Source organism: Cloeon dipterum, chromosome X (genome assembly GCF_949628265.1).
Source record: "Cloeon dipterum chromosome X, ieCloDipt1.1, whole genome shotgun sequence".
Classification (NCBI taxonomy): domain Eukaryota; kingdom Metazoa; phylum Arthropoda; class Insecta; order Ephemeroptera; family Baetidae; genus Cloeon; species Cloeon dipterum.
The window spans coordinates 29652426-29724514 of NC_088790.1; the positions used below are offsets into that span (position 1 = coordinate 29652426).

At 38.6% G+C, this 72089-nt stretch overlaps 2 protein-coding genes and 3 long non-coding RNA genes across 5 annotated transcripts; 4 read left to right on the forward strand and 1 right to left on the reverse strand.

Annotated features, from left to right (window-relative positions):
• The first annotated feature begins 13081 nt into the window (after positions 1 to 13081).
• LOC135945802 (uncharacterized) lies at positions 13082 to 16047 on the forward strand. The gene is made up of 2 exons (XR_010575466.1): positions 13082 to 13199; positions 13268 to 16047. It is a non-coding gene; the product is annotated as an uncharacterized LOC135945802 (long non-coding RNA).
• Positions 16048 to 16763: 716 nt separating this feature from the next.
• On the forward strand, positions 16764 to 24181 carry LOC135946390 (uncharacterized). The gene is given in 9 exon segments (XM_065494599.1): positions 16764 to 17013; positions 17069 to 17293; positions 17348 to 17422; positions 17663 to 17723; positions 18805 to 18968; positions 21670 to 21742; positions 21779 to 21895; positions 21950 to 22048; positions 23893 to 24181. Coding segments are annotated over 9 exon segments (1155 nt in total). The 5' UTR covers positions 16764 to 16855; the 3' UTR covers positions 24076 to 24181.
• Positions 24182 to 36160: 11979 nt separating this feature from the next.
• On the forward strand, positions 36161 to 40060 carry LOC135945808 (uncharacterized). The gene is made up of 5 exons (XM_065493690.1): positions 36161 to 36430; positions 36485 to 36711; positions 36766 to 36997; positions 39515 to 39740; positions 39796 to 40060. Exons 3-5 carry the CDS (start codon positions 36981 to 36983, stop codon positions 39973 to 39975), a joined length of 423 nt encoding a protein of 140 aa, XP_065349762.1. The 5' UTR covers positions 36161 to 36430; positions 36485 to 36711; positions 36766 to 36980; the 3' UTR covers positions 39976 to 40060.
• A 20518-nt stretch (positions 40061 to 60578) lies between these two features.
• Positions 60579 to 61540, forward strand: LOC135947351 (uncharacterized). Its single transcript, XR_010575619.1, has 3 exons — positions 60579 to 60868; positions 60927 to 61017; positions 61072 to 61540. It is a non-coding gene; the product is annotated as an uncharacterized LOC135947351 (long non-coding RNA).
• Positions 61541 to 69396: 7856 nt separating this feature from the next.
• LOC135946184 (uncharacterized) lies at positions 69397 to 70471 on the reverse strand. The gene is made up of 3 exons (XR_010575495.1): positions 70091 to 70471; positions 69942 to 70032; positions 69397 to 69887 (listed from the first exon to the last, which is right to left on the reverse strand). It is a non-coding gene; the product is annotated as an uncharacterized LOC135946184 (long non-coding RNA).
• Positions 70472 to 72089: the final 1618 nt, after the last annotated feature.

The following is a 72089-nucleotide window of genomic DNA, read 5'->3' on the forward strand; positions in this document are numbered from 1 at the left end:
GGTCTCGTTTTATGTTCCAAGCGTTGCAGCTGTACTGCAATTTACTGGGCCACTCTATGAGCAATTGTCCCGCACAGCAATGCTGCCATGCACCATATATGCCACGAAAAAGGACACTTGCCGACTCGCTGCCCTGCCGCTGCTGCGAATCAGGCTCCCACCATTATGCCCGCACGACCAAAAAGCGAGAATCAGGCGCTGACGGATTTGTCACCGCCACAAAAAACATTTTCGCCTAAACTTTCGTCGTCACGCTGCGCGCGTTGGACTATACTTTGGGTCGAGATCGAGACCAGGGTTGCCAAAAACCCGCATTTTTTTAAAATGCAGTGCAGTGATAAACTTTTTTTAAATTTTTGCCACTTTCTTGCAGGAAAGGTTTTCCTCTTATTTTTTAATATTTTTCTAATTATTACCTCGACTCAAAAAATTGGCAGAGAGAAGTTTTTGGATAAATTGTGCTAGCAAAAGACCAATTTAAAAGAAATAAATCTGCACAGTGGAGGAAATTTTGACCACTCCGACCCAAATTTTAGATTTTCAGAGAGGAAAAATGGAATGAATTTAATATTAAAAATTGATTGGTTAAAATCGTTAAAAACCAGTGGTGAAAAAAAAATTTGTTGGTAAGCAAATGCAACCCTGGTCGCGAGACGGAAAACATCGAGTTCGTTGTTAATAGTGGATATAGCGGCAGCTCCATTTCAACTCTTCGTCTCGCGCTCGCGCGTGCGCTTGAATTAAAATTCACTCCTTGGAAAATAGCGCCGACGATGATGAAGGTGACTGCTCATTTCTCCCACATCAGTTTGAACCAGAAATGACACAGGAACAGCGGCTATGGCACTCTTTGAGCAAAAACTACAGCGGCAGATTGATGAAGCGCAGGTTTTTGGGTCGCGGCCGCGCGTCGCGCTGGGCAGGAGAGGCCGAGGACTTGCAAGAAAATCATGTTGTGGGGTTACAGATCAAATTCCGCCATAAATAACGAAAATATAAATAATAATAAATAAACAAAATCATTTAAATCAGAAAACCCGTCTAGATATAGTTGACTATTTTCCCGAAAAAAATTGTCTTAATGCACAGGCCTTCTATTGAAATAATTAAGATTTTTCAAGTTTACGCCAATTTAACATTCGGAATGTACAGTGTAGTAGTCACACGCTCACAGCACGGGTTATTTTGGCGCCACTAATTCGAACGCTGCGTACGCCGAGAGGAGAAATATTGTTGCCACTCTTACAAACTTACTAAAACCACAACAAAGTAAAAACAAACTGAAATAATATTAATATTATGTGAATCAGGAAATCTGGTTCAATTTCCAAGAAAAATATCATTTTGTTTTTAATTTGTATTAATTTGTAGCAACATTTCATGACCAGCCTATTCGCCCTATTCAGGATGAGTCGTTTACTGTTGCTCGCTCAGTCAGCTGATGCGTCGCAGCAGCTACTTAATAAAATAATAAGCATTATAGTCATTATTGGCTTTACAAAAATACAGTAAGCGTGAAAAGAATTACAAATATTTGATAGTCACTCGATAACAACCAATCCTCAACTTTAAACCCTTTTAACTACACTACATTTTTATATTTCAGGTCGGACTTTCAGCAACTCGCTTGGCAGTTGGTTCCAGTTTCCAACACAGAAATTATTGAGGTGTGGCCTTTATAGCCGCATTCAAAGCTCGGTTTGTTCAGCGCCAAAATCACCATTAAATATTTTACATTTAACAAGCAATATAAGACCTAACTTGGACCATAAATTTGTGAAAACGCATATTTTTACAACGGTCATCACGTTTTTTTTAAATTTCCTTATGTTGGTACGCTTGCAAATGCACAGCCGTGTGAGCCGTTTAACGGTGGTGGGGTGATGATCTGGTCGTGGTGGATTGAAAATAGAAAACCAAAACAAAGCAAAGAAATTGAGCCTTGTCAGTGCCTTTTGCTCACATTTTGTCCAATTTTCCCGCAGTTTTCTTTGCTCGTAAGCCGTGATGTTTAACGTCGGCAACGTTAATGCGTTCGGAAAGAGTTCGCGACAAGGGCGGAGCGAGGGGCAGCAGCAAGTCCGAGATTTGAAAGATTTGCGGAGTAAGACGACTCCTCGAATTGCTCCAGAGACAGAGACACATTCTCTTTGAAAAGTATTCATATTTTGCATATTTTGTGGTTTTTAAACACGGTTATAATCAAAATTTTTGTTCAGGATTCTGATGGCGAAACTGGCTGACGAAGGCGAGAAAATAAAAGGCCTGGTTTATCGCATTGAGGACTGAGGAGGAACTAAAATGCAGAAAAGAACTGAAGAATGCCGGTGCCCAGAAGGTTTTGGAGAAAGAATCGAGTGGAACATCGGCGATGAGGAGGTGAAATCTGCACTGCTGGAAAAATCTTCTGACCCTCTTTTAAATTATTTGAAGCAACAAAAGTAAGCGTTTTTCATTGTCCAAGAGATAAATATGATAAATTTTGCATTTTCTACAGAACAAATATGAAGATTATGGACCCGTTTGCGGAGCAAATTTGTTCGAAATTCGGTTCTCCAAAAGAACACGATTTGGCAACTGAGAGATTTTTGCCTCACCGAACTTCAGAGACCAGTAGAAGACTTTCGCCAAGCTCGGGAAGTAGTGTGGAAAACCACAGCACGCAGGAAATTCCCATAAGAGACTCTTTGCAGCTGCAGAAAAAATCATGCAGAATCTAAACTCGTAAGCCGATTTTACTTTAAAAAACCACAATAATTATGATAGTTAAATTTGCAGCTCAAAGCAAACACGCAGCTTGCATCCTGGAGGCAATTGGCTGCTGTTATTGATAGTGATGAAAGTGACGCTGAAGACGAAGAGCAAAGTGATGAAGAAGTAGACCCAGAAATAAAGGCTGAAGAAGAAGACGCTCCTCTTTTAAATTATTTGACGCAACAAAAGTAAGTCTTTCTCATTATCCAAAGGGTCTGAGAGAGTCGCGCCGCCTTTTTTGCTCAAATTTTGCGCTAGAGAGGGGAAGTGGGACGGGTTTTTGGTCATGTCCCTATTCCGTCCCAGAAAGAATAGTCCCGTCACTGTCCCATTTTTCTCTCAGGTTCGTCCCTGTCCTGTTAGCTCTTAACATGTCCCTGTTTAGTCCCTCCCCCCACTTCAACCCCTTTCCAGGCTAGTAGTTTTCTCAAATTTCTACTTAACTTTTAAAGGCGGCCATTTTTGTCAGTAAATAACACTTGTATGTAGAAAGCACCCACTCATCTCGTATCTCGTCAGGGCAAGTCGACACGAGTCCAACGGTGGGTGGTTTTTGCAATTCTGATAATTAGAACCAAAGATTTGGCAGAAGTTTAAATATTTGCAAAAAAATCTTTCGAATTTTTGCTAATATTTCAATCGCTAAATCTCGGGTTCTGTTTGCCAGAATTGAGAAAACTGCACATATTTCGACTTGTCTTAACCTCTATAGAGAGCCAATGGAATTCGGGGTAGATTTTTTCAATTTAAGAGCTTTTTGAACAGTGAATAAGTTTGTTGAAAGTGCAAAACGACGCGATTTTTCTCGTTACTTCAATATACGGGGTTGAAGCGGGTTGATCACCCTCAAAACATTTTGGCTGTTTAGGGAAGGTCAAGAGAAGTTGAACGGTATGCAGTTTTAGCAATTCTAAAAATTAGAACCCGAGATTTGAGGTTGTAACAGTAACGATACATTTGCTCTGCATGCGGCGCAATTTAATTTAGAAAGTTCGAGGTAAAAACAATTTGACACGACACTACAAGTGTTTTTCAAGAAAATAAAATTAGAAATAAATAACTAAATCATCGAAAACTATGTAAATTTAAAAAAATCTACGAAAATGTTATAAATTTATCTGAAATCCCGCTGAAATATAGTCAACTATTTTCCCGAAAAAAATCGTCTATTATTCTCAGCCCTAAAAAAGCTTTTTATCGGGACGTTTTTTGGCATCTCTTCCTATGCAATTGAAGCAAAAGCCCCAGCACTTGAATCCGAGGTAGCAGCCGGCTTATGTGCTTTTTAAGACTGCATAAGGTGACCGCATTTTTTTAAAATAAAAAACCGCAACTGTACCACAACCACATCGGTCTTGACCAAAACCGCAGTAGTTGCGGTAACCGGAAAATTACCGCAAAACCGCCATTTATTTAATGTGTTAGAACAAAATATTTTGGTTTTGGCAAGGTTTAAATTTCATTATTTCTGCGTGCAACTCCAAATCTCGGGTTTTCACCATCAATATTGCAAAAACTAGAAAATGAATCACATTTTATAGCTCTGGATAATTTTATAAATTTACTTTTTATTAAAAAAACATTTTTTTAGTTTTGTTTGAATTGGCGGGGTGGTAATTAAGTAGAAATTTAGGATGATTTTAAATTTTTTGAAGTCAAGTCGATGCAAATGGAAGCAGGTTAATTTTTTATTAAAATTGTAGCAATGGGGTTGAAAGGGGATGAGGGTAAGCTCCCCATAAAAACTTTGGCTGTTTAGTGCAGGTTAAGGCGAGTCTAACGGTGGAAAATTTTTGCATTTCTGATGGTTGGAACCTGAGATATGGAGGTTCAAATAACCCAAAAAGTGGGAAAATGTCATTTATATTCATTTCTTTTTTGCTCTTTTTATCCCTGTCCTCTCGGACCGGGAAGGGCGCGCACTGCACTAGCACGAATGCTGAAACCCGGGTCCCAATAACACCGCGAACGGATAACATGGGCGCACCAGGCCCAGGCCGCACATTTCAGGGACCCAGCCCTGCACTGAAGGGCCACTTGCCTCCGCACCGAGGAATGTTTGATATATGCTAGACATTCGTCCCGTGAAGCCAAATCACGCATGCTGGAAAGGTGCAAAGCAGCCCGTTGAGCAATTTGAGCTTTTCGAGTCACTAAACTAACCACTATTTTGAAATAACTTAATTTATTTATATTGCTTAAAAATTTAAATATAATTCATATTATTTTGCCCCGCTGAGGAACTCGCTGAGGAAAGAAAAAGGCGTTGCGCTTTATCCATGGCAGAGGACTGCCGCCGCCGCTAGAGACGAACATTATGCCAAACAAAATGCACCTAGCCTACACAGACTTAAATTTCTTCAAAAGGTGCGAGGGAGGTGCCATCGACTTCAACAACCATGGCGGCAGCTGCGAGAAGACGCAAACGACCGGCACCAGCGTCTGCAGCCGCCGCCAGCGTTTTTTTCTTCAGAGTGGTGTACAACCGTGGAAAAACAACCTGCCAGTGAGCTCAAGGACTGCACCGGTGCTGAAATTCCCGTCCTCTACAAGACGCACCTTTGGCATGTGTACAGTGAACGTGACCAGAGTGAAAGAAAATGTAGTTTGCGGCATTGTCAGTGCGGCGTGATATCCCAAGTTTTAGCAATTTTTTGCCCTTTCTTGCTGTGTCTGATAATTTATTGTATGTGACTAGAGTAAGAATAAAAACAATGCGCGGCTGGAAGCAAATTCCCTGAACTCAATATGGTCTCGTTTTATGTTCCAAGCCTTGCAGCTGTGCTGCAATTTACTGGGCCACTCCATGAGCAATTGTCCTGCGCAGCCATGCACCATAAGCCACGGAAAAGGACAATGGCCGACTCGCTGCCCTGCCGCTGCTGCGAATCAGGCTCGTACCATTATGCACGCACGACCAAAAAGCGAGAATTAGGCGCTGACGGATTTGTCACCGCCACAAAAAACATTTTCGCCTAAACTTTCGTCGTCACGCTGCGCGCGTTGGACGTGTACTTTGGGTCGAGATTTAGACCAGGGTTGCAAAAAACCCGCATTTTTTTAAAAACCTTTTTAAAATTTTTGCCAGTTTCTTGAAGGAAAAGTTTTCCACTTATTTTTTAATATTTTTCTAATTATTACCTCGACTCAAAAAATTGGCAGAGATAAATTTTTGGATAAATTGTGTTAGCAAAATAGCAATTTAAAAGAAACAAATCTGCACAGTGGAGGAAATTTTGACCACCCCGACCAAAACTTTAGATTTCCAGAGAGGAAAAATGGAATGAATTTTTTTCTTGCGCAAGAAATTGGTAAAAATTGATTGGTTAAAATCTTTAAAAACCAGTGGTGAAAAAAAATTGGTGGTAAGCAAATGCAATGGAAAATTATCGAGTTCGTTGTTAATAGTGGATATAGCGGCAGCTCCATTTCAACTCTTCGTCTCGCGCTCCCGCGTGCGCTTGAATTAAAATTCACTCCTTGGAAAATAGCGCCGACGATGATGAAGATGACCGCTCATTTCTCCCACATCAGCTTGAACCAGAAATGACACAGGAACAGCGGCTAGCACTCGTGAGCTAAAAGCTACAGCGGAAGATTGATGAAGCGGAGGTTTTTGGGTCGCGGCCACGCGTCGCGCTGGGCAGGTGAGGCCGAGGACTTAATTGCAAGAAAATCATGTTGTGGGGTTACAGATCAAATTCCGCCATAAATCACGAAAACATAAATAAAAATAAAGAAACAAAATCATCTAAATTTATCGGAAAACCCGTCTAAATATAGTTGCCTATTTTCCCGAAAAAATTGTCCAAAATGCACAGGCCTTCTATTGAAATAATAGGGATTTTTCAAGTTTACGTCAAAATTCGGAATGTACAGTGGAGTAGTCACACACTCACACAGCACGGATTATTTTGGCGCCACTAATTCGAACGCAGCATACGCTGAGACGGGAAATATTGTTGCACTTGCCACGCTTCATAAATTAACTTTAGCGCCATCTGCGTGAGATCATTTTAACTTAGGAAGAGAGGGAATCGGTAGTGCGCAGGTCACGGCATCATTCCTCAGGGTACACACATATGTGACGTGTCTGTGTGCAGCGTCACTGTCGTCCATTTTGGTTGAAAATGAATTTGCAAACAGCTACAATCGCTGCGCTCGTTAGTCTAGAACGAACACAGAAGAAATTGCTGAGGTAAGAATTTTTCTAGGACATTTTTCTCTACAAACATTGCCTGCAGGAAAAAAAATTTGATTGGTTTACAGTTAGAAATCCACGTTAGTGAAGTTGGTGATAACACCAGCCCATTTTTCAAAATTTTTAAAAGTAGTGAACTTGGCGATATTGCCAAAATTCGATTTCAACAAAAATACGTTCAGAGGGTTGAATTAGCATCAATGCACCACCCCCGAACACACAAGTGGTTCAAAGTGGTTCACCAAATCTCATCCTAGCCGGAGAGAGAATATTGTGTTGCGACTGCTTTGGTGCGAGGCTTAAGAAGCAGTGGGGGAGAAGGTGCAGTAAGGGTGCACTGCTTGTCGCACCTCTTTGTACTGCCACCTGGCGATACAGGTTAAATGCAAAGTAGTAGGACAGTAGTGGCGAGAAGGCGCCACAGGGCCATATGTGAGCCATGAAAATCGACAGTCCCCGGTAAAAAATTTGGTGCCAGTCCGGGCCTGTTCTTGTCAGAATAAAATGTTCATATCGCTATGTAAAAATTTTAACCTGTTAATAATTTAAATTTTCAGGAATCCTGATGTTTGCCCTAAGGATGGAGGCCAAAAATTACGAGAGAGCATAGCAAGAATTCAAACGGAGCTCGAACGTCGAAGGGGCGAAATTCCTATGAAGGAAGAGGAAGTTGCCGAGAAAGAATCAATGAGAGAGGAGGAATCGCCTTCTAAGAAACAAATGGTGATGAAGAAACACAAAGAAGAAGTCACCGTCAAGAAATACCGACTGAAAAAAATCAATGGAATTATTATGTTAACATTAATAAGATAAATTTAATAGCAGTCCTATTGTCGTGAAATTAATACATCAATTTCCTCAATTTCACTGTAATTTACTCGATTACAGCAAAGATTTATTATCTGGCGCGCAACTCCCCAGTTTAGAAAATGACATGTGGAGTGACCTGGCGTTAAAAGTGAAATACCAGTAATTTTAATTAGATTAAAGCAATTAAGAACTAGTTTCCTTTAAACTCTATTAACTAAACTCGTGCAAGCTGCTGCGGTTAAATGAAGAGGGTTAGAGAAGAAGTGTGATGATCAGGGTTCGCCAAAACCCGCATTTTTCCGGAAAAACCCACTGCATTGCAAAAAACTATTTTTGCGGGTTTTTCTGCAATTTTGCGCATTTTTACAAAACACATGCATTCTTGTGGAAAAAAATTCTCATGATGCGGATGACCAAAAATAGGATTTTTCGAAATCCCCTAAATAGGGAGGGGACCAGGGACAGGGATTACGGGATTCCCATCCCGTCCCTGAGGGACGGGACGCATTTTGAATTTCGGGACAGGGATGGGACAGGGACAAACTGCAGCGGGACGAGGGACAGTTTTATCGGCAGCAATGGCAGCATTAAAATTAAAAGGCCAAAGATTCTCAGTTTGTCAGTCTGAGGAGGAAAGGAAGCAATCAGAGTTCGCCAAATTTGCAATACGCAAAAATGCACCACTGGTTTTTAGCGCAAAAAAAGTAGCTGCAAAACACTAGTGTTGGTTCTATACGAATTTTTCCGAATTTAAATTCAAAAAAGTTAAATATTCCGTGCCTAAAAAATCAACATTTTGGAAAATAGCGATAAAAGTTAAAGTTTTGGTATCTTGGTGACCAGTACAGCGTTCGCAAACCCGCACTTTTTCAGAAAAATCCCACTGCATTGCACAAACTTTTTTAAAGGTTTTTATGCATTTTTTCCAAAAAAACATGCATTTTTCATGAAAATAAAAAATTCACATAATGCGCATGACCAAAAAATGGGAATTTTAAAATTCAGTAAAAATGCCACTGGTTTCTACAGGCAATTGTAACATTAACCACAATTTTCCAAAATTTCCAACCTTTTTTAGCGCAAAATTTGACCTTTTCGAGTTAAAGTAAAAAAATTTAGAAAACTCTTTGTGCGCAAAAAATCCAGTGGTGCATTTTAGCGCATTGCAAAATTGGCGAACTCTGAACCAGTGGCTTTTATACAGATTTTGTAAAATCCCTAATATTCATGGTCATCCAGAATAGGAACCCATTACGATTATTATGCCATCTTGAATTAGATCTGTCCTCTCAAGCACGACGTGCTTAGTTCAACAGCGTATATTTTTCCCAAAAATTTATATTTTTAAGGCCCCTTCACTTTGATTTCAGACTTAAATCTTGCCACTGTGCATTCTTTCCAGTCAATCACGCAGTAGAAATTACGGAGAGGATGTTTTATTTCAAACAATAGTGGTGTTCATGATTCTACGGAAACTGGCTTAAAGGTTTAACCGATTTTTGTTTTGCACATCATATAAGAAAATATTTAAGTTAAGAATGTTCAGTTGCTGGATTGAGATCTGAAATCGCAGCGCAAGTTCCTAAAAATTAAATTTATTCCTTTAGGACACAGAGGCGCCATCTGTTGGCGGCTTTGAACACCAAAGGGGTACACACCTAGTTTAATGCAATTAGAGGTCTCATTGTCAGCCGCTAGATTTAAGACGGTTGTTGCTAGCGGGAGAGTGGCTAAGCAAAATATTTTGCATTTCAGTGGCAGCTGACCATTTTGTGCAGCTGACAATATTTAAAACGTGAAGTTTCACATTGTACACTGGAAAACATTTTTCCTGCTACACTTTTTCATTTTTGCCAATTTTCCCCCTGTGGCTTACGTGATTGGCTCAGCTTTAGTGACGGCTGACCCAAAATTCTCCGGCTGGTGCGGCTGGCTGCTGAGACCTCTACCTAAAAATAATGAATATAAAGTACAAATTGCCACGTAAGAAATTTATACGCTTCTATGATATACATTCTTTTGTACATTTTGTTTAAATAATTGTAATTACGTAAATCGAAAGAATGAAAAAAATTAATTTCTATGAGATGATTCCCGAATAATTTAACTTAAGTTTGAGTATTTTAGTTTTCCCCAAATTTTTCAAAAGGTTTCTAACGGACAGTTGGAATTTTAGACGAATTTGGTTCCAGGAGTAAACAGTTTTATATAATAAAAAATTTGACAATAAGGAAAAACACTGGAAATTTGAACAGCTTTCTGAATACAAGGAGGTTTTTGATGCTAATATATGAACTGGTGAATTTTACTGAGGCCAAAAAAGATTCTTCAGAAAATCTGCAATTTATAAAACAAAATATTAAATTACTTTCCAGACTAAAGTAATATTTTTATCTTCTTCCAATAAAATGTTCATATTTTCTCGTTTAAAAAGGGGGAGTAACCAGTAAAATTGGAAATATTGGATTTTTGGGTACCTTTTTCGTCAGAAGTCAATGAAAAATTGAGCAATTTGGATTATCTTTTGATTAAATATAATTTACATAATTTAAAAAAAATCACTTCTTTCTCCTTCCACTAAAGATCAGAAATTCAATCACTTCTGACTAGAGGTCTGAGCCGCCCAATTTTTGTCGGCTGCTGGCTAAACCGGGGTGGAGGTGAAGGATAAACATCCCGAACCCCTTAAGTTGGTTAGGGAAGGTAAAGAAGAGCTCAATGTTGGGTATTGTTTGCAATTCTAGTGGTTAGAACTCGAGATTTCAAGTTGCAAAAGTAACGATACAAGAAAATTCCCTATTTTTTGACTTTCAGATTGAAATGGAATTTCTTGATAAATATCCATCTTATTAAAATATACTGCAAAGTAATCGGTACATGAAAACCTTCACAGCGGCATTTTTGCAATGGAAATCGCAGTTTTTAAAATAATAAATCTTCGCCTCGCGCCCGCGCGTGCGCTTGGATTAAAATTCACTCCTTAAAAAATAACGCCGACAATGATGAAGATGACCGCTCATTTCTCCCACATCAGCTTGAACCAGAAATGACACAAGAACAGCGGCTAGCACTCTTTGAGCTAAAAACTACAGCGGCAGATTGATGAAGCGGAGGTTTTTGGTTCGCGGCCGCGCGTCGCGCTGGGCAGGTGAGGCCGAGGACTTTCAAGAAAATATGTTGTGGGGTTACAGATCAAATTCCGCCATAAAAATCACGAAAATATAAATAATAATAAATAAACAAAATCATTTAAATCAGAAAACCCGTCTAAATATAGTTGACCATTTTCCCGAAAAAAATTGTCTAAAATGCACAGCGCCCTTCTATTGAAATGATAATTAGGATTTTTCAAGTTTACACCAACATTCGGAATGGACCAGTACAAGTAGTACAGTGGAGTAGTGGACTCCACTGCACAGTAGCACAAAGCACGGGTTATTTTGGCGCCACTAATTCGAACGCTGCGTACGCCGAGAGGAGAAATATTGTTGCCACTCTTACAAACTTACTAAAACCACAACAAAGTAAAAAAAACTGAAATAATATTAATATTATGTGAATCAGGAAATCTGGTTCAATTTCCAAGAAAAATATCATTGATATAGGGACTGTTATGCCACCTAGTGAGCATTGTTGGAACTAGCAGTTAGAATAAAGATGGAGTTAGGAAGCACACAACGGCTGTGTCTCCTTGATGAAAAATCCTTCTATTTCCCGTAACTCCCAGGACATCCGTAATTACTGGACGTCCCGATTTACTCCGGACAAGCGCCCCTCCGTAAGGTTACACGGAGCTAGAGCGTTATCTCAATCATTTTGTTTTTAATTTGTATTAATTTGGACCAATATTTCAAGACCAGCCTATTCAGGATGAGTTGTTTATATACTGTTGCTCGCTCAGGCAGCTGATGCGTCGCAGCAGCTACTTACCCAGCGAGCAGAGGGGTAACCGCGGTCACTTTTCGGTCACCTGACAAAAGTTGAACAAAGTGTGATTTTGCATCTAAGAAATGATCCTGATTCATGTTTCATTGGAATTATTTTGAAATTTGGCTTGGATCATGCAAATTTTGAGTGCCCAGTCTTGGGCACCCGATGGGCACCTTTCGGTTACCCGGAGCGGGCAGGGGGTCACTTGCGGTCACCTAACAAAATTAAAACTAATGGTGATTTTGCATTTCAGGCATGACCCTGAATCGTTTTTCACTGGAATTTTTTGAAATTTTGCTTGGATCATGTCGAAATGCTAGTGCCCAGTCTTGGGCACCCATCGGGCACCTTTCGGATACTCGGAGCGGGCAGGCGGTTAACTATGGTCACTTGCGGTCACCTAAAAAAAATTAAACTAAGGGCGGTTTTGCATTTCAGGCATGACCCTGAACCTGGCTTGGTTGGAATTTTTTTTATATTTGGCTGGGATCACCTAAAATTGCCAGTGCCCAGTCGTGGGCAACCATCGGGCAGCTTTCGGGTAACTCGGATCGGATAACTGCGGTGTGACCGCTTCATGAACTGTTTGGGTTAATTTTTGGGCACAGATAAAAAATGTTATTTTAGGAGTAAAAAATCAAATTTTTTCATTTTAAAACGATTACTTTAAAGGGGCACCTTTTGGTTACCCAATGGTTAACCCATGCGTGGGCACAATATTTTCCTTCACTTCGTTTTTATTCCAAAAATTTTCAGATTTTTTTTTATTCTGGTTTTATTTTATTCAGTAAAATTACACAAGTAAATTAAAATATAAACTTTGATAACCAAAAAGGGTTACCCAATGGTTATCCAATGGGCAACTTCAAAACCACAATTAATTATTTAGTCCGTGTTTCGTTAAAAATTATTTATTAAAAATTTACTGAGTTTTAATACTCTAATTAGCATTTTAAACTCTTTAAATTAACTCGTTTTGAGCACTAAACCTTTTGCTCAGCATTATCGCGCGCGTTTCTTTGTTACGCTCGCTGGCCGCGCGTCGCGCCACTGTCGGCAGCAGCAACAGCTGCCGCTGCCGCGCCGTTCTGCCTGTGTTTGTGATTGAACTTGGAAATCGAACAGAGGACGGTTGAGTATTGCATCATGTTCGTCGGCCGCCGAGTGTTTCGCCGTGTTTCGACAAATCGACCACATCAACGGATCCTTGGACGGATGATGCGTGTTTTGCAAGGTAAGGGCATTTTGAATTTACCGAATTTACTTAGATCTGAGCACGGGGGGCCTATAAAAATACGCGCGCGTAACTCTGACATCAGATTTTACATTTCAAATATTTTTTTCATTTTTTTAATCATCCTTCTTGTGTCAGCAGGACTACACAATGTCCCGCCCTAATCTGTTAATTGGAAGCCATGGTTGGGAAAAGCTGCCTTGAGCTGTACGCGATGGCCATCTGATTTCAAGCCTCTGGACAACTGAACTTATCGCCCGCGGTATCCAGGTATGCAGTTGGATGCATGGCTAACAATGAAGAGTGGGAAAATTAATCAATTGTACTTTATTTTGCAGCGTAATTGCTGTTGATGCCACATTCCCGCTGACTTGGAAGTGCATGGAACTCGTCCTCTGGACTCTGGACTGGACTCCGGAAACTGTGCCGGGAGTAGCCGAACCACATTAAGGGAAATCTGAGTGTTTTTGGTGAATTACTGTGAGTATGAAATGACTAATTTTGGAATTTAATTTTATGTATAATGTTAGGCTTTAATTTTATGCCTCAAATTTCCTTGCACACATACGTGTCTCCATTTGTGTTCTAATGTTTGTAACAGTAAATTAAATTCCAAAGGTATTTAAGTAAATGGTTATGTTTGAAGGCATATTCAAGTTAGAGTTTACTCGAAAGCCGGGAGATCGAGTTAGCTTTAAGCCTGTCCGTGTATGATGTATATTCTTTGAGTTATATTTGTTGTAATTTAGAATTAATTTGAAGGCTCAAATTTTCTGAATACTTGTCTGCACTAAACTTTGCAACAGTTAATTGAATTCCCAAATTTATTAATGTGATTATAGTTATGATTGAGGCATATTTATATTATTTAAGCTGCCATTATTTAGATGAATGTCAATTAAATTTTCTAGGCAATTAATTTATTGGCTGGCATAATTTTAACTTGAATGTTCTCTGATAGACATTGTGTAGATTTATAATTCACCATTTCCGAATGCCTTATTATGTTTTCGAATTCTCATTAGCAGCAGACGGTACCATCGTAAATTATACTTTCGAGGTTATTTCCTTTTCCACTGTGGTTTTGGACTCAATCCTGCTGCGCATTCTGGACTTAAAATAATTAATTGTAATATGCTGAAAACCAAAATCAGTTCAGCCAGTAACCGGTGAAACGTTAAAATAATTTTTTTTTATCAATCTGCAGACGTTTCTCCGGTGATTGGCTAGACTAATATGTGTTTCCAGCTCATCAAATGAAATCATTTTAAGGGTTGCTTGCACAGCAGCATGATCATGTCCTTGATCTCAGTGGAATCTCAATAAAATATAGATTAACAGCTGGTCCCATTTATTGGCAGACCAAGGGGCATTCGCAACTGGGGAATTTGAGCAAAATTTAAGATGTAATTTTCCAAGTGTTGCAGCATTCCATCTCCAAAATTAATTTGTAATTATAATTTAGGCTTTTATGCATTTGCAAGTGGTGAATCTGACACGGTTTTTTGGTGAAAAAATTTTTAAATATGTACAACACTATTTGCTTGTCCTGTTCATGAAAAGTGGACTGTAATTTTACTGCAAATTTTACTGCATTGAAATATAACCTTGAACCTTTCACTGTTCAACTTAGTTTTCGATCCTGAACAACTTTTCATTTAACAAAAATTTCTCAAGTTGATGGTCAAGGCCACCTTTATCGACCTTTTTTGAAAAATTTTATTTCAAGGGATGATATAGCCCTCTTAGATTTTTTTGGAGTTCGGGGCTGAAATGTAGCCCGTGAAAATCTGCACAAGCACACCAAGTTTTAGAGGTTCACAAATAGTTTGCTGTAATTTGAAAGTGAAAGTTAAAATTCGGCTCGATGCCGCTCGATCGAGCAATTTGAGCATGGCCATCGGTCAGCGAGTTCGCCGATCATTCGTTGATAATATTTTTACCCATTCCATTTGATTAGACACAACAAGAGGACCAAGAATAGTTATAGTAAGGTCAAAATCAACCTTCAGGGTCTGAACCTGACTAGACCCTGAGATAATAATTTCGAAAATTTCCAATTTCATCAAGCATGGTGTATTTTAACAGGTTTTCACCGCTTTACAGCTCAATAGAACAGCCAAAACTGCCGATTGACAATCCTGAAACCGGTTCATGAAATAATTGTGGAAGCCATTAATCCAGACGTGACGATAAAAATGGTTGAAATTTGAAATCGGCAGTTTTGACTGTTGTTAGAGCGGTGATAATAGCCTATGAAAAGACACTAAGTGTGACGAAATTGTTTTTTTTTTAATTTTTATCTTAGGATCTCGTCAGGTACAGACCCTGAAGGTTGATTTCGACCTTAATATGTCTACACTGGGCCCTCTTGTTGTGTCTAATCAAATGGTGTAGGTAAAAATATTCTCGACGAATGATGGGCGAACTCGCCGACTAAAGGCCGTGCTCGATCGAGCGGCATCGAGCCGGATTTTAATTTTCAAATTCAAATTACAGCAAAACTACTGTTGCACCTTTGAAACTTGGTAGGCTTGTGCAGAATTTCAAGGGCTACAATTCAGCCCTGAACCCCAAAAAGATCTAAGGGTTGTATCATCCCTTGATTTTGAATTTTTGAGTAAAGGTCGCAAAAGGTGACCTTGACCTTTGCCCTGCGAATTTTTTGTAGGTTGATAAGTTGTTCATGGTGGAAAACTATGATAGACAATGAAAATTTCAAGGTGATAACTTAACCCAGTAAAGAGTTACAGTCCACCCTTCATTCACATAATTTGATTTTCGGGGATTTATAAAAATAGGGATCTTCAAATTTGATGTATAATTATTTAATTGTACTTTAATTGTTGTATGAATATCATCCAATAAAAGTGCTGCCCATCTAGCTGCCCACTGAAGGTAACCGCAGGCGGGCACCCAATGGTTACCTTTTGGCTACCTCTTACCTCGGGCTGTCATTTTGCGCTATACTGAAATTTAACTTTTTTAAAGGACAGAGTCAATTGACCTGCCACCAGTGCCACCTGACAGCCCTAGATAAAAGGTGGCCAAAAGGTAACCATTGGCTGCCCACTGGTGGTAACCTCAGCCGGGCACCCGATGGTTAGCTTTTGGTCAACGAATATTCTCGGCCTCTCATTTATTACGCTCCCTGAATTCAGGTATACTTTAAATGTACATAAAAGGAGATTCTGTGAAAGGTCATTTAATGGGTGCCCATTTGGTGCCCGAATTCTGGGCATGACCGCTCGCGGGTGCCCGAAGGGTTGGACATGCGGTATAACCAATGGGTGCCCATCTGGGTGCCCACGGGGGGTAGCCGGGTGACCGAACGCGGGCACCCAATGGGCACCTTTTGGTTGACTTTTTTCTCGGTGGGTAATAAAATAATAAGCATTATAGTCATTATTGGCTTTACAAAAATACAGTAAGCGTGAAAAGAATTACAAATATTTGATAGTCACTCGATAACAACCAATCCTCAACTTTAAACCCTTTTTACTACACTACATTTTCATATTTCAGGTCGGACTTTCAGCAACTCGCTTGGCAGTTGGTTCCAGTTTCCAACACAGAAATTATTGAGGTGTGGCCTTTATAGCCGCATTCAAAGCTCGGTTTGCTCAGCGCCAAAATCACCATTAAATATTTTACATTTAACAAGCAATGCAAGACCTAACTTGGACCATAAATTTGTGAAAACGCATATTTTTACAACGGTCATCACGTTTTTTTTAAATTTCCTTATGTTGGTACGCTTGCAAATGCACAGCCGTGTGAGCCGTTTAACGGTGGTGGGGTGATGGTCTGGTCGTGGTGAATTTAAAATAGAAAACCACAACAAAGCAAAAAAATTGAGCCTTGTCAGTGCCTTTTGCTCACATTTTGTCCAATTTTCCCGCAGTTTTCTTTGCTCGTAAGTCGTGATGTTTAACGTCGGCAACATTAATGCGTTCGGAAAGAGTTCGCGACAAGGACGGAGCGAGAAGCAACAGCAAGTCCGAGATTTGAAAGATTTGCGGAGTAAGAGCGATGCCCGGCTCCTCGAATTGCTCCAGGGACAGAGACACATTCTCCTTCAAAAGTATTCATTAATTTTGTGGTTTTTTAACACGGATATAATCAAAATTTTTGTTCAGGAGTTTGATGGCAAAGCTGGCTGACGGAGGCGAGAAAATAAAAGGCCTGGTTAATCGTATTGAGGAGGAACTAAAATACAGAAAAGAACTGAAGAATGCCGGTGCCCAGAATTTAGCAGCCAATTTTGGAGAAAGAAGCGAGTGGAACATCGGCGATGAGGAGGTGAAACTTGCATTGCCGGAAAAATCTTCTGATCCTCTTTTAATTTATTTGACGAAACAAAAGTAAGCGTTTTTCATTGTCCAAGAGATAAAAGTTAAATTTTGCATTTTCTACAGAACAAATATGAAGATTATGGACCCATTTGCGGAGCAAATTTGTTCGAAATTCGGTTCTCCAAAGAACACGCTTCGGTAACTGACAGATTTATGCCTCACCGAAGTTCAGAGGCCAGTAGAAGTTTTTCGCCACGCTCGCTCAGTCAGCTGATGCGTCGCAACAGCAACTTAATAAAATAGTAAGCATTATAGTCATTATTGGCTTTACAAAAATACAGTAAGCGTGAAAAGAATTACAAATATTTGATAGTCTCTCGATGACAACCAATCCTCAACTTTAAACCCTTTTTACTACCCTAAATATTTATATCTCAGGTCGGACTTTCAGCAACTCGCTTGGCAGTTGGTTCCAGTTTCCAACACAGAAATTATTGAGGTGTGGCCTTTATTGCCGCATTCAAAGCTCGGTTTGCGCAGCGCCAAAATCGTCATTAAATATTTTACATTTAACAAGCAATATAAGACCTAACTTGGACCATAAATTTGTGAAAACGCATATTTTTACAACGGTCATCAAGTTTTTTTTATATTTCCCTATGTTGGTACGCTTGCAAATGCACAGCGGTGTGGCAGTGGTAGGGGAGATGGTCTGGTGGTGGTGGATTGAAAATAGAAAACAAAAACAAACCAAAGAAATTGAGCCTTGTCAGTGCCTTGCTCACATTTTGTTCAATTTTCCCGCAGTTTTCTTTACACGTAAGTCGTGATGTTTAACGTCGGTGACGTTAATGCGTTCGGAAAGAGTTCGCGACAAGGACGGAGCGAGAAGCAACAGCAAGTCAGATGCCCGGCTCCTCGAATTGCTCCAGAGACAGAGACACAGTCATTCTCCTTCAAAAGTATTCATAATTTTGTGGTTATAAAACACGGATATAATCAAAATTTTTGTTCAGGAGTCTAATGGCAAAGCTGGCTGACGGAGGCGAGAAAATAAAAGGCTCGGTTTATCATAGTGAGGACTGAGGAGGAACTAAAATGCAGAAAAGAACTGAAGAATGCCGGTGCCCTGAATTTAGCAGCCAATTTTGGAGAAAGAATCGAGTGGAACATCGGCGATGAGGAGGTGAAACCTGCACTGCCGGAAAAATCTTCTGACCCTCTTTTAAATTATTTGAAGCAACAAAAGTAAGCGTTTTTCATTATCCAAGAGATAAATGTTAAATTTTGCATTTTCTGCAGAACAAATATGAAGATTATGGACCCATTTGCGGAGTAAATTTGTTCGAAATTCGGTTCTCCAAATGAACACGCTTCGGTAACTGAGAGATTTATGCCTCACTGAAGTTCAGATGCCAGTAGATGACTTTCGCCACGCTCGGGAAGTGTGTAAATCCACAGCACCCAGGAAATTCCCATAAGAGACTCTTTGCAGCTGCAGAAAAAATCATGCAGAATCTAAACTCGTAAGCCGATTTTACTTTAAAAAACCACAATAATTATGATAATTAAATTTGCAGCTCAAAGCAAACACACAGCTTGCATCCTGGAGGCAATTGGCTGCTGTTATTGATAGTGATGAAAGTGACGCTGAAGACGAAGAGCAAAGTGACGAAGAAGTAGACCCAGAAATAAAGGCTGAAGAAGAAGACGCTCCTCTTTTAAATTATTTGACGCAACAAAAGTAAGTCTTTCTCATTATCCAAAGGGTCTGAGCAAGCCACGCCGAGTCGCGCCGCCTTTTTTGCTCAAATTTTGCGCTAGAGTGGGGGAGTGGGTCGGGTTTTTGGTCATGTCCCTATTCCGTCCCAGAAAGAATAGTCCCGTCACTGTCCCATTTTTCTCTCTCAGGTTCATCCCTGTCCTGTTAGCTCTTAACGTGTCCCTGTTTAGTCCCTCCCCCCACTTCAACCCCTTACTAGGGTAGTAGTTTTCTCAAATTTCTGCTCAACTTTTAAAAGTAGCCATATTTTGTCAGTAAATAACACTTGTATGTAAATTGTGAATGCAAAAGTGCTCACTTTTAAAAACATGTCGGCGGAGACAAAGACTTTTAGTATTCGTCCTGGTTGCGCCAGTAAAATTGCTCATCGCTTAACACCAAATTTTATTTGTTGAAATTATTGTCAAGAAGGAAATTTGCTCTTGGCTGTTGAAAGCAGTGCGATTTTTCCGGAACCAGGACGTATTGCTTTTAGGGTTCACAAAAACCCACTTTTTCTAAAAAACCACTGCATTGCAAAAAAAAGTTTTTTTGCTGGTTTTTCTGCAATTTTAGCGAATTTTTCCGAAACACATGTATTGTTATGGATGATAAAAGATTTTCATGATGTATCACCAAAAAACAATTTTAAAAATCAGTATAAAAGCCACTTTTGTTCGCAAAAAATCAGTTGGAAAAACCTACTAGTTTTGGGTATTTCTACATTTTTCCGAATTTAATCTCAAAATATCTACATTTGCGCTAAAAAAGCCAGATATTTTAGAAAGTTTCGGTTTGTCACAATTATTGTCTTTCTTTTAATCCTTTTAATGAAACCAGTGTAGACATCTGAGCCGTCCAAATTTTAATCGGCGGCTGGCTTTCCGGCTCCGAGCCGTCTATACAGACGTCGGCGGCTGGCTGGCAAAATTTCGTCGACTCGGCTGGCGGCTGGCTTGCAGCCGGCTCCTATGTTTTTAAAGACTCCAAAAATAAAAAACTGCAACTCTAAGGTTAATTGTAACACGCTGTATACTGCAGGGATCGCAAAACACCGAATTTTACAGGAAAAAACACTGCATTGAATAAAAACTGTATTTTTGCGTTTTTTCTGAAAATTTGCGCATATTTTCCGATACACAATCGTGAATTTTTATTGAAGGTAAACAATTCTCATGATGCTGGATTAAAAAGAGAGATTTTTAGAAAGGCAGTAAAGGTAGTCTTAGTTTCACCAAAACACCGAAAATTTGAACACTTGGTGACCATCGTAATTTTCCAAATATTTTGACTCTTGACGCGAAATGTGATCTTTTCAGGTTTTTCGGAAAAATAAAAAAAATCGTAAATTGGTGGATTATCCCGCTGGTTTTATACGCAAAAAAAAACAGTGGTTAGTGTTTGATCATTGCAAAATTAGTACACCCTGGCAAGCTATTAGTTGCATTTTATGCTATAAAATGGACAAGTAAAGTTAATCAAGTTTTCTGTATTACATCTGTGTTTTTCCTTTCAAATGTCCATCACAAAAGTTTATATTTTATAGGAATTAAGTAGCAATGAAATTTTCAAATAAAAGAGGTGAATTAGGGTGTAAATCGGTTTTAATATTGGAAAAATACGTTGTGAACAGGGTTCACCAATTTCGCAATGTGCAAAAAATTAGCTGGCAACCCTACCAGTTTTGGGGTAACCGCAAATTTTTCCAAATTTAAATTTGAAAAAGTCATATTTCGCGCTGTAAAATGCTAAAATTTTGGAAAATTACGATGATCGAAGAGTTAAAATGTTCGGTCCCTTGGTGATTTTATACTGATTTTAAAAAATCCATATTTTTTATCATCCATATAAATTTTTCATTTTCCAATAAAAATGATTGTATTTTGAAAAAAATGCGCAAAATTGCAGAAACATTGCTTGAAAGTTTTTTGCACTGCATTAGGGGTTTTCAGCATGAAATGTGGTTTTGCGAACCCTGGTTGCGAGTTACATAAATTTGCAACTAATAAGAAAAACACCGTTTTTTTAAGACAATCGACTTATTAAGTATGACCTACTTTAGATAAATTTTCCGTCGAACAGAGAACGACGCGAAATTTTTTAACTTCAGGACAAGTGAAATGAAAAAATGATAAAGACAAAAATCATGGGCGGCTGGCTGGCTGGCGCGGCTCAGCCGGCTGAGCCGATCTGGTTATCCATCATATGAATTTTTAATTTTCAATAAAAATGCATGTACCAAATCGCAGAAAAACACGCAAAAAACAGATTTTTGCAATGCAGTGTTTTTCATCCCTGCACTGGTTTCAACAAGAAACCGAAAATTTTAACTTTTTTTCCTAAATTTATGACTTAGCACGAAATATGTTACACCTTTTTGGGGGTTAAATTCGTAAAAATGAGGATAAAACCAAAACTAGTGGTTTTTACGGTTTGAGCAAAAATTTTAAAATTGGCGAACCCTGGTTGCTTTCTTTTCTCTTTCTCTTTGAACTGACAAAGTGACAAGCTTTAGGCTTATAATGGTACCATAGCTGCCGATAAAACTGTCCATCGTCCCGCTGGACAGCTGCGAGATTTTTGCGGCTAAGCCGGTTTAGCAAGCAGCTGACAAAAATTGGGCGGCTCAGACCTCTATCTAAGAGATAAAATATTTAATTTTTGCATTTTCTATTTTCCACAGATCTATTAAAATGATGGACCCATTTGCGGAGCAACTTTGTTCAAAATTCGGCTCTCCAAAAGAACACGCTTCGGTAACTGACAGATTTATGCCTCACCGAAGTTGAGAGGCCAGTAGAAGACTTTCGCCAAGCTCGGGAAGTAGTGTGGAAAATCACAGCACGCAGGAAATTCCCATTAGAGACTCTTTGCTGCTGCAGAAAAAAAATCATGCAGAATCTAAACTCGTAAGCCGATTTTATATTAAAAAAACACAATAATTATGATAATTAAATTTGCAGCTCAAAGCAAACACGCAGCTTGCATCGTGGAGGCAATTGGCTGCTGTTATTGATAGTGATGAAAGTGGCGCTGAAGACGAAGAGCAAAGTGACGAAGAAGTAGACCCAGAAATAAATGCTGAAGAAGAAGACGCTCATCTTTAAAATTATTTGACGCAACAAAAGTAAGTCTTTCTCATTATCCAAAAGGTCTGAGCGAGCCACGCCGAGTCGCGCCGCTTTTTTGCTCAAATTTTGCGCTAGAGAGGGGAAGTGGGACGGGTTTTTGGTTCTGTCCCTATTTCTTCCCAGAAAAAATAATCCCGTCCCTGTCCCATTTTTCTCTCTCTGGTTCGTCCCTGTCCTGCTCTTAACGTGTCCCTGTTTAGTCCCTCCCCCCTTCAACCCCTTCCCAGGTTAGTAGTTTTCTCAAATTTCTACTTAACTTTTAAAGGCGGCCATTTTTGTCAGTAAATAACACTTGTATGTAAATTGTAAACCTCGCAAGAGTGCTCACTTTTAAAAACATGTCGGCGGAGACAGTGACTTTTAGTATTCATCCTGGTTGCGCCAGTACAATTGCTCATCGCTTAACACCAAATTGTATTTGTTGAATTATTGTTAGGGTTCACAAAAACCCACAATTTTTCTAAAAAAAAACCACTGCATTGCGAAAAAAAATGTTTTTTTGCTGTTTTTTTTTCTGCAATTTTAGCGCATTTTCCCGAAACACATGATGTATTGTTATGGATGATAAAAGATTTTCAAAATGTATGACCAAAAACCAATTTTACAAAATCAGTATAAAAGCCACTTGCTCAGGGTTCACTAATTTAGCAATGCGCAAAAATGCAACAATTGTTTTTTAGAGCAAAAAAGCAGTTGGAAAACCCCACTAGTTGAGGGTTTTTCTAAATTTTTCCGAACTTAATCTCAAAATATCTACATTTTGCGCTAAAAAAGCCAGATATTTTGGAAACTTTCGGTTTGTATCACAATTATTGTCTTTCTTTTAATGAAACCGGTGGCATTTTTACTGGTTTTTAAATGTCCCTACTTCTGGTTATCCATCATATGAATTTTTAATTTAAATATAATTGCATGTGCATCAAAAAAATGAACCAAATCGCAGAAAAACACAAAAAACAGAGTTTTTGCAATGCAGTGTGTTTTTTATTACTGCACTGGTTTCACCAAGAAACCGAAAATTTGAACTCTTTTTTCCAAAATTTATGACTAAGCTCGAAATATGTTACGACTTTTTGGGGGTTGAATTCGTAAAAATGCGGATAAAATCAAAACTAGTGGTTTTTTTCGGTTTGAGCAAACATTTTAAAATTGGCGGACCCTGGTTGCTTTCTTTCCTCTTCCTCCTCGAACTGACAAAGTGAGAATCTTTAGGATTATAATGGTACCATGTCTGCCGATAAAACTGTCCATCATCCCGCTGAAGATTGTCACTGTCCCGAAACACGAAATTCATCCCGTTCCTGAAAAATAAAATTCAGAAACGTGATTTGAGTGACTCGAGCCGCGCCGTGAGCTAGCAGCCGCCTGTATTAGGCGAGCCGCGAGATTTTTGCGGCTAAGCCGGTTTAGCAAGCAGCCGACCAAAATTGGGCGGCTCAGACTCAGACCTCTATCCAAGATAAAACATATTTAATTTTTGCATTGTCTACAGATCTAATAAAATGATGGACCCATTTGCGGAGCAACTTTGTTCAAAATTGGGCTCTCCAAAAGAACACGCTTCGGCAACAGAGAGATTTTTGCCTCGCCGAACTTCAGAGACCAGTAGAAGACTTTTGCCAAGCTCGGGAAGTAGTGTGGAAAATCACAGCACGCAGGAAATTCCCATAACAGACTCTTTGCTGCTGCTGAGGAAACAAATTAATACAGAATCGAAACTCGTAAGCCGATTTTACTTTAAAAAACCACAATAATTATGATAATTAAATTTGCAGCTCAAAGCAAACACGCAGCTTGCATCGTGGAGGCAATAATTGGCTGCTGTTATGGATGGTGATGAAAGTGACGCTGAAGACGAAGAGCAAAGTGACGAAGAAGTAGACCCAGAAACAAAGGCTGAAGAAGAAGACGCTCCAGAGCTACCTGATTTCGACGATGCTACAATTTCAGAAAGATGAATTAATTCTTCCAGATTTTTTTGTTATTACACAACTGAATCTCGTCTCTTCGTCATATTTTCATTTAATTAAATAAGAAACATTAACTAATATTTTTCTCACCATGAGAAATTAAAAAAAACCTACTCACCGTTGGATTCGTTTCAACTTGCCCTGACCAGCTGAGTGGTTTAGGGGTTTATTCCTTCCACCCTTAAGTTGGTAATATCCAACCCCCTCGAAAAAAGAAAATAGTGTAGCATCTTTGGGGAGGAGGGAAAGCACCCACTCATCTCGTCAGGGCAAGCCGACACGAGTCCAACGGTGGGTAGTTTTTGCAATTCTAAAAATTAAAACCCTAGATTTGAGGTTGTAACAGTAACTAAATATTTGAAAATTTGCTACTTTTTCTGCATGCGGCGCAATTTAATTTAGAAAGTTCGAGGTAAAATCAATTTGACATGACACCACGTGTCTTTTGCAAGAAAATAACATTAGAAATAAATAACAAAATCATCTAAAACTATCTAAATTTAAAAATTCGACTAAAATATTATAAATTTATCTGAAAACCCGCTGAAACATAGTCAACTATTTTCCCGAAAATAACCGTCTAAAATTCACAGTCCTCACGAACATTTTCATCGGAAGGTTCTTTAGCATCTCTTCCTATGCAATTGAAGCCAAAGGCCCAGCACTTGAATCCGAGGTAGCAGCCGGCTCATGTGCTATTCAAGACTGCATAATTCAAAAGTTGCAACTTCTGTCAACTTGGGTGTAACTGCATGCATGGCAAAAACTCGCATTTGTCCGGAAAAAACAAAACTTGATAACATAAAAGTGGTCTTTTTGCCAGTTTTTCTCAAATTTTGCGTTATTGAAGATAAAAAATTCTTATGATGCTAGATGACCAAAAATAAGGATATTTAGAACCAGTATGTTTCACCTAAAGGTCGAGAATTTTAACACTCATTGTCAGCGGTGACTGTAAATTTCCAAAATTTCTGACTTTTTGACGCGATATATGACTGTTTTGGGGTTTTACAGGAAAATTCTGAAATGCAGGTGATTTTTTGCAAATTGCAAAGTTGGTGAACCCTGGTAATCTGTAAGTTGCGTTTTGTGCTTTAAAACAATAGCCGCCAAAAACTTTTTCCGCTTTTAAGTAGTTTTTTTTAATTTTTTCTTTATTTTGAAAAATTGCCATAAATATAAATACAAATTTTAGGACTAAAAAAGCAATAATAAAATAAAACCAGTTGGAAAAACCCAAACTTTTTGAGTTTTATCGCATTTTTTCCAATTTATGAACCCCAAAAGAGGCATATTTCATGTCATAAATAGCCTGAAATTTTGAAAATTACGATTATCGAAGAGTTAAAATAATCGGTCTTTTATCAAAACGCATAAAACTTGCAAAAACCAACCATAAAAACAGTTTTTTGCAAATCCAAAGGGTTTTTTTCCAGAAAAGTGCTGTTTTGAGATCCCTGGTTGCGAGCAGCCTCTGCTCACTCATATGGCGCGTAAATGAGCCAGCTAAGAAGTTCAGCATCCACTGGCAGGTAGCAGGTCGATAGTTTTTTCAACCAATCAGATGGCGTCTTGGAGTTTGTTGCCTGTTACGCCCACGAAAAACTCTGACACACGCCCCTCTTCGCCTCCCTCTGCACGTGGGCGTAACAGGCAACAAACTCCAAGACGCCATCTGATTGGCTGAAAAAGCTATCGACCTGCCACCTGCCAGTGGATGCTGAACTTCTTAGCTGGCTCATTTACGCGCCATATGAGTGAGCAGGGGCTGGTCGTGATGTCGTGATCCAGCGCAGCTGCGGACGCTAGATATACCAACCTAACTGTGAAGAATTAAACAGATTGTTATGCATGATCTAACTTAATGCTGTCCGTAAAGTTAGGGAGCAAATAGAGAAAAAGACAATGTCAAAATTTTCATTATAATCTTATATCTTAAGTCGATTCACTTTTGCTACCATCTTATGTTATTATTTTGTTTGTGTGGTAGTGGACTTTTAGACGCTAACCGTTAAATCCATTTTGATAGCACACGGAGCTTGCTTTCAACATTTTCAACGCAATTAACTTTATATTCTCTAAGCCAAAAATGGATCTGACTTTGAAGACAGACGCAGAAGTCGAATCAATGTTTCGAAAATTTACCATTCTATTCTCCAGGTAAAATAACTAGTCTATGTTCGGGGGTAGCTTCGGCGACGCGGCCGCCCCACGAGGGCGCCCGACCCAACTTTCCGGCTAGCAACGGGGATTCGGTAACTCTACGGGGGGCGGCTTACCCGAGTTTCGGGCGACCTACGGGGACGCGGCTACCCTAGGGAGTTCAGCCCTGACCCAACTCTGGGGGCGAGTGCACCTCCGTCACCCTCGGAGGATCCGGCAATCGTAAGCGGTGCGGCCCGGACCCTACTCTGGGGTGAAAGTGATTGCACGCGGCTTACCATTGAGGGATGTGACAACCTTAGAGGGGCTGCTTACCCAAGTTTGGGGCGACCTACGGGGATTTGGCTACCCTAGGGGGGTTGCTGACTCGAGTTTGGGGGTAGCTATGATGATGCGGCCGCCCTACGGTGGCACCTGACTTAACTTTTTGGCTAACAATGGGGATTTGGCAACCCTAGGGGGGCAACTAACTGAAGTTTGGGGATATCTACGGCGATGCGGCCGCGCTAACCCGATTTTATCCTACGTCCGCGGAAAGCAACGCCGACGCTCCCTTTGGAGCCCCGCGGCGCCCCTTTCCCGCGCTCGGCGACCCCGGGTCCCTATGCTCGTCCGGCTCGCCTCGACCGCCTGCGCCACCCCCCGAATCTCGCGCCGATCCGACGACCCGCCCCGTGGTGGCCCCTCCTTCGGGGCGCTCCCGAGCGCCCCTTAGTATTTTGCGGGCTCCCGCGTCGACGGCGGCTCGCTGCGCGACCCCCGCGCTAGGTCCCACGCGAATTTCGGCCCGATCGGCAGTGCCGTTCCCGAGCCACCCACGGGGGCGCCGTCTTCGGAGCCCCGCCGCGCCCCTTTCCCGCACCCGGGTCCCTATGCTCGTCCGGCTCGCCTCGGCCGCCTTGACCACCCCCGCGAAACTCGCGCCGATTATCTGAAAAGTCGCCGAAGTTAAATTCCCTCCCTGTGTGAGTCCTCAGAGTCTCCCAAATCTCGCAAATTTCTCTAAAACTTTGTGTGTATTAATATGTTCCTTCAATTTACAGGAAAAAATTCCTCACTGAATTGCCCGACAAAGGCATTAGAATCGAGCAAACGCTACTACTAGCGAAAAAGGAGATTGATCGCAGACGCCGGGATCGGCAATGCTCTGAGAGCGAGTCCAATAAGGTTAAGGCTGACCCAAGCAATGCTGAGGGTTCTCAGCTTAAAGAAAATTGGTGAGTTTTATGGAATTTTGTAACAAATCAGAAGTCACAATTTTTTTATACCTTTTGCAGGATGTATAACAAGATGGAGGCTTGTAGTCAAAAGAAGTTTGATAGACTTCAGAGCTTCGAAAGAAAGCCACAAATAAAATTCCGAGAAAATCTAAACGCAACTCATCAGCCGAAAAAACAACCGGTGGCGAAAATCGAGGCCGGTTTGGAAGCAGCAGGTATATAAATATATATTTTATTGATTTTATTCCACAAATTTTCAAGTTTATTGATATCTGTTATTCATTTTTTGCAGCCAAAGACGAGCCTTCTCAGAAAAGAATGAAGAGCGGGAAGGGGCAGGAGGACCATTCACCTCGTGTGCTAAATAGACTTCCTAAGAATAAGGGGAAGATTTCACCAAGCATAAAGAAGACTGTTCTAGAAGGTAATGATTGAAACGGGTGTGTTATTAAGGTAAAAACAGTATAGTAACTGCATTCACAACTATACAGTGGTCGTATTTTTATGGTCGGTAACCAGTCTGCTGCACATAGATAAATAAAATTCAAGCCATAAAACAATTTATACAATGCTCAAAAGTGAAATAAATCACTATAGAGCAAATCAACATGGATTTTGGTTACTCTCAGCTCAGAAAAATGAACCCCGACACTTACATATATCTCTATAGTTTTTAATTCAAAGACGGTGCTGATGTGTTTCATTAATCAAAATCAAATATTTTGTTAAAATACCCCGTTACTAATATGATAAAAATATTTTCAGGGCAAGAAAACAAGCCGGAAAATTCAATAAAATTGGATGAAGGTGAGCTTGTCACCAAAAAAATTATAGTGAAGTTGGCTGGCACGGACCCAATCGTACTCCACTACAATCAAAAAATGTAGCTGCCCATTTGAGGACGACGTACGTGACTTAAAGACGATCACTCTAAGTGAACAAACTTTTGAATTCGTAATAATTTACCAGTTTCATAAGGTGTTCGAAGCCGCTAACAGATGGCGACACCATATATTTTTGTAAAAATTTAACTCTAACGCACTTTCGCTGCGATTTCTGACTTAACAACAACTTAAAAGGTTAATAATTTCCCTATTATAATAAGTAAATTTCATTTGTAACTAACCTCCTGCATTGATGCAGGCAAAATGGATCAGCGCTCATGTAAATATAACGTGAAAGTATATTATGAGCATTAAAAATAGTAAAATAAAAATCAAATTTTAATTGGGTCTATTACGGCAACGCAACCTTGAAAGAAAATGGCAACGCTGGGAAATAGGTACCATTGTAAAGTGTTTTTTTTGCTCTTTTTATCCCTGTCCGAGGACCGGAGGACCGGGAAGGGCGCGCACTGCACTGGCACGAATGCTGAAACCCGGGTCCCAATAACACCGCGAACGGATAACATGGGCGAACAGGCCGCACAGGGACCCAGCCCACTCAAGGGCCACTTGCCTCCGCACCGAGCACTGCATTGAAACGCTAGACATTTGTCCCGTGAAGCCAAATCACGCATGCTGGAAAGGTGCAAACCAGCAAGAAGCAAGTCAGTCTAGATCTAGAGCTATACATACAGCCGGCAGCTAGGTGCTCACCTATTCAGCTACTGACTGCAAAGAATGTTGCATAAATTCGGTGATCAAAAAAGAACTGGTGTGCACAACATGTTACGACCTAGACTCCTAAATATATGCAGCAATGAAAAATGCATTAATTCATTTATATATGGAAATAATATAATTACCTTTTCGATGGGTAAAATGTGTTTTTCGCAGTTCAGAAGCAGGAAAAGAAACAGATAAGCAAAATCACTTGCATTCTTCAGAATTAAAACAAACTCAGGTCACGACACTGTTTTATAGTATGACCTTGAAACACTGTACAATGCTATATACTCTTAAGCTCAGCATTGCCATTTTCTATCAAGTTGCCTTGCCCAGTTGCCCTTATTACAAGCAATTTAATCGTCACCTCCTACTTCTTTGTTAATTTTTATTATCCAACTTTCGTCTGGAGGAGTTCATCTTGTGACTATTTCTTGGTATATGTTCTATCCCATTTTCCAGCATTTCCCTCGCTATAGCATTCAATTGGAATGAATAATATAGCGAGCATCAAGTTTACACATACATTACGTCATATAAAATTTGATCGATTTTGTTACATATTCATCAAAAGTCCAATTTGATTAAATTAAAGGAATTATTGAATCTCGAACTAAGACATTAGTCAGTTGCTAGTGTCTGTTGAAATAGCATATGCCCCGCATAAAAAAATATCACCTGAGAATGTTCTAAGAATATACCGACTTCGCCCAGGATTAATCTAAAAAATTAATTATATATGAACTTATGATACGGTTTTTCGTGATACTGGATTAATCTGTAGATTAATTTAAGAGAATATCCTTAGAATGTTCCAGGATTATTCTGCCGGGGTTTGTTTCAAAAAGCTCTAAAGAATGATCCTAGAACATTCTCAGAATATACTTATGGATTAATCTTTGGATTGATCTGGGATTCATATTTAGCGTATCAAATCTTTACATAGGATTATTCTTTTTTGATCATCCTGGAACATTCTTTGGTTAATCTAATATTATTTTAAGGTCAATATTAAGTGTGACAAATATTATCCCTAAGTTATTCTTAAAATTACCTCAGATTGTTCCTAGAATATTTCAAAATATGTTATTACTGCGATTTAATTGGGAATTATTTAAATAATTACAAACTTATTTAGTTAAATTTTTAAAATTTATTGGTTTTCCATCATATTAGGTACAAAATTTTCTCTCATTCGATGCCAGCACCGCCAATCTTGAAGCCCAAACTGCAGAACTTAAACGATTGTATCTTTTCCCGTCGTGCAAAACATCTGCGGACGGCTTGAAGCTAAAAAAAAGGGAGCGACTCGTAGAAAAAAATAAATAAAAGCTTTTTTCAATCAGCTTTGCTTGGAAAATGGAAGGTAGAAGTATGTCAAGTTCATGCATAATATTTTTCCATTTTCCATGCGAAGCCAATTGAATCAGAATGTGTAATAAAAATTCTCGTGAGCGTACAAAAAATGCGACCGCGATTTACATGGAAAAATTATATTTTTCATCACCGATTTACAGTTTCCGCCACCCAAACTTATTTATGGGGTTCTAATTAAGAACATTAAGGACTGGAGAGGATCCCATATCAAAATATTGGTGGCGAAAACCGTACAAGTAGCGGCGAAAAGTGTAATTTTACCATAATACCGTTAGATTTTCAAGTTGCGCGATCAGATCTAATTTCTTTGGACGCAAATCTATAAAATGAGACTTACCCTGTTGACCGCAAGATCCAGGCCATCCGTCCGAGTCCGCGGGACGTCCGTGTTGTCCCTTACTGGCGGCGTCCGGCGTCCTGCTTCCGTTAATAACTTTAACTTTGAACGGCGGTTGACCGTTGACGCGTTAGACAAAGAGAGCGAGGCAGGATTTTGTAAGTCTCTAAAGTCTCTTGCTGCTGCTGCTCGCTAGTCCTGCTGCCATCGCCCGTCGCCCCTCCCCCGCTCCACAACAGAGGCAGGCAGCAGGCATTCCATGCAAGTGCGTGCATGCATGTGCAGCCGCCGCTACCACGCGCACACTAAAATCGCCCTTTTAACCCTTTTTTGGTCTTCTGACCTTTATTTACAAATTTGCCCGTTTGTCGGTAGCATTAATGAAGACTCCTTGTGTTAAGAAATTGATTTATTCAATCGAATTTATGAATTTTTACCTTTTTTAATCTGGGCAGCTTCTTTGAAAAAAGGCATCATAATTTTGTATTAGATAATGCGAAAAAGGTTTAGGTTTTTTTATTAAAATTTAATTATCGACTTAATTAAAAAATATTTCCCAGAAAACTATTTTTGTGATATTATTTAACAATATGGCAGTTAATTTTCTTGATTTAATTATGTTTCATATTTAATTTTGTGTTTTTAATTGTAAGAAAAATATCTAAGTTCTTCTCTTTTCGGGTTTTTAAAGAATATTCTAGGAACATTAAAAAAATATTTTGAATTAATCTCAGAATGATCCATAGAATAATCTGGGGATAATCTATTAACTTATATTCAAATTTCCCCTTTGGGATTATTCTAGGGATATTCTTGTAGATTAATCTCTAGATTGACTTTAAAACATTTTAAGGTTAATCTAGATTCATTCTAAGAAAATTCCAAAAATTATTTTGATGGATTAATCTCAGAATGATCTAAAGAATAATCTGAGAATATTTTTTTAGATTAATCTCTAGATTGATCTTAAACCTTCATAGATTAATCTCGATTAATACAGTATTCATCCTGGATCATTTTTTTGGATTAATTTTTTCGGGTAAATTTTGATTAATCTAAGATTATTCCGGATATTCCTGGGTTATATTTTTTTATGCGGGTGTTGAAATTTGAAATGATTATTTATTTCGAGTATTTAGTTCTGATGACACACGCTATCATTGCTAGCGCGTCGGTGATTAATTTGGCGCCACAAAAATTAAAAAAAACGCAGTCCACAGAGGAGAATGTGTTGCCATGCACTCCTGCCACCTTAACAACACTACGACACGACGTAACCATAATGAAATATTGATGCAAATTCGTGATTATGGTTCTGTTTCTGGATAAAATGATACATTTTTATTAAATTTATGGTTTATTTTGAACCAAATTTGTGATTACTGACATTTTCAACCCTAAAGATCGAGATTTAACAATTTGCAATTAATATAATGTTGGCCTCCCTGAAAATCACCGCATGGCCAATTTTGTTTGACTTTACCTTGCTCGCATTTTGTCTAATTTCCCAGTTTTCTTTGCAAGTAAGCCGTGATGAGTGTGAAAAACGTCGGTGGTGTCAATGCGTTCAGAAAGAATTTGCTACCAGGGCAGAGCAAGGGTCAGCAGCAGGCCAAAATCACTACGATTTGAAATGTGTCACAACTGTCGAGCTTCTCGAAATGCTCCTTAGATAGAGAAAAATTCTTCATGATAAGTATGTTTATCAATTTCTGGAGATTTTAAACACGGATAATCAAAATTATCATCATGAGTTTTATAGCAAAACTGGCACTCCTTTCTCCTTCCGCTATAGATCAGAAATTCAATCACTTCTGACTAGAGGTCTAAAAAGCCCAATTTTTGTCGGCTGCTGGCTGAACCGGCTTAGCCGCCTATATCTCGCGGCTGCGGCAGCTCACCTAATAAATGCGGCTGCGGCGTGGCTCTTGGCGCGATTCACTCTCAAAAATCACGTTTCTGAATTTTATTTTTTCGAACAATGTTTTCCCTAAATTATTTCTTGAGATGATAATAATTAGGTTAACATAGAAACGTTTGGGGTGGAGGTGAAGGGTAAACACCCCAAACCCCTTCAGTTGGTTAGGGAAGGTAAAAGAAGAGTTCAACGGTGGGTATTGTTTGCAATTCTAGTGGTTAGAACTCGAGATTTCAAGTTACTATGACCACTGTTTTTGCATATAAATCCAGCGGGATAATCCACCAGTTTTAGATTTTTCTGCATTTTTCCGACAGTTCAGAAAAGGAAACACCTCATCTACGCATACATATATTAATACTCCTTGTGATGCAACTTTTAAAACTGTTTAGTAATGAAAGTTACGTAAAAATTTATGAAGTAATGGAAACAATTCAAACCTTTATGACGAGTAAAATGAGGATCTGTAATTTTTATCCACTGCACAAACGCAGGGCAGAGGCAGTGAAGTGTATTCAATCAGAGTATGGGCCGCTACATGAAGGTTCAGTGTTCACGAGCAGAGGAGACTTCTTGCAGAAAGATGATTTCGCGAAGAACTTGCAAAAACTCGCAAGAAAACTTTAATGCTTGATGTGTGCCGTTATTATCAACGGGCATCATCTGTTTGTTAGAGCCGCAATGAAGACACGACAGAGATGCTGCACAGCCGGCGACCATCACCCGAAGAGAGGCTCGACTCGAGACTCAACGCGCTGAGAATTCATTTGCTCTTGAGGGTCCGCTTCCCCTTACACGATACAAACCAACATGAGTGGGGGAAATGTTATTTAATGATATTATAAGCGCACCAGGCCGCTCATTTCAGGGACCCAGCCCACTGAAGGGCCACTTGCCTCCGCACCGAGGACTGCATTGAAACGCTAGACATTTCGTCCCGTGATGCAAAGTCATGCTGGAAAGGTGCAAAGCAGCCCGTTGAGCAATTTGAGCATTTCGAGTCACTAAACTAACAACTTTTTTTTAAATAACTTAATTTATTTATATTGCTTAAAAATTTTAAATTTAATTAATATTATTTTGCCCCGCTGAGGAACTCGCTGAGGAAAGAAAAAGGCGTTGCGCTTTATCCATGGCAGAAGACTGCCGCCGCCGCTACAGACGAACATTATGCCAAACAAAATGCACCTAGCCTACACAGACTTAAATTTCTTCAAAAGGTGCGAGGGAGGTGCCATCGACTTAATTCAACAACCATGGCGGCAGCTGCGAGGAGACGCAAACGACCGGCACCAGCGTCTGCAGCCGCCGCCAGCTTTTTTTTCTTCAGAGTGGTACAACCTGCCTGTGAGCTCAAGGACTGCACCGGTGCTGAAATTCCCGTCCTCTATACAAGACGCACCTTTGGCATGTGTACAGTGAACGTGAAAGAAAATGTATTTTGCGGCTCAGTGCGGCGTGATATCCCCAGTTTTAGCAATTTTTTGCCCTTTCTTGCTGTGTATGACCTGATAACTTATTGTATGTGACTAGATTAAGAATAAAAACAATGCGCGGCTGGAAGCAAATTCCCTGAACTCAATATGGTCTTGCTTTATGTTCCAAGCCTTGCAGCTATACTGCAATTTACTGGGCCACTCTATGAGCAATCGTCCCGCGTAGCTATGAAAAGGACACTTGCCGACTCGCTGCCCTGCCGCTGCTGCGAATCAGGCTCCCACCATTATGCCCGTGCCCGCACGACCAAAAAGCGAGAATTAGGCGCTGACGGATTTGTCACCGCCACAAAAACATTTTCGCCTAAACTTTCGTCGTCACGCTGCGCGTTGGACTATACTTTGGGTCGAGATCGAGACCAGGGTTGCAAAAAACCAGCATTTTTTTAAAATGCAGTAAAGTGATAAACTTTTTTTAATTTTTTGCCACTTTCTTGCAGGAAAGGTTTTCCCCCTATTTTTTTTATTATTTTTATAATTATTACCTCGACTCAAAAAATTTTTTTTGGATAAATTCTGTTAGCAAAATAGCAATTTAAAAGAAAAAAATCTGCACAGTGGAGGAAATTTTGACCACCCCGACCGAAATTTTAGATTTTCAGAGAGGAAAAATGGAATGAATTTATTTCTTGCGCAAGAAATTGGTAAAAATTGATTGGTTAGAATCGTTAAAAACCAGTAGTGAAAAAAAATGGTGATTAGCAAAATGCAACCCTGGTCGCGACGGAAAATTATCGAGTTCGTTGTTAATAGTGGATATAGCGGCAGCTCCATTTCAACTCTTCGTCTCGCGCCCGCGCGTGCGCTTGAATTAAAATTCACTCCTTGGAAAATAGCGCCGACGATGATGAAGATGACCGTTCATTTCTCCCACATCAGCTTGAACCAGAAATGACACAGGAACAGTGGCTAGCACTCTTTGAGCTAAAAACTACAGCGGCAGATTGATGAAGCGGAGGTTTTTGGGTCGCGGCCGTGCGTCGCGCTGGGCAGGTGAGGCCGAGGACTTGCAAGAAAATCATGTTGTGGGGTTACAGATAAAATTCCGCCATAAATTACGAATATACAAATAATAATAAATAAACAAAATCATCTAAATTTACCGGAAAACCCGTCTAGATATAGTTGACTATTTTCCCGAAAAAAAATGTCTTAAATGCACAGGCTTTCTATTGAAATAATTAAGATTTTTCAAGTTTACGCCAACATTCGGAATGTACAGTGGAGTAGTCACACACTCACACAGCACGGGTTATTTTTGGCGCCACTAATTCGAACGCTGCGTACGCCGAGAGGAGAAATATTGTTGCCACTCTTACAAACTTACTAAAACCACAACAAAGTAAAAACAAACTGAAATAATATTAATATTATGTGAATCAGGAAATCTGGTTCAATTTCCAAGAAAAATATCATTTTGTTTTTAATTTGTATTAATTTGGACCAATATTTCAAGACCAGCCTATTCAGGATGAGTTGTTTACTGTTGCTCGCTCAGTCAGCTGATGCGTCGCAGCAGCTACTTAATAAAATAATTAGCATTACAGTCATTATATTGGCTTTACAAAATACAGTAAGCGTGAAAAGAATTACAAATAATTAATAGTCACTCGATAACAACCAATCCTCAACTTTAAACCCTTTTTACTACCCTAAATATTTATATCTCAGGTCGGACTTTCAGCAACTCGCTTGGCAGTTGGTTCCAGTTTCCAACACAGAAATTATTGAGGTGTGGCCTTTATTGCCGCATTCAAAGCTCGGTTTGTTCAGCGCCAAAATCGCCATTTAACATTTTACATTTAACAAAAGCAATAAAAGATCTAACTTGGACCATAAATTTGTGAAAACGCTAATTTTTCCAACGGTCATCAAGTTTTTTTTTTAATTTCCTTATGTTGGTACGCTTGTAAACGCACAGCCGTGTGGCGGTGGTGGGGGTGATGGTCTGGTGGTGGTGGATTGAAAATAGAAAACCAAAACAAAGCAAAAAAATTGAGCCTTGTCAGTGCCTTTTGATCACATTTTGTCCAATTTTCCCGCAGATTTCTTTGCTCGTAAGTCGTGATGTCTAACGTCGGCAACGTTAATGCGTTCGGAAAGAGTTCGCGAGAAGGACGGAGCGAGAAGCAACAGCAAGTCAGAGATTTGAAAGATTTGCGGAGTAAGACGGATGCCCTGCTCCTCGAATTGCTCCAGAGACAAAGTCATATCCTCCTTCAAAAGTATTCATAATTTTGTGGTTTTTAAACACGGATATAATCAAAATTTTTGTTCAGGAGTCTGATGGGAAAGCTGGGCTGATGGAGGCGAGAAAATAAATGGCCTGGTTAATCGTATTGAGGTGGAACTAAAATGCAGAAAAGAACTGAAGAATGCCGGTGCCCAGAATTTAGCAGCCAATTTTTGGAGAAAGAATCGAGTGGAACATCGGCAATGAGGAGGTGAAACCTGCACTGCCAGAAAAATCTTCTGACCCTCTTTTAAATTATTTGAAGCAACAAAAGTAAGCGTTTTTCATTATCCAAGAGATAAATGTTAAATTTTGCATTTTCTGCAGAACAAATATGAAGATTATGGACCCATTTGCGGAGCAAATTTGTTCGAAATTCGGTTCTCCAAAAGAAGACATTTTGGCAACTGAGAGATTTTTGCCTCGCTGAAGTTCAGAGGCCAGTAGAAGACTTTCGCCACGCTCGGGAAGTAGTGTGGAAAATCACAGCACGCAGGAAATTCCTAGAAGAGACTCTTTGCTGCTGCAGGGGAAACAAATTAATGCAGAATCAAAACTCGTAAGCCAATTTTACTTTTTTTTGCTCTTTTTATCCCTGTCCGAGGACCGGAGGACCGGGAAGGGCGCGCACTGCACTAGCACGAATGCTGAATTCCGAGTGCCAATAACACCGCGAACGGATAACATGGGAGCACCAGGCCGCACAGGGACCCATCCCACTCAAGGGCCACTTGCCTCCGCACCGAGGACTGCATTGAAACGCTAGACATTTGTCCCGTGAAGCCAAATCACGCATGCTGGAAAGGTGCAAACCAGCAAGTAGCGATTCGGCGCTGGTGCGCCTCCCAGCCCGTTGAGCAATTTGAGCAATTCGAGTCACTAAACTAACCACTCTTTTGCCATTTCTGACATTGGGTAGCCAGTACTAGATCTCCCAACTGCTCAAATACCTCTTATTGCTTTGACACTCCTGAGAGTGCCTTAACAATGCGAGCCAACGGGGCAGATTCCATTTTTTGTCAGTACATAACACAATTGTATGTAAATTGTGAATGCAAGAGTGCTCACTTTTAAAAACATGTCGGCGGAGACAGTGACTTTTAGTATTCGTCCTGGTTGCGCCAGTAAAATTGCTCATCGCTTAACACCAAATTTTATTTGTCGAAATTATTGTCAAGAAGGAAATCCGCTCTTGGCTGTTGAAAGCAGCGCGATTTTTCCGGAACCAGGACGTATTGCTTTTAGGGTTCACAAAAACTCACACTTTATCTAAAATAACCACTGCATTGCAAAAAAATGTTTTTTTGCTGATTTTTCTGCAATTTTGGCACATTTTTCCGAAACACATGTATTGTTATGGATGATAAAAGATTTTCATGATGTATGACCAAAAAACAATTTTACAAAATCAGTATAACAGCCACTTGATCAGGGTTCACCAATTTAGCAATGCGCAAAAATGCAACATTTGTTTTTTAGCGCAAAAAAGCAGTTGGAAAAACCCACTAGTTTTGGGCTTTTCTACATTTTTCCGAATTTAATCTCAAAATATCTACATTTGTGCTAAAAAAGCCAGATATTTTAGAAAGTTTCGGATTGTGTCATAATTATTGACTTTCTTTTAATGAAACCAGTGGCATTTTTACTGGTTTTTAAATATCCCTACTTCTGGTCATCCATCATATGATTTTTTAATTTATAATAAAAATGCATGTGCATCGTAAAAATGTACCAAATCGCAGAAAAACACGAAAAAAAAACATTTTTTGCATGCAATGTTTTTCATCCCTGCACTGGTTTCACTAAGAAACCGAAAATTTGAACTCTTTTTTTCCAAAATTTATTACTCTTAGCCAGGGTTTGCCAATTTTGCAATGCGCAAAAATGCACCACTGGTTTTTTGCGCAAAAAAAACGGCTGGAAAACCCCACCAGTTTTGGGTTTTTCCGCATTTTTCCGAATTTATCCCAAAAATAGTCAATTTTTGCTCCAAATCAGTCTGAAATTTCATAAAATTACGTTGAGAGTTAAAATTTTCTGTCTCTTGAACAGGGTTCGCAAAAACCCGCATTTTTCCGGAAAAACCCACTGCATTGCAAAAAACCGTTTTTTTGCGGGTTTTTCTGCGCATTTTTCCAAAACACATGCATTGTTATGGTAAATAAAAAATTCTCATGATGCGGAAGACCAAAAGTAGGATTTTTCAAAATCAGTATTAGAGCCACGGGGTCCTTCAAGAGACAGAAAATTTTAACTCTCAACGTAATTTTATGAAATTTTAGACTGATTTGGAGCAAAAATTGACTATTTTTGGGATAAATTCGGAAAAATGCGGAAAAACCCAAAACTGGTGGTTTTTCCAGCCGTTTTTTTTGCGCAAAAAACCAGTGGTGCATTTTTGCGCATTGCAAAATTGGCGAACCCTGATCTTGAAGGAACCCGTGGCGCTAATACTGATTTTGGTGATTTTGAAAAATCCTACTTTTGGTCTTCCGCATCATGAGATTTTTTTATTTTCCATAAAAATGCATGTGTTTTGGAAAAATGCGCAAAATTGCAGAAAAACCCGCAAAAAATCAGTTTTTTTTTGCAATGCAGTGGGTTTTACCGGAAAAATGCGGGTTTTGGCGAACCCTGCTCTTAGCACGAAATATGTTACGACTTTTTGGGGGTTCGTAAAAATGCGGATAAAACCAAAACTAGTGGTTTTTACAGTTTGAGCAAAAATTTTTAAAATTTGCGAACCCTGGTTGCTTTCTTTCCTCTTCCTCCTCGAACTGACAAAGTGAGAATCTTTAGGCTTATAATGGTACCATGGCTGCCGATAAAACTCTCCATCATCCCGCTGAAGATTGTCCCTGTCCCGAAACACAAAATTCATCCCGTTCCTGAAAAATAAAATTCTGAAACGTGATTTGAGTGACTCAAGCCGTGCCGTGAGCTAGCAGGCGAGCCGCTGCAGCCACGAGATTTTTGCGGCTAAGCCGGTTTAGCAAGCAGCCGACAAAAATTGGGCGGCTCAGACCTCTATCCAAGAGATGAAATATTTAAATTTTGCATTTTCTATTTTCTACAGATCTAATAAAATGATGGACCCATTTGCGGAGCAACTTTGTTCAAAATTGGGCTCTCCAAAAGAAGACGCTTTGGCAACTGAGAGATTTTTGCCTCACCGAAGTTCAGAGACCAGTAGAAGACTTTCGCCACGCTCGGGAAGTAGTGTGGAAAATCACAGCACGCAGGAAATTCCTAGAAGAGACTCTTTGCTGCTGCAGAAACAAATTAATACAGAATCGAAACTCGTAAGCCGATTTTACATTAAAAAAACCACAATAATCATGATAATTAACTTTGCAGCTCAAAGCAAACACGCAGCTTGCATCGTGGAGGCAATTGGCTGCTGTTATTGATAGTGATGAAAGTGACGCTGAAGACGAAGAGCAAAGTGACGAAGAAGTAGACCCAGAAACAAAGGCTGAAGAAGAAGACGCTCCAGAGCTACCTGATTTCGACGATGCTGCAATTCCAGAAAGATGAATTAATTCTTCCAGACAGTATTTTTTTTTATTACACAACTGAATCTCGTCTCTTCGTCATCTTTTCATTTATTTATTGTTTCATAATAAAAAAATAAATCGTTCAGACAATAAGTTCTCGCATTTTCCTAAATTGTAGAAAAAACATAAGAATTGAACTGAAAATATATTAGAGAATAATAATAATGAAGTAATTTTTATTGATTTTTTTTTGGACGGTAAGGTTTATACAAGATTGGAAAATAATTAGTTCAGATATCAAATTTTTTAAGAAGCAAAATAACTAAAAGGGTAATTATTAAAAGGTTTTGTAAAATTCAATACGCAACAATTTATAATAATTCCGTTAGTAATTTTATTGAAACAAAAATGTGCTTGCTTCCTGACAATATGAGAATACAAACAAACGAGACTTTTGCTTGTAAATTTTCTGACAATTGTCATTGATCTACAGATACAGACAGCTCATAGCATGCTTTTCACGTAGTCTTTGGCACTTGAAATTGCGCTGGAATCGACGGACAGAGGTGTCTAAACATTGTTAGACGTTGTATTTCCCAAGCCTAAATGTGTGCAATGAACGCGAATTCGTGCCACCTCTGCTTGCGAATCTTGAGATCATATTTGGATTAACCAATTTGTTGCACTCTCCACAGCTAACTGTCTTTGGTAAATGTTTGCAAAGCATGTGATGACCGATGAGCGTTTGAGTAAATTTAGAATAGTCGCAATGGTGGCAGCAAAATATCGCGGTTATAGTCTCCACATTAGGGCTGTGAATTTTTTTTCTGAGCTTTAAATCATAGCGGTAGCATCAAATGAGCACGAACCATGTAATTTTTTGCTGTTCGAACCATACTTAAAACCGTCTAAAACTGCCAAAACCATCTTAAACGGTCTAAATTCCGTCTAAAATCGTCTATAACCGACTATTCTGAATATTTCACGGTAACAAATTGTCGAAATGATATTATTTAATTAAATAAGAAACATTAATTAATATTTTTCTCACCATGAGAAATTGAAAAAAAACTACTCATCGTTGGACTCGTTTCGACCTGCCCTGACCAGCTGAAAGGTTCAGGGGTGTATTCCTTCCACCCTTAAGTTGGTATGTTTCAACCCACTCGAAAAAAGAAAAAAGTGTAGCATCTTTGGGGTGGAGGGAAAGCACCCACTCATCTCGTCAGGGCAAGTCGACACGAGTCCAACGGTGGGTAGTTTTTGCAATTCTGATAATTAGAACCAAAGATTTGGCAGAAGTTTAAATATTTGCAAAAAAAAACTTTTGAATTTTGCTAATATTCCAATCGCCAAATCTCGGGTTCTATTTGCCAGAATTGAGAAAACTGCACATATTTCGACTTGTCTTAACCGCTTCTAGAGAGCCAATGGAATTCGGGGTAGATTTTTTCAATTTAAGAGCTTTTTGAACAGTGAATAAGTTTGTTGAAAGTGCAAAGGGGCGCGATTTTTCTCGTTACTTTAATAAACGGGGTAGAAGGGGGATGGGGGTTGATCACCCTCAAAACATTTTGGCTGTCTAGGGAAGGTCAAGACGAGTTGAACGGTATGCAGTTTTTGCAATTCTAAAAATTAGAACCCGAGATTTGAGGTTGTAACAGTAACGATACATTTGCTCTGCATGCGGCGCAATTTAATTTAGAAAGTTAAAGGTAAAAACAATTTGACACGACGCCACGTGTCTTTTGCAAGAAAATAAAATTAGAAATAAATAACAAAATCATCTAAAACTATCTAAATTAAAAAAATCAACTAAAATATTCTAAATTTATCTGAAAACGCGCTGAAATATAGTCAACTATTTTCCCGAAAATAACCGTCTAAAATTCACAATCCTCACGAACATTTTCATCAGAAGGTTTTTTAGCATCTCGCTTCCTATGCAATTGAAGCAAAAGCCCCAGCACTTGAATCCGAGGTAGCAGCCGGCTCATGTGCCTTTCAAGACTGCATAATTCAAAAGTTGCAACTTCTGTCAACTTGGGTGTAACTGCATGGATGGCAAAAACTCGCATTTGTCCGGAAAAACAAAACTTGATAACATAAAAGTGGTCTTTTTGCCAGTTTTTCTCAAATTTTGCGGTACTGAAGATGCAAAATTGTTATGATGCTGGATGACCAAAAATAAGGATATTTAGAACCAGTGTGTTTCACCAAAAGGTCGAGAATTTTAACACTCAGCGGTGACTGTAAATTTCCAAAATTTCTGACTTTTTTGACGCGATATATGACTGTTTTGGGGTTTTACAGGAAAATGCAGAAACACCATAAAATTAGTGGAATTTCCTAGGTGATTTTTTGCAAATTGCAAAGTTGGGGAACCCTGGTGAGAGCTTTTAAGTAATTTCTTTTATTTATTAATTTTTTTCTTTGAAAAATTGCCATAAGTAAAGTTTAAATTTTAGGACTAAAAAGCAATAATTAAATTTTGAGATAAAAGAAGTTCGCCAATTTTTCAATGAGCACGGAACCAGTTGGAAAAAAGCAAACGTTTTGAGTTTTATCGCATTATTCCCAATTTATGAACCCCAAAAGAGGCATATTTCATGTCATAAATAGCCTGAAATTTTGCAAATTACGATGATCAAAGAGTTCAATTATTTGGTCTTTTATAAAAACGCATAAAAATTGCAAAATTAAACCATAAAAAGTTTTTTGCAAATCCTAAGGGTTTTTTTCCAGAAAAGTGCTGTTTTGAGATCTTTGGTTGCGAGTTACATAAACTAACACAAATAACAGTGCACATAATCGAAGTAATTTGTGTGTAAAACACATCCACGAAACAGAAAGGAGCGGAAATTTTTAATTTAGGGCGAGTGAAATTGAAAAAATGAATAAAGCTGGCTGAGCTGATAAAAAAGTCAGCGGCTGGCGGCTCAAATAGAACCGGCTGAGTGGCTGGCTGGCTGGTGCGGCGCAGCTGGTTTAGATATCTACTCGCAATGCTTGCATTGATTCACTTCTCGGTTTAGTTTGTGCCTCGACTCTCGAGTTGACGTGGAGAATCATTTCCAACTTGGATTTGATGTGCTTTTTGCAGCCAAAACGCGGGCACGCCAACGGAAATTCCGGATGCAAGAAACTCACATGAAGCCTCTACGTTATCAATGAGAGAAATATATTGTCGTTTTCTCCAAATTCGCATTAATTTGTTACGTTTCTTTTGAAAATCCTGCTGAATGTGCTGCTCTTTTTCCTCCTCGGTGTGAAAGAATGTCGTGCAGCCAAAAATTCCGCGTTTGATGGCTTCTTTGTGCATCACTTTGACGTGATCCAGCAGTAAAACGCAATCCACTGATGTAATTTCTCTTCCTAGGGAATTTCTTGTGTATTTGGCCAGATCAACCTCTTCCAACTGCGCCCAACACTGCTCAACATGTCCAGCTGCAAAATTTAAACAATAGAAATCACAGTAGTGATTATTTTAATTAAAAATACCAAATTTCCTGAAGAATCCTCCTGGAGCACCTCAGCGTTTGCTACCAAATCAAGATTTTTCGGCTACTAAGCAACAGCCTCGTCCCCAAACCTGTAAAACACGAGTAAAATAAAAAAAAATTTTAAACTCGTGAATGGAGATCATACTTGGCCTGCCAGATGCAAAAATAGCAGATTTAATCGTCTTTTGCGACCACCTCCGGCAAATTTTCGTCTCTTCCTGTCAGGTTCATGACTCATGACCATCATGGCCAATTTCCTCAGCCTGACCCTGTCCACCTGCGATGCGAGGACAGCCGTCCGACGTCGGTCGGACACTCGCACTGTCTGCATCTGCACAGCGTCATTATTTTGAATGGGAGTGTTTACTTCTTTGACTCGCTGCTGCATCTCTCGACTCATTTGACACCCTATCCAAGTCAAAGAAAACCTTTCTCCAAAAGGTTCTTTCGTTAATTTTCAATGCACAGATGTTCTTCTTGGGTTGGCAGAAGTAAACAAACAAAATTTCTTCTCGCAATTCTGGCTCATAGCATGGTCCTGTGAAGCAAGCGTGGCCATTCACCATTCACATTCAGCTGTTATCAATATCAACAAATCCGCCCACATTCGCGGTGGAGAGGGCGACGAGGAGAAGGAAACTCGAAGCTGGATTAACTGAATTGCTTAGCTTTTTTGTGTTTTTATTACTTTAAAATTAAAATTACTACTTAGTTATTATGTTAATGATGTCAGATAGTCTTAGATTTATGCTTTAATACGTAATAATTTGTGTTGTATGATTGACTCCTTGTCTTTACGTTCCCGTGTTTCTAGAAGCAACCAATCAGCGTTCAGCACTTTTTGATTGCTGTGATCTGATTGGCTTACTCGCGATTTTTATTAAGCATTTTTTTCGTCAGCGCCGGGGAAATGTTGTACACACGAATGTACATATAATGTCAATAATGCTCAACTGGCCAAAATAGAGTTTTATTTATATGACTTTGATTCTACCGAAGGTACTTATTTGGCTAAATTTGTTTTTTTACCAGCTCTCTTTCTGACAATTGGTATTTCAGGCTATCTGCATAGAAGATGTTGCGTGGTGAACTCGAACGTGATCGCTGATCGGCCTGATCGCTGATCGGCCTGATCGCTCTCGCGTCCAGGACCGTCCAGGACCCAGGACTGCTGCATTGATTGTGAGTCAAGTTGCTCATTGAACAACTGGACTTGGGCCTCCTTCCGGGATCCGGGACTCAATATAATGTATGATTGTGTCACGTAAGCACTTTTCAATGTTGTAAAATACATATTTTCCAAATTTTCTGCATTGAAAACAATAGATCTCTTAATTGTTAGGCAGTTTAAATATGTACATAATATAAAAATTGGAAATGAATGATTTAAATTTTTTTTTATTTTTAATTTGGCTCAATTAATCTAAAAGTAGTAAGGAATATAACGAATGTTGTATTAATTTTGTAGCGCTGACGGTTCAAAATGACAAGGAAAAGGCGACTACATACTGTGCCTTCTGCTGCCGCTGGTTGAACGGCATGTCCTGCAAGCCTTGTTCGACTTTCTGGGACAGGAGGCGGACAGAAGGGAATACAACAAGATGACCATCAACAATGTAGCCCCGAATTTGTTCCCTCCAACGTAGCTGCAGAAATTGCCACAGCCGGCGACCAAGAAGGTCACCGTAACCAACAGGTGAGGCCCCATTTGACGGATAAATAATAACAATAGATTGATTGTGCTTCAAAAAATTAATTAAATAACTAATCCTTTATTAAAAAACTTTACTAGATTTTTAAATTTTTAGAGATCTCTATTTTTTTACTATTTCACTAAAAATGACCCATTTTCATAAACTCGCATCCTGTTTAGGGAATAGTGTGTAAAATGCCTATCTGCCCAGAAGATGTTGCGTGGTGAACTTCAACGAGATCGCCCATCGCGTCCGGGACTGCTGCATCTTGATTGTGAGTCAAGTTGCTCGTTGGACAGCCTCCTGCTTCCCGGATCCGAGACTCAATAATGTAATGATTGTGTCACGTAAGCACTTTTATATGTTTTAAAATACTTATTTCCCAAATTTTCTGCACCGAAAACAATAGATCCCTAAAGAAGTTTGAATACATAATTTACAATTGAGTTTTAAATTGTGAAAAAAACACAAAATTTTACCTACTTTTTGTAAAAAATAAGTCCCTGTCATTTTCAGATCAAATTTTAAAACTGGATGATGGATAACAATTAAAATTAGTTGACAATTTGCAGCAGCCTGAAATTAGGGGAAATCCTTTTGATAATGCGGACTAAATTTATTGCGCAGAAGAATATTCATGCAAATTATTTAATTGCCCTTTAAAAATGAATACTAATGTCATAAAAAATCTCAATTCTTTATATTAAAGATTAATTTTTAATTTGGTTCATCCAAGTGAAGCAGAGATGTAAATTAGATCAAATATAAAATTAGGCCTAACTTTTAATTGAATTTAGAAACAGGAATTAAATAAAACAAACGAATAATTAAGTTTTAAAGAGGAAATTAATGATTTTAATAATTTCAATCACGTGCGTTTCAAAGCAAAAGTTAAGTTCTGCGTGGAATGTCGAAGGAGTCTCACAAAAATTGTTAATCTAATTATAGATTCGTCTGTTGTTAACAAACGAGAAGGTCGTCTCGAGCTCCGGCCTCGGCATCCTCACTTCCATCAGGTTTGGCGCCTTGGTGCAGATGAATTGAGCCAAATCAATCATGGCTGGCATGTGTTCGTCCACAACCGAAGAAGACTGAGTCTCCACTGCAACAGAAAATTTAAATTCTCTATTAATTACACAAATCCTTAAAATAAATTAAGATATTTATATTTTCCCAGCCATATTATTTCATTACCAAAATTAATTTATATAAACACAACAAAAATTTGATCTCGCTTTATTTGAAAAGCTGATGCAGATAAATAATTTCAACAGCAGGAAGTAAATTATTAAAAATTCAACTTACACTTTAAAGATTGCAGTTGAGGAGCAACAGGAAGGCTCGTCTTGCCCAGCGCCGTGATGACCCCTCGCAGCCTTACTTGCGCCAGGCTGAAGAAGCAGATCAAAAGTTTTTGCAAGTTGGGGATGGTTAGCAAAGTGAACAAGCCGGCGTAAAACTTGGCGTGGTGCGAGAAACCCCAGTGCAGCTCCGTCAAACTCTCCGGTGGCACCGTGGAGAAAGGATTGAAGGTCTTGAGAGATGCGAGACGAGGGCAGTGCGTGAAGACCTCATCCGCCAGAATGTTCTGCTGAATCTCGCACGCGAGCGACTTCAATTTGGGCCCGAACTTCTCGAGCATTTTGGCCATCATGCTCTTGGAGGGGCGGCCGGAGAAGAAGAGCTCCTCGACGTTCTTCAATTGCAGCAGCGGCTCCAAATCTTCGTCATTTTGCAAATTGCCCACGCAGAGAGACCGGACGTTCTCGGAGTGCCATTCGACTTGTCTCGGGTGCATCCGGCGGTGGACGATGAGGTTCTTGAGGCTGCTTGTTCCTCGCAAACCAGAGGCGACGTCGTGGTGCAACACGTGACAGTATTTAACCACGTTCTGCGATGATTTGCTCCCTATTACCTCCAATGAGGGAAATAACACGACGCAGATGCGACTATACGGCTCACAAGGGTCGGGAAGTACCACGAACAGGTTCGGCTGGTTCTGCTCCGTCGTCCGACACGTTTTTTCCATTTTCACATCGAAAATAAAGTTTTTAAGGTCCTTCAGCCGCTGCAGGCCGGCCACGAATGTCTCCATTGGGAACATGGGCTGCAGATTGCACTCGAGAGAGACTAGTTGGGCCATTTTTGAGGAAACACGATAAAAGTCTTCACTCTCAAACACGAAGCCGGGCAGACTCAGCTTTTTCAGGCTGGTGAATTTGAGCAGTGTGTCGAAAAAAGGTCGTAGCTGCTCGTTTTCCGCCGTCAACTGGAAGCTCGTCAAAGAATGGCAGCTTTTCTCCTGCAGCTTGTCGAAGGCTTCTTTCAAAACCCCGTTGTCTGTGCAGTTGGAGCAGTCAAAATTGCTAATCGCCAGGACGTAACCGTGGTGAGCGTATTTCCCACAGCGGTTGGCAGCAGCGATTTTTTCATGCAGTTCATCGCGAAGATCTTGGGGAAGCGCACCAAAAGCCTTCAAAACGTGAGGAGTCGATGCGTTCATTATCGTTTCTTCTGCTAAACTGTCCAGAAAGGTTTCTCTGTCCGAGAAACGCCGCGCTATTTCAGTTTCAGTTAGTGGAAAAGCCGGCATAGCGCACAATTTTTACCGCGTGTTTACGGATCAGAGCTCGCTATTGAACTGGCTAGAAGGATGCGCGAGTCGGGAGAGGAAATTTAAACAACAGGTGAACAGCTAAAAAAGATATACATAGTGAGAATAATAGGTATGCGCGGAAAGGAGCGGATGCGTCAAAAAATGAAATATTTGTGCGCTTTGTACATGCAGAAAGAATTGAGATTTTTGTTGTACGCTGCTAGACAAAAATATCGGTTGAACCGTGGCCACGAAAATACTCCACTTTTTCTTGTGTCGATCTATTCATGGGATTCCCTTGGGATGGAACAATATGAGCAGAAGAGTTCGTGGAAGCGGAGCAAAGTTCCAGATTAAAATTCATTCGCCTTCTTTCTATGCGCATTCAGAACAAAATATAATTGTTTGTTTGCTCCAGATTGGTTTAGACAAATACATACTAACATGTTTGAACGATTCAATAACATAATTGTTTGTTAGCAGAAATTTTTGTTTTTTTGTGCCTTTTTTGTTAGTTAAATAATTTTTATTTAATGAATATTCAAAGTCCAATTATTTTTCAGGAATCGAAGGGAAAAACTATTGAATAAGTTAAAAGTGTTTTATATCTTATTTATTTATTTACTCTAGAGAACAAAGACCAATAAATTATAATAATTAAAATAACGGCTACTAAAAATACAGCTATAAAAAAATCACACTAACGATATGAGGGAATTAGATATTAATTTTACTGTGATTCTGGCATTCCCTGTCTCTAAATAGATATTTTTAATAAATCGCACAGCGCCTGCTTCAAGCGAGAAATAAAATAGAGTTGATTCGAGTGGAGCAAAAGGGTTTTCGTTGGAAATAGAATAAAAACTACGCATGCGGTGGGTCCGCCGCAGCTGTCTTTCGAGTTGGGGGATCTAGAGGTTAAAATAAATAGCGTTTTTTTCTATATCTATGCTCTATATTTTTAAGCTCTTTCTATTCTTGCGGCGACAGATTATAATATTTGTGCGGCACAAATTCAACAAGTATGTAGGAGATTTTAACGCCCGAGAAAATTTATCTTTTTATTCTTTACTTGACCGACTTTGTTTTTTATAGAGTTGATCTTTTTAAGGTTGCGCAAACAACAAAATATTCAAGTAATTTTATTTAGAGTACATAGTCTTCAGAAATATTCTTGTGTCAAGGTAACTTAATCGTTATTACTTTTGATAAAATGCAAGTTGAACTTTTGCAGGTTCTTGGCCTTTTCGCAAATCACTTGATAAAATGCAGGATATGGAGGGGATCAGCCGAGTAAAATCGGAGCTCAAAGTTAAACTTTTCATTTCCTTTTGTCTACTGTTATTTGATTTTATTATATATAAACAAAAAACACCATTTTGTGTGATTTTTAATGTGTTCAAAGCTCAAAAGTAAAACACTTTTCATGTTCGCTTGGGATACTCATTAAATTTAAAAGTGAAAATGGGTTATAAAATATTATCCAAATGGAAAAACTTGAAATTAAATATGTCAGGTTCTGATTATCAGAATTGCAAAAACCACCATTAAACCGTTTCCAGCGCCGCTCACTGTGCATCTTTTAAGCTGTATGTCAACTTTGGGGTTGAAACAAAACACCCCTAAACCCTTCAGCTACTCAGAGGAGGTGGAGACGAGTTGACGAGTTCAACAGTGGTCAGTTTTTGCAATTCTGAGGCTTAAAACGCGAGACTTGGAGGTACAAGGAAACCTAAAAAACGAATTATTTAGGAATTGTTTAAATTTCGTTATTTTTGAAACATCCTAATCATTAGAATTGCAAAAAATACCCATCAATAGACTCGTCTCGACCGCCACTAGGCAGCTAAAGTGTTTAGGGGGTGCCCTTCAACCCCATTGCTACAATTTTGATAATAAAAATTTTATCATGCTTCCTCTGTGAGTTTAAAAATATTTTATCCTAAAAACTCTTATATATTAACACAAAATGCCTCGTCCCAAAACATTTTTTTTTAAATTAAATGCAAATTATATAAAAATCCAGAGGTGTAAAATGTTTTACTTTTTCGAGAGAGTTATAAAGTATGTAGAAACTTTAAGGGTGGAGGGTAAGCACCCCTAAACCCTTTAGTAAGTTAAAGGAGGTCAAGACGAGTTCATCGTTTGGCATTTTTTGCAATTCTAGTGGTTCGAACCCGAGATTTCGAGATGCGAAAATGACGAAATTTGAAAATTCCCTATTTTTTCGACTTTTAGAGTAAGGAATGTCTCGAAAAAAAAATCCATCTTTATTAAATTTACTGCAAAGTACATGGAAACATCCACAGCATCATTTTTGCAATGGTAATCGCAGCTTTTAAAATAGTACCCGGCTGCTGGCTGGCGCGACTCGGCGCGGCTTGCTCAGACCTCTATACGCGCAATACAGTTTTTCTCGCCTTCCTTGTCTTATAAACTCATAAGTTGCCGAAAATTACACCCGATATTCAAAGCATTTATTTAATAAAAATGCGCTAAAACACCATTCGGCAGGCTGTCAGGCCGAATTTGTCTTCAGAAATATTCTTTTGTCAAACAAATTTGTACAAAAGCCAGCAATGCATATTATTCTTAAATGTTAGCCTATTTAGTTTTAAATGTATGCTATTGTAATTATAAAGAGTATCCAATTAAATCTATTTCCACCTTTAAATTAATTTAAGAAGGTTAATAACAAACAAAATATTTTAAACTAATCGTTGCTTCTCGTGTCAGCCACAGAATTGCGCAGCTTTGAACAATCCTTAGGGAGTATAAATTAAGGCATAACACAGCACGCGCGCGCGCCTCTTCTTCTCTGAAAGATGTTTAAAAAGGATAATCAAAGGGGGTCGAAAAAATCACATTTTCCCGGGCGTTAACCTCTCTCATTGAGTTATGTGGCTTCTGGGGAGAATAATCTCTCCCAGGGGACTGGGGAGATTGAAGGCGTGAAAGAAAATAGGACACGCGGTGGATACATTCCGGCAGCGCGTTTGTTCGTTTGTTCGGAATCAGTTCATGGGGGTACATTCCACCCGAAATACCTTTTGGATGGAATTTTAACATTAGTCATTTTGTAAGAAAATTGTGGCAGCGTCCAGCGTAGCTGATGGCAAAAGCAATTATATATTTCATATTTTCAAGTTTGCCGATTTTACGTAAGAGCAATAATTCCCAGACCAACCATTGTACCAAAAGTTGCCTTATTTTATTTCAAATTATTAATTTGAGGATTAAATAATGAAATGCAACAGTTTTTGCGGCTCAAAGGGTGGCGCAGATAATTATTTTTACTGTGTCTTCGACACCCCTGTTCCAATATTTTATTTTTTAAGAAATGGACCCGTCAACGAGCTTAAATAAACAGTTCGAGACCACCAAGAAGCTAAAGAAGTAGCCTCTCCACCTCATTCATACTGTATCACAATAACAAACCGTGTTTGCTCTTGACGCGAGTTGTTATTGATGCAACCCAAAAGTTTAAAAGCAGCTTGGGAGATATTTTAGCAGTTATGGGATTTCTACCCTGGTGGCTATATACTCCAATTTTTTCAAAATGACACAATAATCGCTTTTTATGGGAGATAATCGAAAAATAGTCGGTTTTGAAAAACTGTCAAATTGCTTAAAAATCGATGATTCGTATGATAGTCCGGACATAACAGAGGCAAAAGAAAACCCTTTCAGTTTTCTGAAATTTACCCAGAAATATTGAATTAATACCACCCCATTTTATAAAAATAAGAAGATACATTTTCGCGCATTGAAATCTCCAATAAACTTGTTGAATTTGTTCCGCAAAAATATACAAAACCTGTCACCGCTAAAATAGAAAGAGCATAAAAATATTTGTTGCGGTATTTTTCAACAGAAAAATGAAAAAACATAACCTTTAGAATTTTTTATTTGTCACCAAGAAGAATATAAATATTAAGAAAAAATTAAAAAAATAATTCATAAACACACGTTAAACTTTGAATGCAAAAAATAAAAATATGAATACACATTTTTACAAGGAATTTTATTAGCTAAAATGCAAATAAAAATGTTTTGTACAAACTAATCAGACTTCGACGCGAGAGCGTGAATTGATTCAGGTACAGAGGTGCGCGCCCTGCGAGGCAACTATCCGCTGCACATCTACCCCTCCACCGCCTACACGCGCTCAACTTTTCGCCTGAAAGTTAAAAGGCAAACTCCGCTCGCTGAAGCCGCCGTAATGAGCGAAACGGGCTGAGATTTACCCATATGTAATCGCATACATTAAATGCATTCTCGTCGCTCAATTCAATAATAATACCTAAATAAATCCGAGGCAGAGGCGAGAAAGTTATTTATATGGCTGTAATCTGCTGTTCTGTGTCACTGTGCGCCCTTGGCGCCTGCAAATATAAGTCGATATATTTAATGAAACGGAAGTTCCGACTGCTTTTAGATGGTTTTATATTCTGCTTTGATTAATTGGCATCCCCTTATAAAAACACACGTCTTCGTGCTTATTAAATTGCTCTTTCAAATAAAGTGAGAACTTCCAATCATCCAAATTTCCAGCCTTAATCATTTAGCAGCACAGATAGATATAGAAAAAAACGTGATTTATTTTGACCCCTACATCCCCACCTGCTCAAATATCGATCTGCTGTAATGACATTCCTGAAATTCCTTGACCATTGAAAATGGCATGCAAGCCCCCCGGATGAATTAGTTTTCGGATACAAATAACATAAATTCTTGACGGTATGTACTATACCGCGGATGCTTTGTATTTTTCATAAGGGTAAGGATTCCTAAAAAAAACAGTGGGTGGCCGGGGCCTCGGTACGCATAGCTTTAATTCTAACGACCACTCCTTACCTGCAGGGTGAAACCTACGGAATTTCTAAATATCCCTATTTTTGGTAATCAAGAATCATTAAGATGTGTTAATATTAAAAAAACATGTTTTTGTGGGGAAAAAATGCCCAAATTTTCAGAAAAACCGGCAAAAAGATAGTTTTGTGCAATGAAGTTTTGTTTTTTCCGGACAAATGCGAGTTTTTGCCATGCATGCAGTTACACCCAAGTTGACGTAGTTGCAACTTTTGAATTATGCAGTCTTGAAAGGCACATGAGCCGGCTGCTACCTCGGATTCAAGTGCTGGGGCTTTTGCTTCAATTGCATAGGAAGCGAGATGCTAAAAAACCTTCTGATGAAAATGTCCGTGAGGGTTGTGAATTTTAGACGATTATTTTCGGGAAAATAGTCGACTATATTTCGGCGGGTTTTCGGATAAATTTAGATTTTAGTCGATTTTTTTAATTTAGATGGTTTTAGACACTTTTGTTTTTGTATTACTATTTTTATTTTCTTGCAAAAGTGTTTTTACTTTGAACTTTTTAGCGCCGCTCGCAGAAAAATAGCAAATTTTCAAATATATTTACATCAAATATCGGGCTCTAATTTTTAGAATTGCAAAAACTGCCGCCTAGGTTTAGATAAAACAATATAACATTCTTTCTTGTTGTCAATATAATTAATTTCATCACAAACAAAATTTAGAGTAAAATTATTAATGCCTTGATTTCTTCAAAAATTGTCTTATGTACGCTTTTCTTTTATTTTGGAAATTGAATATAATTTAATTTGTTATCAATTGTATTTTTTCTAATTAAAGGGTTTATGGAAGGAGAGTAAAACAACATTCTTAATTTCATATTATTACAAATATATTACAAAAATGAGTTACAATTAAAAGAATCACACAGCTGGAAATCTCAATATCGATGCGATGACGAACCACTGGGATATGACTTAAAAGAATTGTTGTTTGAACCATTCTGGTTCGAACCATTCTGGTTCAAATTTAAATTCTTTAGCCGATCCGAGAGGGAAGAATCATGTTGACTCTGCTGGACCTTCTTGAAGTTCCTGTGGGTCAACTTCGGGTCATCGACCAAACAGAAGGAATTTGGTCTTTGCGCCCGAAGCTGTTTCCCAGCCTCGATCTGCTCTTTTGATGGGTTTTTCAAGAGCTCTGACATCGGCCGGACGTAATTCATTTTTTCTGTGAACAGAGAAATAATTGATTTTAATTTAATTTGAATGCATAAATTTTAATTAGGGGGAATCGAATCTGAGGCAAAAGCATTATTTTCAGGATTGCCTGTTTCCAACAGACGTAAAAATGCTTCAATAATAAATTACTCGCAAGTATTAAGCGCCGTGCAGTGTATGCAACTGGCTTGGCACCTTTGCACCGAGAAAGCTTCACTTTAACTCTCTCGAAGCAAGTTTATAGATTTGAGGGGGTTTTATTGATGAATTATTTTGATAATTTCCATTTTTTACAAACTGTTTTGGAAATGTAAGGCCGTGATCGCGTGCTTAACACAAATTATTTAAAACCAACAAGCGATTGAACTTGATTATCTGAATTTAAATTTTGTAAGGCAAATTTCTTTTTTTCGTAAATTTAAATTGAATCTACTTTTTTCAGGTGTTTTGTCTGCGGAAAAAACACTCAAATGGAACCTATTTTAAAGGATATAGTACACATACCTTAAGAAATTTGATGAAAGGCAACCGGAAAGATTTTGGCTGAGTCAGAGGACTAAGGAACGATGAGTGCTGAAGGATTTGTATGCGGTTCAAGAGATGTGCTCTCTCTTTTTTCTCCCTTCATTATATAGCCTGGTTTTCTCCCTTGTCTCTTCCTCCTGGTAACCGCCCCTCGCCAACTCAGCCACACCACACAACCCCCTACACCCCGAAACCCCCAAAAATAGGCGTAAAAAGCGCAACTTGAATCTGATTTTTATTAATATATGGAATTAATTTTTTGTATTGAATTAAATCCTCCTATGATGCGGAGGGTGGTTTTGACCATCTGCCACGACTTAATTTTGCATCGCCCACCAGCGACTGATCGGGTTTGGCGTTTTTTACCCTTTTTTTCTCTTGCTCAGCGGGCAAAATCACTCAAGGCCCAAACTCAACTCGGGGCAATCACTGGCTTTTTTATGCTTGGTAATTTTAATGTTTGCCCACCTTAAAAAGATCAATTTAAACCACTGGTAAAACAAATTTTGTCTAGTAAATAATAAAAAAATAAACTTTCTTGCTCCTTAAAATCTCCATTCCATTTGTGCGGAATAAATATAACAAATTAAAGAGGAATGATAGTGAATTTCCCCGCAAAATCCTTTAAAGAGGAATGATACTGGAAAAGCCTGGAAAATGCTTGCTGCCAATGCATAAACTCGTCCCTTAGGATTCAGTTAAAGCCTAAATTGATCTAAGAAGCACTGTAATTTTTTGTGAAAATTGGATGGAAAGTTAGCGTGCTTTTCAAATGGCAATGGCTGTCTCATAACTTGAAATCCGATTTAATTTCAAAACCAAGAGTTTCCCCAACTACACCGTTGGACAGATCTCGACGAGAGGAATCGGAATATTCCAAGAAAATATGTTTAAGCACTCAAAATTTTTGAGAAAATTGGCAAAATTTGAATTTTTACTGTAGGAAGGTTTTTCTTATTATTGCAAATTGTTGAACAAATTATTTATCGATCAATTGTTTATGGCATCCAACAATTTAAATAATTTTCAATTTCCTCTTTTACAGACAATACAGATTGGGTCCTAAAATTCATGTACAGATAAAAATATACATAGGCAGCACTGTAAATTTTCGAAAAAATCGGCCTCAAACTTTTAGCATCGTTTTAAATGGAAAATTTTCAACGGAATTGTGCAATCGCAATTTTCACTGAAATTTCGCATTTCCCCCCCAAAAAAGACTCTGGCTGTCAGATAAATCTTTGATGAGAGGATTTCAAATCCAAATCATGTAAGAAAACACTGTAAATTTTGGCGAAAAAATTGGCAAAACAATCTGATTAGTCAGCGCCCAGTGCTGCTGGCCAAAATAGAGTGGCGCGTTTTACGCTGTCTCGCTTCTGGTTGCATTACAGAAGGTGGCCGGCGCGCAACTCAATTATCATTTTAATTACGTTTTCATTATCTGAAAAGTTTGAAACTTTCGCACGTGGTAACCAATGAATGTGTCCTTGAAAATCAATATTTTTTTTATTATACGCAGTCTCTGATAACCGTAAGGGTCCGAGTTTTTCTTTGAAAATAATTGGAATTATTATAAAATGACAAATATATTTTTACTGAAATGATTCTTGAATAAATTAAGTTAATTACGGGTATTTTGATTGTTCCCAAAAATTTAAAGGTTCTTTAACGGCCAGCTGAAATTCTCATACGATATTTTTTCGAAAATTTTGCCGAGTGGGGAAAAACCGGAAATTTAACGAGCTTTCTGAATTTAGGCAGTATTTAACGCTACTATGAACTGGTGAATTTCAATGAAGCTGTAGCGGTACAACAACGCGGTCCTGCTTTTTTTTGGAAGCCAACAATTGTCGGCGGTTTGAATTATTGTAATTTTGCATTATTGTTTAACAGCAGAAAGATGATTTTAAAATAATAATCAGTTTTCGTCCGTCAGCCACACGGTGCTGACGTGATTCGTTTAATTGAGCAGAACCCGATTCAAAGGGGTGAGTCCAACAGTCAGTTAGCAAAAAGAATTTGTAACTCATTATTGAAAAACAATTTCAGTTCTTGTACTTCATTAAAGATGAATGATACTGCAAAAGCCTGGAAAATGCTTGTTGCCATTTCATAAACTCGTCCCTTAGGATTCAGTTAAAGCCTAACTTGACCTAAGAAGCACTGTAATTTTTTTAGAAAATTGGCTGGAAAGTTACCGTGCTTTTCAAATGTCTCCTTACTTGAAATCCGATTTTATTTCAAAACCAAGAGTTTCCCCAACAAGTGGCATACACAATTGGACAGATCTCGACGAGAGGAATCGGAATATGCCAAGAAAATATGTTCAAGCACTCTAAATTTTGGAGAAAATTGGCAAAATTTGAATTTTTACTGTAGGAAGGTTTTTCTTATTATTGCAAATTGTTGAACAAATTATTTATCGAACAATTGTTTATGGCATCCAACAATTTAAATAATTTTCAATTTCCTCTTTTACAGACAATACATATTGGGTCCTAAAATTCATGTACAGATAAAAATATACATAGGCAGCACTGTAAATTTTCGAGAAAATCGGCCTCAAACTTTTAGCATCGTTTTAAATGGAAAATTTTCAACGGAATTGTGCAATCGCAATTTTCACTGAAATTTCGCATTTCCCCCCCAAAAAAGACTCTGGCTGTCAGATAAATCTTTGAGGAGAGGATTTCAAATCCAAATCATATAAGAAAACATTGTAAATTTTGGCGAAAAAATTGGCAAAACAATCTGATTAGTCAGCGCCCAGTGCTGCTGGCCAAAAGAGGGGGGCGTTTCACGCTGTCTCGCTTCTGGTTGCATTACAGAAGGTGGCCGGCGCGAAACTCAATTATAATTTTAATTACGTTTTCATTTACTGAAAAGTTTGAAATTTACGCACGTGGTAACCAATGAATGTGTCCTTGAAAATCAATAAAAAATTATTTATATTATACGCAGTCTCTGATAGCCGTAAGGGTCCGAGTTTGTCCTTGAAAATAATTGAAATTATTAAAATGACAAATATATTTTTGCCAAGATGATTCTTGAATAAATTAACTTAATTACGGGTATTTTTACTGTTCCCAAAAATTTAAAGGTTCTTTAACGGCCAGCTGAAATTCTCGTACGATATTTTGTGCGAAAATAGCAAATTTGAGAAAATTTTGCTGAGTAAGGAAAAACTGAAAATTTAATCAGCTTTCTGAATCTAGGCAGTATTTAACGCTGCTATGAACTGGTGAATTTTAATGAAGACAAACACAGACCCCTTTTGAAAATCTGCAATTTTTGAGAAAAATTAAAAATTCTTTCATGACTCAAAAGCTCTATTTTTTATTTTTTTCTCTATTAAATTTGCATAATTTTTCTCACCTCGTGGGCAATTAATTTCCTAGCATTTCGAGTTACTATAATAGCCCTGCAGAACCATAAAAAGACTATTATTTGTAACAACTACCATTTGACACCTCTGAAATGGGGCATCCGGATCAGTAATTTTTTTTTTGCTTTTTTTTATCCCTGTCCGAGGACCGGAGGACCGGGAAGGGCGCGCACTGCACTAGCACGAATGCTGAATTCCGAGTGCCAATAACACCGCGAACGGATAACATGGGCGCACCAGGCCGCACAGGGACCCAGCCCACTCAAGGGCCACTTTGCCTCCGCACCGAGGACTGCATTGAAACGCTAGACATTCGTCCCGTGAAGCCAAATCACGCATGCTGGAAAGGTGCAAAGCAGCCCGTCGAGCAATTTGAGCATTTCGACTCTCTAAACTAACCACTTTTTGCCATCTCTGACATTGGGTAGCCAGTATTAGATCTCCGAACTGCTCAAATACCTCACATAGCTTTAACACTCCTGAGAGTGCCTTAACAATGCGAGAATACGGGGCAGATTCCTGAGTGAGAGCAGCTCAAATACCTCAGCACGCTGTTTTTAAAACTCGTGCGTTATTTTGATATGAATGATGACAGCGTGTGATGAATGGTCTCTCTCTCCTTTTAGTTAGCAACGGGGGTTGTCAAACATAATAACAACCCTATTGAGCACACTAACTTGCTCCACACTGCACGAACTTTTTCACGCGCGTTTCTATTTCATGGAAAAATATATTGGAACAGAGGGTGTTGAAATCACAGAAAAATTATTATTTAATTTACCGCATGCTATCGCGTAAAGAGAGTGACTTTTGTTAATATTTGTATTTTTGTGTGTCCATTTTAACTATTTTAATTTATTTTGGTCCTTTGTCTATGCGAGTCGATCTGAATAGACAATAAATAATTAGATATAAAACTCTTTCAACAGTTGCAATGGGTTTTCCCGTCAATTTCCGGAAATTTCTCGAATTTGGTGATAAATTAAGTAATGAATAGCGCCTCTGCTCGACGGGCTGCGTTGCTGTTTTCTTTTTCGTGTGCGGAGGTCCGGCTGAGGCGTTAAATAAACACGCGCATTATTTTCTCTCACAGAGAGAATACGGGAGGTTTAAATAGCATTTCCGGGGTCACAGGAAGAAGAAAAGAGATCACAAAAGGATTTTTTTTTACTGGAAAAAAACATTCTCCTCTGTCGAGCTACCGAGGAAAGAAAAATAATAATAATTCGAAGTATAAGGGTTCAGCTAAAAAGGTTTTGAAATTACGCCCACTCACAATGAGCATAATTATACGACCCTATGATATGCGAAGGTCAAAGATCTTTACGCCCTAAAGTCTAAAGGTCATGCGAACAAATCTTCAAAAGTATGGTTGCTACAATGCAAACTTCAAAGAGGAAGCATTTAATTTAATGATTAAAGCCTGGAAAATGCTTGTTGCCAATGCATAAACTCGTCCCTTAGGATTCAGTTAAAGCCTAAATTGACCTAAGAAGCACTGTAATTTTTTGAGAAAATTGGCTGGAAAGTTAGCGTGCTTTTCAAATGGCAATGGCTGTCTCCTTACTTGAAATCCGATTTAATTTCAAAACCAAGAGTTACCCCAATAAGTGGCATACATCGTTGGACAGATCTCGACGAGACGAATCGGAATATGCAAAGAAAATATGTTCAAGCACTCTAAATTTTGGAGAAAATTGGCAAAATTTGAATTTTTATTGTAGGAAATTCCTTTTTTACTATTGGAAATTGTTGAACAAATTGTTTATCGGCATCCAACAATTCAAATAATTTTTATTTGTTGCCCAGTATCATTCCACTTTAAGTGTTTGAACATATTTTCTTGGCATATTTCGATTCCTCTTGTCAAGAATGTCAAGATCTGTCCAACGGTGTATAAAGTGGAATGATACAGGGCAACAGTTGATAATTATCAGAATTGTTGGATGCCATACACAATTGATCGATAAAAAATTTGTTCAACAATTTGCAATAATAAAAAAGGACCTTCCTATACAGTAAAAATTCCAATTTTTCGTATTTTCTCCAAAATTTACAGTGCTTGAACATATTTTCTCGGCATATTTCGATTCCTCTCGCCGAGATCTATCCAACGGTGAGGGTCACTTATTAGATAAGCAGAAGATGCTGTCCGTGCCGGCCCAACCTGCGTACAACAATCTGCAATTTTTCAAGAAGAGTCTGTGTGCGTGGCATCACAGATTACGGCGCATTCCCCGAGGGCCGCGTGCACCGCGACGACGAGCTGCTGCATCCGCGGCTGCAACAGCCGCACCAGAGTTAGGCCAAAATGCGTTTTTTTATCGAGTCGTTGCGGAGTGGAACGCTGCACCACCCGCCATGAAGGACTGTGCGGCGGCACAGTATCCAGCAGTGTGCAAGGCGTATGTGAGTGCGATTTTTTAAAGTGTCACTCGCTTCTAGTAATAATAATAATCTTTATTAGACTTTTGGCATGCACATATTGGCTTTGCCCTCCTGGGTAAAGATTTAACAAAATGTTTGCCAGGTATGCAGCCTTTTCTCACATGTTTTGTACTATAAATTTGACGACTTTTTAATAACATCAGCTGCAAAACCAGCACTGCACCCCCATTCCAGCTTTGAAACCCTGAAATATTTAATAATAGCGTTTTTTTAAATTCTGAAACGGGGTGCACTGAACCCCATTTCATAAAAAAATAAAAATAAAAAGATATATTCTCGCACATTTAAATCTCCTATATACTTGTTGAATTTGTGCCGCATAAATATATAGGTTAGATTTGTTGATAACCGCTGAATGTAAATGGCCACGCTTGCTTCACAGTACCATGCTAGGAGCAAGAACTGCGTGAAGAAATTCTGCCAACCGAAGAAGAACATCTGTGCATTGAAAATTAACGAAAGAACCTTGTGGAGAAAGGTTTTCTTGGACTTGGATAGGGTGTCACTAAAGGAGTCAAGAGATGCAGCAGCGAGTCAGAGAAGTAAACACTCCCATTCAAATATTGACACTGTGTCCGACCGACGTCGGACGGCTGTCCTCGCATCGCAGGTGGACAGGGTCAGGCTGAGGAAATTGGCCATGATGGTCACGAGTCATGAACCTGACAGGAAGAGACGAAAATTTGCCGGAGGTGGTCGCAAAAGACGATTAAATCTGCTATTTTTGCATCTGGCAGGCCAAGTATGATCTCTATTCACGAGTTTAAAATTTTGATTTTGATTTTACGCGTGTTATTTAGCTTTGGAGATGAGTCTGTTGCTTGGCGGCCGAAAAATTTAGATTTGGATGAAAACGCTAAGGTGCTCCAGGAGGATTCTTCAGGAAATTTGGTATTTTTAATTAAAATAATCACTGCTGTGATTTCTATTGTTTAAATTTTGCAGCTGGACATGTTGAGCAGTGTTGGGCGCAGTTGGAAGAGGTTGATCTGGCCAAATACACAAGAAAATCCCTAGGAAGAGAAATGACTTCAGTGGAGGGCGTTTTACTGCTGGATCACGTCAAAGTGATGCACAAAGAAGCCATCAAACGCGGAATTTACGGCTGCACGACATTCTTTCACATCTAGGAGGAAAAAGAGCAGCACATGCAGCAGGATTTTCAAAAGAAACGTAACAAATTTATGCGAATTTGGAGAAAACGTCAATATTTTTCCCTCATTGATAATCTAGAGGCTTCATGTGAGTTGCTTGCATCCGGAATTTCCGTTGGCGTGCCCGCGTTTTGGCTGCAAAAAGCACTTCAAATCCAAGTTGGAAATGATTCTCCACGTCAACTCGAGAGTCGAGGCTAAAACTAAATCGAGAAGTGAACCAATGCAAGCATTGCGAGTAGATATCTAAACCAGCTGCGCCGCACCAGCCAGCCAGCCACTCAGCCGGTTCTATTTGAGCCGCCAGCCGCTGAAGCCTTGGATATAAAATCATAACATTTTTTCTTGTCGCCAATTTAATTAATTTTATCACAAACAACATTTATAGTGTTAAATTATTAATTGAAAGCTTAAATTACTTCAAAATTGTATTATGTACGCTTATTTTTATTAATTAATGGAATAAAATTATTTTGAGCTGAATTAAATCCTAGCTCGTATTGTCCGGAGGTTGGTTTTCAGTCGGGTATTAGTTTGGGAAGGAGTAATATAATCATTTTCTTACTACCTTCTTAAATTAATTTAAAGTGGAATGATACTGGGCAACAATTGAAAATTATTTAAATTGTTGGATGCCTTAAACAATTTGTTCAACAATTTGCAATAATAAAAAAAGACCTTCCTATAGAAAAAATTCAAAATTTGCCAATTTTCTCCAAAATTTAGATTGCTCGAACATATTTTCTTGGCATATTCCATTTCCTCTCGTCGAGATCTGTTCAACGGCGTATGCCACTTATTGGGGAAACTCTTGGTCTTGAAATTAAATCGGATTTCAAGTAAGGAGACAGCAATTACCATTTAAAAAGCACGCAGTATCTTTCCAGCAAATTTTCTCAAAAAATTAGAGTGGTTCTTAAATCAATTTAGGCTTTAACTGAATCTTAAGGGATGAGTTTGTGCATTGGCAACAAGCATTTTCCATTATTTTCCAGTATCATTCCTCTTTAAAATGAACAATTAAAATAAAACCGCTGGTGAAACAAATTCGGTCGGAAAAATAATAAAAAGATAATCATCTCGATCGTTAAAATCTGCATTTCATTTGTGCAGCATAAATAACCTGGTACAATAAAAAATTACTCAATCTGAATAGAGAATAAATAATTATAATATATATAAAACACTTTAAACTATTTCAATAGTATTCCTCGTCAATTTCTGGAAAGTTTTGAATTTGGTTAAATATTAAATAAGTGCATGGCTCACACCTCTTGGGCGGTCGACCGGGCAACGGGTGTTTTCTTTACCGTGCGCTGAGGTCCGTTCATGCCGCTAAAATCACATGGACATAAATTTTTCTCACACCGGTCGATTATGAGCATTCGGGAGGTTTTAAAGACATTTCCGGGGGGAGAGTAGAGGAAGTAGAAAAATGACCGTTCTCAGTCGAGTTACAGAGGAAAGAATAATAATAACAATGCAAAGTAAAAGGGTTAAAAGCTAAAAGCCAACAGGAGCCGAGTTATTAACTTTTAAAGTTCAAAAAATCTAAAATTTTCGGAATTTTTTTCGCAACTGCCGAGGTTTTTAAAAATATGCCGCTTAGCCATGTGGCATATTGTTGGACAAACAATTTATCTGGGATCATTTTGATACCATTTTTTTTGCTCTTTTCATCCCTGTCCTCTCGGAGCGGGAAGAGCGTGCACTTCCGAGTCAGGTAAAGCGAGGGTTCGATTCATTTAAAACGACACAAATCCTAACCCGATCGAGCGATCCGATGATGAGTCCGTGTGGAGCGAGTGTAGGAATTCTTTTGTCGGCTCAGAAAATCGAAATCTAATTGTGTTTGCGACTGGAAAATCTTTTAGAAAAGGAACAGCCGCTATAGCACGTGACCGATCAATTGATCTCTCGCGTGTGCCTAGCGCACCTGCCAGTCTGTATGGCAAGCCAGCCCTTCTCTGAGGGAATTAGAAAATAACAGCAGTAAGTAAATACATAAGAGAGATGAATGATCGTGAGAGGCAGCCGGGCAGCCGCGCCAACGAATAAAAGAGACAAAGCATTTATGGGAATTGGGCCGTCCGGATTATAGATAAATAATGTGTTCTGCTGCTTGTGCCAAGATGCGATTATTTTTTTAATCAAAATAATTCAACCAATTGATAAACATCAATCTTTATTATTTAATTTCTTTCATTTTGGTTGTTTATGCTCATAGGTTTAGATAAAACAACTCAATTTTTTATTTTGTTCCCTAAAACTATGCTTCAAAAATTTATCAAGTACGTTTCTTCATTTTTAGAATTCGAATTTAACTCTAAATTTATTTTCAATTGTATATATTTTCTAATTAGAGGGTTGAGTAAAACAAACAGTCTTAATTTAATGTTATTTACAAATATATTATAAAAATATACATAAATCACAGCTGGTGTTTGTCGCAGTGCCTTGCTATTTCTTCTTCACACTTAAATTTTTGAAGCTGGCTGACAAGTCTGCTTCATACCGCCGCTGCTGCTCATTGCTGGGGTCCTTTCTGGGGTCCTTTCTGGGGACCTCCTTGGGGTCCTCCCTTGGGTTCTCCCTGGAGTACCGGGGATCTTTAACTAAGGGGACATAATTGGGCCACTGAGCCCTCTCTCTCTTCGCCTGCTCCAACTGCTCCTTGGTTGGATTTGCCAGCAATTCCCCGATTGGGCGTGGTCGAATCATGCTTGTCTCTGTCTGTGAACAGAAAAATAATAGATCTTTTAATTTAATTTGAATGTTTAAATTTTAATTAGGGAAATCGAATCGGAGGCCAATTAAAGCATTATTTTCAGGGATGCGAATCTCCAAGAGGCGTGAATGTTTCAATAAAAAATATACTCGCAAGGAATAGAGCGCCTTGCAGATTATGCAACCTGCTCTGCACCTTTGCGTCGCACTCGTCACCGCAGCACCAGCAGACACGCGACTCCCGAGCAATCTCTTGAGGCGTTTTTATCGAAGTCATTTGTGCAGTTTATTTTTATTTAGTTATTGAGGAATTGTTTTGATAATTTCCAAGTTAGTGCACAGATGCCGCGAGCAAGGCGCCGCGCGTGTGTTTAGCACAAGTTAATTAAACCCAATAAGCGATTTAATCGATTCTATGAATTTAGTGATGAATTTTTTCTCTGCGGAACATATGCAAACGCGGCCAAGAACGGATATATACTGAATGGTCGAATACAATTTTAAAAAATGTAACACATACCTGATATTTAAATGATGGAAATATGAAAAAGGGTTGCCGAACGTCGAAAGCTTTGGATGAGTCACGCAAAGGGCAGGAAGAGTGAGCTGCTTGGTCTTCTGGGGCTCTTTCTGGGAAGTGCTTCGTTCAACTTCCTCTCCCTCCGATTTATAGCTGCCGCAAAGGCTCCGCCTCCTCCCCAAAACCAACCCACCCCATCACCCCCACACCTCGGGTCTGCATTTTTGATAAATCATTGCAAGCATCGTTAAATACAATGTAAATACTTAAATAAATAAAATGATATTTCTATCGGTTTAGACCTGAGATTATGGGGTAATTCAGCATCAAAGGTAGCAAAAAATATGCTGATGCAATAACTAATTTAATTATTTGTATTTTTCCAATCACTAACAATAAGTCAAACGATTTTAAACTGATATTGAAGCCTTCGCAAAACTAAAACTATTCGCATTTAAACATGAAAGAAATCAAGTAGAAATTCCATCGGTATAATTTTTAGTATTGACTTATTTAATTGCTCTTATTATTAATAAAATTTGTTCTACAAATAAATAAAGAATTCAACAAAACTCAACCCGCGTCTGGTAGGGATCACGCAGCTCTCGTCTCTCGGTTTGGCGGCGGTTCTCCTGCTGCTGCTCCGCGAAGAAATCATCGCGTTATACCCAAAAGCTAGTTTTTCTCTTGCCAATTTCTGTACCAAAAGCTTGTCGGGTAAACTTAAATTTATGATTAATTTCTCAATATTTCTCGCGTTTCTATATATTTCATAATTCATACAACTACATGTTCCGCTTATGTGTATGTATTATAATTGTATTTTTCAGAGCCAATTTACAGATAAATTTAGTTGGACGATGAATTGAAAAGTAGTGGCAGTTTTTAGTTAAATCGAGCTGTTTCATTAAAAAATATACTAGTTGATTTTGCGCGATTTTCAGACATTGAAAATTTGCAGTGATTTTATTTGATAAATTTTATTGTAGTACTTTTTAGCCCATTCTAAAAATATTAATTGATTGGTTTCCATCAAATTAGATCCTATTTGAACTTTCCAAAAATGAGAAACTGCCCGGAAATTGAGAAATTCCAGATATCCAAATATATATGTAAAGAAAAATTTTAGAATCAAAGTCGGACTTTTGATTGCGTTGATATATCATCATGAAAATTTGCCTACCCAGCCTAGTTTTTCCTCCTAAACAACTTTTCCCACCCTGAAAAGGTTGTAGGTCAAAAGCCACTAACACATTTTGCAACCTTTTCCGAGAAATAAATTTTTTTTCAGAGTGATAGAGCCCCCTTAATTTCTTTAGGGACACAATTATTGTACCCATGAAATTCCGTGCAAATGAAACGCTTTTCAGACTGGCAGTTTCGTGGCAATCAAAGTTTATTGAAGTTTCGAAGCCGTCAATTCTCCCGAGCACGCGACCTTTAATTAAAAAATGTGCCCGTCGTTTAAAAACAATTGATTTTTCCGTGTCCTGTGTGTTTATTTCAACGCACTGTATAGCGATCGGAATTGAACCACCCTCAAGTTCTTACCCTGACATGTCCCTGAGGGTCAGATTGTGAAAAAATGCCCAAAATTGTCAAGTTTGGTTTCGTTTCACTGGGTTTTGACTCATCAACAGTTCAAATTTTGTCATGAATATATTTCATGGCATAAAAATTATGTTTTGGAAAATTTTGCATGCGCCAAACTTAACTATTTGGACTGTTTTAAGTGTGGTTTTATTCTATTGATCGAAAATACATCTACCGCAAAATTACTGATAGTAAACTAAGTTAACATTTCATGAGTTAAACTTAATTGCTGATATTTTTTAAATATAAATTTTTTACAAATCGACAACGGGGAAAAATCGGCTACACTTGACCGCCACAATTTTCTTTTAAAATGAGAAACGTTAAAAATCATCTAGGTATGTTATTTAATGGAATGCAACCCCTTGCGGCCAAAATCCTGTTTTTGTTTACTGTATGTCCATACCGCGCGGTTCCTCTTTTCTATTTTTCTTTCACGCGTGAATCTCCCTTGGGAGAGATTCTCTCTGAGAAGCGGCATAACCCACAGAGAAAGAGGTTTGCGTGAACCGGAAAAATGCAGTAGATGTTTGACATATTTTTGTCTCGTGCGTGGGGTCTTATGCCGAGAGCATTCGCCGAAGCTTCAATCAATGTTTTTAGCTTTAATCCTGACCGCCTGCAACGAACTCGGGCCGGAAATGGTTATAACGTGAGGAAAAGGGTGCATAATCCTCCAAGTAGGACCTTTCAGCTTTACTCTTGATTATTGAGAGTGATTTTCAGACACTACGCTCGTAACAATTTAAATGAGGTGCAACTATAATAGAATGTTGGCATTTTTATTTTATTAATACAGAAAAGAAGTAAACTAAAATTTTACGCGCGACATGCTTATTTAATTTAAAAATGGAATCTTTTAAATACCTTTTCAAGGACAAAATATACAAATTTCACCAACTTTAACTGTCTAAATACTCATCTTGCACGGTTTAATCTCAAAATTCCACTCCACAACCCTTCGTTTTTTCCATTAGACAAAAACACACTCACAGGAATAATTAGTTCAGATATTTTTTTAAGAAGCAAAATAACTGTAAAAGGGTAATTATTAAAAGGTTTTGTAAAATTCAATACGCAACAATTTATAATAATTCCGTTAGTAATTTTATTGAAACAAAAATGTGCTTCCTGATAATATGAGAATACAAACAAACGAGACTTTCGCTTGTAAATTTTCTGACAATCATTGTGTTCATGCAATTTTAAGCAGTTTGAACCATACTTAAAACCGTCTAAAACTGCCAAAACCATCTTAAATCGTCTAAAATCGTCTATAACCGACTATTCTGAATATTTCACGGTTAAAAATTGTTGAAATGATATTATTTAATTAAATAAGAAACATTAATTAACATTTTTCTCATCACGAGAAATTAAAAAAATCTACTCACCGCTGGACTCGTTTCTATCTGCCCTGACCAGCTGAAAGGTTCAGGGGTGTATTCCTTCCACCCTTAAGTTGGTATGTTTCAACCCCTTTGAAAAAAGAAAAAAGTGTAGCATCTTTTGGGGTGGAGGGAAAGCACCCACTCATCTCGTCAGGGCAAGTCGACACGAGTCCAACGGTGGGTAGTTTTTGCAATTCTGATAATTAGAACCAAAGATTTGGCAGAAGTTTAAATATTTGCAAAAAAATCTGTCGAATTGAGAAAACTGCTCACCGTTCGACTTGTCTTAACCTCTAGAGAGCCAATGGAATTCGGGGTAGATTTTTTCAATTTAAGAGCTTTTTGAACAGTGAATAAATTTGTTGAAAGTGCAAAACGACGCGATTTTTCTCGTTACTTTAATAAACGGGGTTGAGGGTTGATCACCCTCAAAACATTTTGGCTGTCTAGGGAAGGTCAAGACGAGTTGAACGGTATGCAGTTTTAGCAATTCTAAAAATTAGAACCCGAGATTTGAGGTTGTAACAGTAACGATACATTTGAAAATTTGCTCTGCATGCGGCGCAATTTAATTTAGAAAGTTAAAGGTAAAAACAATTTGACACGACGCCACGTGTCTTTTGCAAGAAAATAAAATTAGAAATAAATAACAAAATCATCTAAAACTATCCAAATTTAAAAAATCGACTAAAATATTCTAAATTTATCTGAAAACCCGCTGAAATATAGTCAACTATTTTCCCGAAAATAATCTTCTAAAATTCACAGCCCTACTGAACATTTTCATCGGAAGGTTTTTTGGCATCTCTTCCTGTGCAATTGAAGCAAAAGGCCCAGCACTTCAATCCGAGGTAGCAACCGGCTCATGTGCATTTCAAGACTGCATAATTCAAAAGTTGCAACTTCTGTCAACTTGGGTGTAACTGCATGCATGGCAAAAACTCGCATTTGTCCGGAAAAACAAAACTTGATAACATAAAAGTGGTCTTTTTGCCAGTTTTTCTAAAATTTTGCGGTATTGAAGATAAAAAATTCTTATGATGCTGGATGACCAAAAATAAGGATATTTAGAACCAGTACGTTTCACCAAAAGGTCGAGAATCTTAACACTCAGCGGAGATTGTAAATTTCCAAAATTTCTGACTTTTTTGACGCGATATATGTTTGGGGTTTAACAGGAAAATGCAGAATAACCAAAACATTAGTGGAATTTCCTAGGTGATTTTTTGCAATTTGCAAAGTTGGTGAACACTGGTAATCTGAAAGTTGCTTTAAAATAATAGCCGCCAAAGACTTTTTTTATTTCCGCTTTTAAGTAATTTTTTTTATTTTTCCTTTTTTTCATTGAAAAATTGCCATAAATAGAGTTTAAATTTTAGGACTAAAAAGCAATAGTAAAATTTTGAGGTAAAATGATTTGAATTAGGTGAAAACGAGTTTTAAATCAATACGTTGCGAACAGGATTCGCCAATTTTTCAATGCGCACGGAACCAGTTGGAAAAAAGCAAGCGTTTTGAGTTTTATCGCATTATTCCCAATTTATGAACCCCAAAAGAGGCATATTTCAAGTCATAAATAGCCTGAAATTTTGCAAATTACGATAATCGAAGAGTTAAAATATTCGGTCTTTTATAGAAACGCATAAAACTTGCAAAAACCAACCATAAAAACAGTTTTTTGCAAATCCTAAGGGGTTTTTTCCAGAAAAGTGCTGTTTTGAGATCTCTGGTTGCGAGTTACATAAACTAACACGAATAACAGAGCACATAATCGAAGTAATTTGTGTGTAAAACACATCCATGAAACAGAAAGGCGCGAAAATTTTTAATTTAGGGCAAGTGAAATTGAAAAAATGATTTAAGCTGGCTGAGCTGATAAAAAAAATGTCAGTGGCTGGCTGGTGTGGCGCAGCTAGTTTAGATATCTACTCGCAATGCTTGCATTGGTTAACTTCTCGGTTTAGTTTGTGCCTCGACTCTCGAGTTGACGTGGAGAATCATTTCCAACTTGGATTTGAAGTGATTTTTGCAGCCAAAACGCGGGCACGCCAACGGAAATTCCGGATGCAGGAAACTCACATGAAGCCTCTACGTTATCAATGAGGGAAAAATATTGATGTTTTCTCCAAATTCGCATTAATTTGTTACGTTTCTTTTGAAAATCCTGCTGCATGTGCTGCTCTTTTTCCTCCTCACTGTGAAAGAATGTCGTGCAGCCAAAAATTCCGCATTTGATGGCTTCTTTGTGCATCACTTTGACGTGATCCAGCAGTAAAACGCACTCCACTGAAGTAATTTCTCTTCCTAGGGATTTTCTTGTGTATTTGGCCAGATCAACCTCTTCCAACTGCGCCCAACACTGCTCAACATGCCCACCTGCAAAATTTAAACAATAGAAATCACAGTAGTGATTATTTTAATTAAAAATACCAAATTTCCTGAAGAATCCTCCTGGAGCACCTTAGCGTTTTCATCCAAATCTAAATTTTTCGGCCGCCAAGCAACAGACTCATCTCCAAACCTGTAAAACACGCGTAAAATCAAAATCAAAATTTTAAACTCGCGAATAGATATCATACTTGGCCTGCCAGATGCAAAAATAGCAGATTTAATCGTCTTTTGCGACCACCTCCGGCAAATTTTCGTCTCTTCCTGTCAGGTTCATGACTCATGACCTTCATGGCCAATTTCCTCAGCCTGACCCTGTCCACCTGCGATGCGAGGACAGCCGTCCGACGTCGGTCGGACACAGCGTCATTATTTGAATGGGAGTGTTTACTTCTCTGACTCGCTGCTGCATCCCTTGACTCCTTTAGTGACACCCTATCCAAGTTCAAGAAAATCTTTCTCCAAAAGGTTCTTTCGTTAATTTTCAATGCACAGATGTTCTTCTTGGGTTGGCAGAAGTAAACAAACAAAATTTCTTCACGCAGTTCTGGCTCATAGCATGGTCCTGTGAAGCAAGCGTGGCCATTCACATTCAGCTGTTATCAATATCAACAAATCCGCCCACATTCGCGGTGGAGAGGGCGACGAGGAGAAGGAAACTCGAAGCTGGATTAACTGAATTGCTTAGCTTTTTTAAATTTTTATTACTTTAAAATTAAAACTAATACTTAGTTATTATGTTAATGATGTCAGATAGTCTTAGATTTATGCTTTAATACGTAAAAATTTGTGTTGTATTATTGACTCCTTGTCTTTACATTCCCGTGTTTCTAAAAGCAACCAATCAGCGTTCAGCACTTGTTGATTGCTGTGATCTGATTGGCTTACTCGAGATTTTTATTAAGCATTTTTTATTCGTCAGCGCCGGGGAAATGTTGTACACACGAATGTACAAATGTCAATAATGCTCAACTGGCCAAAATAGTTTTATTTATACGACTTTGATTCTACTGAAGGTACTTATCTGGCTAAATTGGGTTTTTTACCATCTCTCTGTCTGAAAATTGGTCTTTCAGGCTATCTGCATAGAAGATGTTGCGTGGTGAACTCGAACGTGATCGCTGATCGCTCGCATCCAGGGTCCAGGGTCCAGGACTGCTGCATTGATTGTGAGTCATGTTGCTCATTGAACAACTGGACTTGGGCCTCCTTCCGGGATCCGGGACTCAATAATGTATGATTGTGTCATGTAAGCACTTTTCAATGTTTTCAACTACATATTTTCCAAATTTTCTGCATTGAAAACAGTACATACATAGATCTCATAATTGTTAGGCAGTTTAAATATGTACATAATATAAAAATTGGAAATGAATGATTTAAATTTTTTTTATTTTTAATTTGGCTCAATTAATCTAAAAGTAGTAAGGAATATAACGAATGTTGTATTAATTTTGTAGCACTGACGATTCAAAATGGCAAGGAAAAGGCGCTGCGACAACTGTGCCTGCTGCTGCCGCTGGTTGAACGGCATGTCCTGCAAGCCTTGTTCGACTTCCTGGGACAGGAGGCGGACAGAAGGGAATACAACAAGATGACAATCAACAATGTAGCCCCGAATTTGTTCCCTCCAACGTGGCTGCAGAAATTGCCGCTACCGGCGACCAAGAAGGTCACCGTAACCAACAGGTGAGGCCCTATTTGAAGGGTAAATAATAACAATAGATTGATTGTGCTTCAAAAAATTAATTAAATAATAATTAATCCTTTATTTAAAATTTACTAGATTTTTAGAGATCTCTATTCTTTTTGCTTTTTTCACTAAAAAATGACCCATTTTCATAAACTCGCATCCTGTTTAGTGAATAGTGTGTAAAATGCCTATCTGCCCAGAAGATGTTGCGTGGTGAACTCGAACGAGATCGCCCATCGCGTCCGGGACTGCTGCATCTTGATTGTGAGTCAAGTTGCTCGTTGGACAGCCTCCTGCTTCCCGGATCCGAGACTCAATAATGTAATGATTGTGTCACGTAAGCACTTTTATATGTTTTAAAACAATATAGATCCCTAAAGTAGTTTGAATACATAATTTACGATTGAGTTTTAAATTGAGAAAAACACTAAATTTTACCTACTTTGCATAAAACATTACTTATTTTTTTAAGTCCCTGTCATTTTCAGATCAAATTT

Excerpts from the sequence above, each read along its gene's own strand:
- LOC135945808 (XM_065493690.1), top strand. Across the intron at positions 39,741-39,795 it reads TTAATACAGAATCGAAACTC|CTCAAAGCAAACACGCAGCT; the intron begins GTAAGCCGATTT and ends TTAACTTTGCAG.